General features: G+C 42.0%; 3 protein-coding genes across 6 annotated transcripts; 1 reads left to right on the top strand and 2 right to left on the bottom strand.

Annotated features, from left to right (window-relative positions):
* Positions 1–16,195: 16,195 nt before the first annotated feature.
* ATPSCKMT (ATP synthase c subunit lysine N-methyltransferase) lies at positions 16,196–28,784 on the bottom strand. 4 transcript variants are annotated; one of them, XM_065629296.1, is made up of 5 exons: positions 28,770–28,784; positions 27,766–28,049; positions 26,512–26,649; positions 25,407–25,457; positions 16,196–19,854 (listed from the first exon to the last, which is right to left on the bottom strand). In XM_065629296.1, the coding sequence occupies exons 2-5, from the start codon at positions 28,042–28,044 to the stop codon at positions 19,657–19,659; spliced, it is 666 nt and encodes a 221-aa protein (XP_065485368.1). In that variant the 5' UTR covers positions 28,045–28,049; positions 28,770–28,784; the 3' UTR covers positions 16,196–19,656. The 4 variants fall into 4 exon arrangements, with proteins under 4 accessions (XP_065485368.1, XP_065485370.1, XP_065485367.1 ...); XM_065629298.1 differs by lacking the exon at positions 28,770–28,784 and adding an exon at positions 28,541–28,673; XM_065629295.1 differs by lacking the exon at positions 28,770–28,784 and adding an exon at positions 28,200–28,500.
* Positions 28,785–28,867: 83 nt separating this feature from the next.
* Positions 28,868–36,989, top strand: CCT5 (chaperonin containing TCP1 subunit 5). The gene is made up of 11 exons (XM_065629292.1): positions 28,868–29,054; positions 29,902–29,962; positions 30,052–30,216; positions 30,729–30,927; positions 31,710–31,902; positions 32,861–33,010; positions 33,337–33,456; positions 33,855–34,040; positions 35,006–35,143; positions 35,519–35,699; positions 36,702–36,989. The coding sequence occupies exons 1-11, from the start codon at positions 28,950–28,952 to the stop codon at positions 36,827–36,829; spliced, it is 1,626 nt and encodes a 541-aa protein (XP_065485364.1). The 5' UTR covers positions 28,868–28,949; the 3' UTR covers positions 36,830–36,989.
* A 2,163-nt stretch (positions 36,990–39,152) lies between these two features.
* LOC135985726 (serine/threonine-protein kinase SBK2-like) lies at positions 39,153–62,885 on the bottom strand. The gene is given in 6 exon segments (XM_065629293.1): positions 39,153–53,166; positions 53,432–53,634; positions 54,403–54,592; positions 62,641–62,739; positions 62,741–62,854; positions 62,856–62,885. Coding segments are annotated over 6 exon segments (1,191 nt in total). The 3' UTR covers positions 39,153–52,611.
* Between the last annotated feature and the right edge of the window lie 8,845 nt (positions 62,886–71,730).

Genomic DNA, 71,730 nt, shown 5'->3' with positions numbered 1-71,730 from the left:
ATAAGAAAGGAAAGGCAGAAAAATTTGGTAGTTGAATTCCTGTTATCTGGAATTTAATAAAACATCAGCGAAATGGTGGTTAGAAATTCCATCTTAAAAAAATATTATATTATATTATATAAATGCATGAACTATTTAAAGATTTCTACCATCAGAGTTCACTGGTAGAAGATCAAAGTTTATCTTCTGTACATTTCATGGACTAATCTTAAACTGAATCAACAGGTTTTGCTTTCACAATTTTTTTTTTTTTTTTTTTCCAGACACCAATGTTTTTACTGAGCTTGAAGGCTTGCCTGGTTCAGCAGTTCTTCCCTCTTGACTACTCAAATTAACCCTGAACCTGGTTCCAATGGGAATTTAAAATCTATAAAATAGGTCCCTGCTGCTCCAGCAGGGGGATTGGACTAGATGATCTTTCGAGGTCCCTTCCAATCCCTAACATTCTGTGATTCTGTGATATTCCATCTCTTGGCAACACAACAGTATTAAAGAGTGGGTAGCAGAAACTTCTGTGCAGCTTTTAAAAAGACCAAAGAAAGAGGTTTCCACAGAGGAGGCTGACGGGACTTGTATCACAAGCACACTGCAAACTGACCACTGAAATACCCACTAATAAATGTAATTTGTGTTGGATATGCTATCCAGATTTTTTTACAGCAGTCAGAAGGAACTGTGAAGGGTTTACAGCTACTGTAAAATCTCCTTTGATGCTTACAACTACTGAAGAGGATGCTTGTCCTTTTATAACTCTTTGTGTTCTCCAGTTTTCTGCAAGTACCTCTAGAGTTCACAATGTCCAAAGAACTGTCAAGTATCCTGACAGAGGTCCAAGTAAAAAATTGTGAATAAGAAATATTAATACCTGGGATTTTTTTAGAACCATTTCTAACACAAATTTTGATTCTAAAAAATGATGCAAGTAGTTAAGTATTCACCCTTCTCATAGATGAAATTTCAGCCTTTAAGAAATAATCTATTTAAGGACTTCAGTATACTTTCATCCACACTCACATAATTAAATTCAAGATACTTGAACAGTAATTATATTTTTTTAAATTAATAACCCATTACTCTTCTCCCAGACTACAAATTGCTAGACATGGCACTATCTCAGTAATCACCTGAATACTTTTAATGGCTTTTTTGAAGTGTATTCACCTCCCTGAAGTAACATAATCTTTTATCTTCATCTGTTAAAATAAACTGAACACAAACTCAATATTCATGGACATTATTGGCAGATTACTGAGTTCAGGTAATGACCTCTATTTACTTTTCCAATAACCTCATGCAGTTCTCTTTATTTCCCTATATGCATTTTTCTGTTCAAAGATTAAACATGCTTAAAATTTTCTGATGATTGCATGAAAATATATAACATTAATGCAGACAGAACTCTCTTCTGACATCCAGCTTTCTGAAAACAGATGACATCTCTCACTGGCTAAGCTTAAGTCTCCAAACTACTACTAAAAAATTTAATTTCTTTTTATATCAAAGTTTATTTTCAAATGTATTAAGAAAAAAACAGCTTCTGTATAATTTGCATTATTTAGAAGATATTGTGATAACCTTCCATCACGTCAGGGAAAAAAACATTAAAGTTCTTAGTTTTCCCTTATAATAATGTCATCCCTATTTTGTACAATTTTGTCTGTTAGGGTTTTTTAGGACTGAACATACTTTCTGAAAAAGTACAAAATTTAACTTCACAAAAATTCAAAGGAATCTAATGTGGAAGCTGATATTTAAGCTTCATCTCTTTTTATGATGCATCTATTGATTTTTCTGCAGTAAGGAAATCAACAGCTCTGTTCCAATTGTTGTGCTTACATGACAACTTAACTCTAGCCAGCAAAATCACTTTGCTGAAATTGCTCTTCAATAATAAAAATCCTTTGTTTTCCTGTAGCAACATCAAAACAAAGACTTTTTGTTATGGAAGAGTTTTGAACACAATCGGTAAATGATGATTTTGTTCTATGTCAACATGGTTTCACTTTTTCATCACAAATCAACTTCTAAAATCATAGCTAAGCAGGCAAGTAGTTAGGGACTTTTTACAAGTATATGCATGCATGACCTGAAATCATTGTTAAGGCAAAGGTTTCCTAAACAGCTCATTTTTCAAAACAGCTATTTACCGTAAGACTAAGTCATGACGTGATATGCTGCATGAAAATTTCTGATTTTAAAAACACCTTCACATTTATGGATTTGCCATTTAAAGAAAAACTGCTTGAAAATCTTCCAACTACAGACTTTTATCAACAATTAAAGTAACATTATGACTCTGTAAACAAACCATCATTTCCTTTTTCATGATGTGCAAACACAATGAGAAAGTATTTGTTGGTATGAGCAAATGACAAAAAAATATAGGTATGCTACAAATGGATTTATATAGGAACCTTTCCTACCAAAAAGCAAGCACTATAGCACACATGAACTGAGCTGCTAGATTTACTTTCAAATTCTAACATTCTTGGTATTATTCCATTCTGTTTTCTTATAATTTAGCTTGATACGACGAGTAAATTTACTGCACTCTGAAATTCTGTTTGCTTTACAAAGTCACCTCATTCTTACAAGAATTGTAACTTGAAATCTAAACATACTTCCCATGGCTGCTTTTCTTTCCTTTTTTACCTCAAATTCTTCTCCTTAGCATCTGGCTTTATTAATTTCCAAATAACACCCATCTTCACAAAATATCATCATAGTTTTGAGTGTCATTCAATCACAGATTTTGAATTCCATTTGTGGAAAGGAATTGATGACTGACTGTTGAAAGTTTTCAAGTAAATGACATTAAATATGAAATACCTTATTCACATTCTTGCCATGAATGTAAGACGCAAACATGTTAAAATAACAAAACAGGCACCCTAGTTCCATCTACTGACCAAATATTCTCAAGTAAAAGATACCACTCTCTTCTCTTAAAAAGACTCGTTAGAAATTAGTTAATGTTTAAAATAATTTTGAAGACAAATAAACAAAATCTTTTTAATTAATTACCACAAATAGTAACATTTCCAGTTGCAACACTGTAGCAGCTAAAGCTTTGCCAGGTTTTTGGTTTGCCATCCCAAGGCACATTAAAAAACAAAGTATTTCAAAAGGGAAATAAAATTCCACATATGTAAAATATAATGGACTACAATAAATATATTAACCCAGTAGCGTACATGTTTTCAGTCTGTTACAACAGAATGTTTTACTGAATTATGCATCATAAAGGACTGCATATTAAGAAGCTGTTCATTATCCTCCACATTTAAGTTTTTGTATCATTTAGTTTATGCATAAGACAAGGAAATCAAGACAGCCTTTCCAGTTTACACATACCATGTAATTGGCAATCAGAGCTAAGGATTTAGGGCACAATCCAAAGTGACACTTTACTGGATAGCATCACAGGTATCTGCCTCTTGTTTGTCATTTAAGTCCAAAAAAAAAAAAGATTTACAATGAGAGAAAAGCAAGCTTTAGTGTTGCCTGAAATCTTTACAGACAGAAAATGAAGAGGTATGCCCTCATCAGCAATGGCATCATCAAAACCTGGGGGCTGGGTGAAGCAAGGAGAACTATGCTCAGTGCTGGCAATGACCTTTTCCTGCACCCCTCACTCTTCATTTGGTTGAAGGAAGAGACAAGAGTTCCTCAGCGGGGAAATGCTGGGGCAAAGCCTCCCTAGGACATGGAAGTTTCCATGTCACTTCCACAACATGATAATGCATGGACAATTCTGATTTGCTGAAAATATGGGGAACATAGGAAGTACAAGAGGTAAGAGTTTAAAAGGAGTTGCTACTTGCTCCTCTCCTCTGATGGCAGAGAAATTGCTTCGTCGTTGGTTCAGATCTTAATGCCAAGGCCATCCCCCGGTACTGGTCACTGAGATGTGGCACTCCCACCTCGCAGCCCCTGCAGCAGAGGCTGCTTAATTATTCATACAGAATGAAACAGTTGCGTGCCCCAGCACTAAGGGGCACAGACCTCAAATTCCCTCAGGCAGAGAAAGGATTAGAATGCAGGCAACTAGACTATTTTCCTCTGAAAAACATAAGACTTTTTTATATTTAATTTCAGCAAGGAAAGATAGTTCAGTTATATCCAACATAAATCCAAGTAGTGTTTAGGCCAAAAACTGGGAAAATTATGTAATGTAATAAAAAGATCTGACATTTACATAAATGAGACATGATTATTTCCGTTATATCAAATAGTACTCTCTCAAATAATACATTACCTGGATAAAAATAGCCACATAATATATGAGTTCTCCTTCTCAGCTTTTGTAAAAGTAGCAGCTACATCCACATATTTTAGAAATTAAAAGCACCCAGCCAGAGCAGAATTATCTATATGCAGCTTTGTATGGGATGTTGCAGAGAGACCTGTGCAGTATTTAATCAAAGCTCGTTTAATTACAGAAAAATACAATTCCAGGGTCAAAGCTGTTTGTGAGTTAGGTCACAATTCAGTGAATAGATTTAACCAAGAAAAAAAAAATACAGAAGTCAGAATGTTTTCTTTCAACATTTTCCTTCAAAAAGTTTAAATCCAAGAACATTTCTTGCAGGCAAGCTAAGTATTCTGTGCTATTCTCAGGACATCTACACTTTTTTCATTTTACTATATAAAACCATTTTGGGTCTGCTATTTTCATGGCCTTTATCATATTTGGTGATCAAAGACTTAGATCTCATTGTATCATTATATTTTCTTCCTACTGAATACCTTTAGCAAAAGGCAACATAAATACCTGTGCTCTAAATTAACCTTTTAAAAATGTCCTTCACAAATAAGAGTGATTTCAGACACATATTGTCTTAATGACAATGAGTGTCATTAAGGACATTTGCAGAAAGCAAAACACATTCCGTCGTCTTTTCTGGGTCAGGTCCCAGCAAATCCACGTTTGCCTCCATGCAGTGACTAGGAACAAAACCAGAATATATAGGAAGAGGCAAAAGTTAAACACTTAACATATATCATGAACAAATCTGCCTTTCGCAGACATGCTACCATTCTCATAATTAATGTAACAAATTAATTATTAAAAAAATAATCAGGAAAAATAGGTGAAATCCATGAAAGACAGGTACCAGCTCAAATATCAGATTTTCCAGGAGGAGCAAACACTGCAGAAGCAAAGACTGTGAGGATGCCAGGAAGTCAGTTGCTGTTTTTGTGGAGGAGCAGCCTTACAGTAAGCGTTCATATCTCCATTGCTTAATCTTCATTAAGGTGATGAAACAGCGACATGAAGCCTCTCACGTTACTGCACAGCAAATTCTGAGTATAGAAAGCAATGGCAGAAAACACCAAGTCCATGCACTAAAAAGGAAAAAGAGAAAGTAGTTTATTGCAAAGCAGAAAAAACACAGCATCTCATCTAAAATATAAAAGAAATAATAGTAGAAGAGTTTGTTGTGATCATTACATCTGGATAATGGCTTCAGAGTCAAAAGTATTATTATAATAGACAACTTTTATTTTGCAACATTAAACAGTCAAATTATGGTCAGGGTTTCAAGCAAAAAAGCCTCAATCTATATGGTTATCATGACAAAAAGAGTAGGAAATGTACCCAGAAGCATCAAAATATGGACAAACACAAAACACAAAGGAACAGCTAAACAAAATAGAGGTTTGCAATTTAAGTCTTTTGAAGAACATAGTTTAGATAAGAAAAACCTACTTTTCTTTTTTCCAGAGAGAATAGTAATACTATAAATGTCTCGAACTAATGAAAAGCTCAAAATCTCACTTGAAGCAAACACAGGGCTGTGCCTCATCATTAGCTCTTGTTACACCTGATAAACTGATGGCTCATGAGAACCACATTGAAACACCAAGTCTCAATAAACTTCCAAGTCCTTGTTAACCAACCAGTGCTGACAGAGGTCAGCCTGGGAAGCATCTCACAGGGCAGATGGAAGTCCAGGGCCAGGAGGGAAGCAGACAAGGCAGATGCAGGTTGATACCAAACAGGTCTCGGGACCGAGCACCATGAGACAACACCAGCAGCCAGGTCATGAAGAGCAGACAACCAGAATGTGGGAGCTCCAATGAATCACATCTACAGTCCAGTGCAGTGAGCATCAAGACGCAGCAACCTCTTACCTACAGAATGGATAAAATAAAACTACCCATCGGACCAACAGCCCCATTTCCAGACAGTCATGCTTGGGCCTTCGGATGCAGGTCAGGATGGAAAATCACTGATACTCCCATGACTGCTGAGTCCCTGCCCCTAACAGCACTAACTGGTTAATGAGCAATCTGAAGTTTCCTCAACCATTCAGGGACACAATTAGAAGTCTACTACATTATAAAAGATGACGCACATCCTAGCTGCCCAGGGAAGTTCACTGACCAAATCACGACTTTTCATCGAAAAGAGCCAAAGTGGATACTGAGGGCCTCTGTGCTTACTATACCTGGCAAACAGTTGTACCCAACTTAATTATGCCAACAAAGTGTCTTCACTTATGGGTAAAGATTAAAGAGTACAACAGGCTTCAGTCACAGTTCAGTCTTCCAATTGTTACTGAAATACAAGTTACACTGGATAAAATAATTTAAGTGTGGCCATTTATCTAGAGAATTCTGTGATAGAAGTGTTACATCTGCCACGCATGTAATTACTTCCAATATCTCAGTCCTCTATTTAAGGAGACAAATTGCATACTACAAGAAAATTATTATTTGGCTACCTCATCATTAATAATTTGCCTAGGAAGTGAGATTCAACTACATATAGAAAAGCTTAGAAGCAACAAACTGAACATGCTCTATAAGGATTATAGTGTAAAACATATGCTGCATTACAAATATTGTGACATGCAATACTGACCAGTAAAAGGCTAAGGACTGTTTTCCTGCAGTTTAATTGAGTATCAATAAAAAGACAGTCTTCTAGGTACAAGGTTTACTATTGATTTAAAAGTCTGCATCTCAATTATTGTTTCAATTTTCTTTCCAACAGGTTCAAATGTTACTGTTTTAAGTGACCTCCACTAAGATTCACATATGAAATGAGGGCTGCAACCCACTGAAAGAGGTTATTTATTTCCCGTATTTTTATGTTATCCATGCTGAATGAATACTAACAATGGAGAATGTGTAAGTAATATCAGGAACCAGATAAGCAGAATAACCAAAACGAGGCTTCTAAATGATATAAATGCATGTAAAAATCAGACAAAGAATACTGACCAGGGTAAAACTAATTCAGGTTTTGGTTTTGTTACAGTTTCATTAAATTCTGTCTGAGTAATTTGAGGAATTCAGAGTAGCTCAGTAGGACTCAGCCCAAATAGATCCTCACCTGCAGAAGTTGTCTGCAACCTTGGTGTTGAGATCAGCTTCATTCTTCATAGGCCAAAGGACAAGAAACTGTTCAATCAACTAAAAGCCAGCAAATATAAAAGTGTAGTAGGTCTGAACCAATTACACTTCAGAGGGATTTATCACTAGGAAAGGCTAATTAATATCTTTACTCCCTCCATCTAGATTTATTTTAGGAGACAGAAAGTTAACTCTACTTTCTAAGTCAGAAGACCACTACCAACTATTAGTGCCTTGCCAACAGCTAGAAAAAAGCTCTGAGCTTCTCGCTGTAATGTGCAATTGCTACCCACCTCATGCACTTCAGAGAAGGCTGCACCTTCTCTTCATGTCTCGTAGTATTTCAGTCCTTGCAACCAGGTCTCATGTTTGGCATTTGGCCTGCTGGCATACACTTACAACAGGCAACAGCAATTGAAAGAACCTGATCCTCCCAGAAGAGGCAGAAAACCATGTGAAAACTCCCCTGGATGAGCATCCAGGTTCTCCTCGCTTGTTGGACAAGTGCTGAACTGTGGCTTTGAGCTGCTCTAGCTGTGGCTCTGCCAACACACAGGTACAACTGGGACCTCTGAAAAAGGGACAAATGCTACCTCATCAGTCTGTTTCGCAGATGGTCTCTGATGCTCGTATTCAGAAGAGCAAGAGTGTTTAAGAAAGAACAGTATTAACATGAAGACCATTCACTAAAGCTTGTATATTCAACATTTCTTCTCTGCATATCTTTGATGGACATCTGGTCTAGCAATATTCAGGATAGTCATAATCTGATTTTTCAGTCTCTGCTTTTATGCCCACCTTCATCAGCAACTGCAGCCTGGAATATATTTTAAAGATTCATTTTGGTCAGGTATTAAGACAGTTCTTCATAAACTTTGCTCTCTAGAAAATACCATCTACTTTACTGCTTTTTCAGTTTGGCACCTTGAAAAATATTTGCCATAAGGGGCTTTTCTATGCAGGAGTAAGGCTGCTTTAAAATACACTTTAACCTACTTGGTGAAGGCACCGACTGAAATCCTCCTATTGGTATCTTCTAAACCAATAAATTGTATCTAATTTAGAAATAAAAACTGTGCCAATTCAGCTAGAACACAGCACTTAGGAAGGAAAAAGGGGGCGGGTGGGGAAGCAGCAAACTGCAAACAGGGCACTGCTGATACACAGGTCAAAGTCTGACCCCTCTCTGGAGACCAGCTGACAGATTCCAACCCAGAAGTTGGAAGGGAAGTGAAACCAGCAAGGACAATTTGAAATAGGCGTAAGAAGGATTACTGTCTTTGCAGGTCCTGCAAGTTACAGCTCCCCTATAATTATATCAATCAACTGTAGATAGATCATTCATGAAACATGCCAAGATTTTGCAACACTTAATTTTAAAATACGATGGTACTGAGTTATTCTTAAAAAACAGGTGTATTAATGCCATAGTTTCTGAAATCTTTGTGCCTTCAGTGTTATGAAGTACAAGAGCTGAAATCTGTATCCAATATGTACCAATAACATGCCTAGTCTAGCACATAGAAGAAAATAAATTTTTATTGAGACTGACTAGCATATGGTATAAATTCAAACTGCTCTGTGCAGTAAATGAATTTAGAAGTATTATATTTGAGCAGATTATCCATCTAAACATGTTGAAAATTGGTATTTGCAGTACAGATATTCGAATCTTGAAAATTAAAGTTCCATTGTGTAGTTGCTCAGGAAAAACAAACAAACAGTTTGCTTTATGGTGAAACTACACTACAGGTAGGCAGAGTTTTTACCAGTTTCCTACATTCTTTTCACCCTTAAATGAACAAGTCTCATTTTTCTTTTTAATACAAAGTGCAGGACAAATGTTTTCTTTCAGATAGTTTCTATCACCATCATGTTAATATTAGTCTATGGAACAGATACTTCCTAATGCATAAGGATATAACAGCCAGTGTAACAACTCTGTAATAAGGAAAACAATTTAAAATCTAAAGATACAGTTTTCCTCTCTATCATTTTTCAATAAACATTTTGAAACCAGGTAGCACAAAGGCTTCTTGCTCCTCAGAAGCAGATTTAATCTTTTTCAATTCACCTGGCCTTGCTGCATTGTTCATTCCCTTCTTGGCCCTAGCTGAAAAAGTGTATTGATTTTTACCTAATCTTATGGGTCTTGCTGTACCATCAATGTGGCATGACAGAAGTAGTGCAGGTTGAACATTCAAGTGTTATTATGGCTAGGTAACACTACCTAATTGGTATTAATTACTGTTCTCCCCAGCACCACTTCCTGTTTCATGTAATTCTAGCAGTACAAATGACAGGCATCAACATATTGAAGCAAAATTGTATTCATCATAAGGAAATGCAGAGGAAAGTCCTTCCGTCCCAGGGCTGGGGAAGTGCTGTCACTAATCTTTCAACTAGGGAAAAAAAAAAATCATGTTGCCATGTAGAAAACTGTCTCAAGCAGCCTCTTCTGTATATCCATTCTGAATTGATTTTCTATTTGACAAGACAAATCTGATTTTGTGATCACTTTTCATTATTCAGTGATAAAAGACAGAAAGGAGCAATGTTGTTTATTGCTTTGTTCCTGGACTAACAAACTTTGATTTGATGATTTGATTGCCATGGTGGAGAGGTGGTGTATTTGTTCATACATATTTAGAGATGACATCAAGTTGTTGCCTCTTTCTTTAAAAAAAAAATAGTGAAAGCAACTAATTTCAGCAGCTTGTTTTCCAAGCAGATAAACACAACATGCATCAGTTCTGGTTTTCAGCTGGTTAAGCTGATCACTGTCAATCAGCCTCTTAACCAGGAGATCAAGACAGTAACTGTACTTAAAACTGATGGTTGTGTCAGAGAAAAATGAACTTGGGCTTGTCAGGACAGAAAGTTAAAACAGCAAGAGCTGTTGACAACTCACAAAACCAGAAAACTTTTTCATTCAATTTTATATGCCATTTTGATACAGGTTAAGTTTTGAAGGCCTAAGGAAAATAGCTCTTCTCTCAGTTCATCTCATTTGTACCCATGAAGAATACAAACATAGAAATAAAAGTGAGAAATGAGAACATGTAGGCTTACTAACATAGGCCATGAAAGATCAATGTGATGACTCCATCAAGAGAAAAATCAAGTTTAATTTATGTTTAGTGAAATGTCCTCAGGGAATTAAGACATAGACCATGCACAAAAATTAAAACAAACAAACAAACAGTAAAACAATAAGATACAGAAGTCACAATACCTACCCTGGATTGCAGCCAATTTATATTTAATACTGCCATTTACAACATATTTAAGCTGTCCAAAGATTTGAATTTTTCTGCCATAAAAAATGGAAATCATCAAAACAGAGAAGAACCAGAGTGACTCTTGCACAAAAATAGACTAAGATGTAGTACATGATGCAAAGCTGTGTACTTCAATACAAATAATGTGTTTTACTCCCAAAGTAGCATCTATAAACAGTGACAGACATATCCAAATGCAGTCAAAAGCAGTAACCATTAGACATCAAATATAGTTAGTAATTAATAAAAAGGTAAGAGTGAAGAAAACAAAACCAAGATCATGAACCTGACAGACATAACCACTGCAGGTGATATATCTTACAGTCATAACTGCTAAAAAGGCATTAAATGGCATATGTGAGCATCTGGCCTTTATACCTCTGGCTCCACCAGTTGTGAAAGCGCACAGGCACTGCCATGCTCAGGAGCAGCCAGTTAAAAAAAAAAGTACATTCTTCCAGCTGTCAACATCAGTGTGCAGTTGCAGACTTAATCATTTTAATCAAAGCATCCCCACCAATTACGTCTGCGGTCTTGAACAAATTATCTCTTTGCTTCAGTTTTTGCAGTTGTAAAGCGTGAAGAACATACCAGCCAACCCTACAAAATGTTGCTAGATTTATCATTCAGTAGTAGTTTGAAAATGAATACTGGTGTATAAATACTACATTTTATTGCAGGGCAGAATGTACACTAATAACTAGCATTCCAGCTGCCATCTTCTACCTCTACTTTTTCGTTGTTGTTTAAACACACACAAATAAACTCCCTTAAAGTTAATAGGAACAACACATGCTTACTGAAGGCAGAACAGGCTTTTGTCTCTTTCTCCAACCTAGAAATCTCCATTCAGTAACATTCAGCTTAGTCTATCACCAGAGTATTACTATAAGAAGATTATTCTTATATTTTCATTATATCAATATGATATTTTTACTGGCACATAAAATAAATCATGCTACTGTAAAGAGCAAAACATCCCCCAAAAGGCAGGCAGAGTCCTGCTACTCCAAGCCTCTGTACCAGACCCAGTATCAACCCCCTTGAACTAACCTTAAGCCCTAAGTAATTATATCGAGTCTTGGTGGAAAACCAAGATGTTCCTAGGAGTGGTCCTAACAAATGGCATTTGTATCGGCAACAAGAATTTGAAAGAAAGCATTCCCATCTCTACTGGTACAGGATCTTCATGCTGCTGAGAGACAACCCAAAAGGGAAGCCTCTCAGTTAAAGAGCCTTGCTCTTAAGTTTGTGCTGCAGAGGGAGGACACTGGTGTTAGGTCTTTCCCTCCAGTGAAGGGAAGTTTATTATTAGGCTGTACCAGAAACAAACAGCAGTGTAAAACTAAAGAACAACATTCTACTATGATCAGGCAGAGAGAAAAATTGGAGTGAATTTATCCTCTGCTTTGCAGAGTTCTTTGACTAGGGGAGAGATCAAATTCAGCAGCACTAAAGCAGTATTTATAAAAGCCTGCCAAAAAATATGCTGTGTCCCATCATGCTAAGACAGCAAGCTTCAGAAGCCTTCAGCACCCAGAGCTCGCTTGTTTCAGTGCCTTCAGAGACTATGGGAATTTCTCAGGCAGACCCTTGAGTGAGAAAGCTGAAGCTAAAGCTGAGCCTGCTTAGACTGAAACAAAAGCTGAGAAGGCCTCACTAGGCCCATGGCCTAGACAAAGCTGGAAAGTAATGTGGTCATTTGCACCAGCAGCTGAAAACCAAAGAGCTCATTCTGATGGATGAGGTTTTGGGGGAGGCTGTTTATTGTGTGTGTGGGACAGTGATCAGGGAGGAGGAGGTTGCTAACAAGAATAACTGCAAAGTGCAGCTCAATATTTCTGATTGGGTTATCTGCTGTGGAGCTTGAGCTCCAGTATCCTCGGGTTTAGCGCTGCTTGGAGCACCCCAACACAAAAGCTGCATCATTCACAACCCTGGTACTGACAAGCTCAGATAGTGAATGACCTGCACATCCAAGACTGGGAGGGAACAAGAGTCTCACCATGGTGATAAAGGCACTTAATGCCCATAAGACATCCACTGCGCATTTTGCACAAAAATGGAGACTTGTATCACCAAGATAGATTCTTCAGGCATACAACAGAATAGAAAGATAAATGAATCATAAGCACTATCTAGTTTTGCACCTGTGGAAATGAAAATTTTACCACAGTCAGATTAAAAAAATAACATAAAAGAATCACTTTTGGTTAGTTACTCTGAAAGAGATTAAATGTATGCTTCAACCTCTAATTTGCCCTTTGTCTTTACACATGTACGTATCACCCAAGCAGAGGAAAGTCCCCACTCCAATCATTCTGATGTTCACAACCACCCAAAGTACAGATAAACATGAAGAAAACAGCTATAGGCAATGCCTCATGGAGGATCCAGTGTCCAGGTTTCCTTTTTCCTGAGAAGTGCTCAGACTACCTAATTTTCATGCAGCAGACAAATAATCCTGAGAAGAGTGCTGTTTGATCAGCATTGTTATTAGAATGAGCACAACAACCAAATTCAGATTGCATGTCCAGGAGGCTTACAAAAAGTGCTAACTTCTTCTAAGAAACTTAAATTATTCGTTAAGTCAGTCTTAATCTGACCTACATTACACTCAACGCACTCTGGTAAATACGACCCAGTTGCTGAAGCCAGCAACATTTTTTACGTTAGAAGCTGCTTCCTAATCCTTAATTACTAAGGGTGAATAAATACATTTTAAATCTGTATTGTTGTCACTCTGAAGGTATTTTGTTGGGAAAGAGGAACGGGTAAATAAAGAAATTATCTGAAAGTACTACAGAAAACATTTCACGATGTTCACTAGCTGTATTAGTTCAGACAGTCATGCTCTCCCATCAACATACTCCTTATCACAACAATGACAGCACTTCACAATTTAGAAGAAACCAGAAGGCAGCCTCTGATGATAGTATTAGAAAATAAATTTATTTAAAAATACCACACAATAGTGCTGCTTTGCTACTTGTCTTTCATTCCCTGGCTTTACTTGACACATCAGACTGACAACTGAAATTAGAAGCACCTGAGCAGCCAGAGACCTTACCATCCCTGTCACTAAGTAGCATTAGTATTTTCATGTCATGGCCTTTACTTGTTCTGTTCCTGCTCAACATCTTTTTGGAATTGCTCATGTGAGATCTGTGTTTGCAAATAATCTTAATTGGTACTGATTGCACCCAGGAAGTTTACTTAGGCATTAAGCATAAAGGTAGTCAGAGTGTAAATTTGGCTTCTACATGCACTGAAACAAAAAGGAAGAAGCCAGAAAGTATACATGAACACAGATTATAAGGGTCTCTGTAGACAGTTTAAAAAATGGTCCATATGGACATATAAATGATTTTGTGTGTACAATCTGAAAAGCTTGAAAAAAAATAGGAAAGACAGAAAAATAAGTATATTTTCAATAAGAGCTACATAATCTTAAGGATGTTCATTTTGTGTGCTCTCCTCACATTTCCATTTTTAGTCAAGAATCAAGAGAGCTTATGCCTTAAACTAGATCTATTAAAAGTAGAATTAGTAGAACGCAATGGGAATGTGCAAAACCGTGCAGCTGTTCTCACATAGTGAAATATGAAGTTCCATGCATGGAAGAGGCACAGAGAGAGCCTCATACATTTGTACACTTCAGAGGTCCAAGGCAAGCGACAAATGAAAGAAAAAGATTCCTCACTTTGATAAACTCATTTCCAGTTAGCTAATGTCTTACGTAAACACATATCTTTAGAGCAGGGATTCTCAAATGTTAATTTCAGACACAATGAAGTTTTCCAATGGAAGGACACAACCACAGGTAGCAAATCTGCTTTTTTAAATTACTTTTTGTGAATTCCTCAGAAGGTACCCACAAACCTCAGGTTGAAAGCCACTGATTTACTGCTTCTGACCTTACAAAGACCTCTGCTCACCTCAAATCTTTAGGCCACAAGCTTGCTTTATATGGGTCTTCAAAAACCTACTTTATTTTTAAAAACCACAACATATAGAGTAAGCTGAAAGATATCCCTGCACATTTACTGGTAAGCAGGTTTTACTTAATTTTGACCAACGCTAGCAGTTCGCTGGATTGTATTACAGTGATTTTTCAAGGACTACACAGCAATTTTCAGGAAAAACATCAGTCTGACATTTCAACCAAAGCCTCTAATAGAAACCCCAACATTATAGTTAGAAAAAGAAATCAGCAAAAGTCCCACCTGAACAAATAACCAAAATCCAAAGAACTACTGAACAGATAAAAGGCCTGTATTCATTTACTGAGTGATGAAATATAATAAAAATGTGAAACTAAGCACTTAAAACTAAATAGTCAGAATTGTTGTAGACCCAAGGCTATTTTCCAGCCTAAATACCATAGGGGTGGATGTGTTTTTCTTTCATTTACTGGAAACAAAAGTCATGCTATGTCAGCATACAGATGGTTACATAAATCAAGAGGGCTAGTAAAATACATGTTAAAATGTTAAAGAGAAAAAGGACATTCCTTAACATAGTCTTCCTGCAAAACTGATAAAAAAGGTAACTTCGTTTACAGGAAAAAAAAAAAAGGAAATGAGAATATCTGATGAATTTATGAAGTTGAATAGTCAAATTGTAAAAATACAATATAAAAAAAAGCAAACACTAAAATAAGAGGAAGAATTCAGGAAACAAAGAAGGAAAAATGGTAACTATCCACGTATAAGTCTCCCTCAGAATACAAGGTTGAATAGAAAGATTATCATACAAAGAAAAATACTGAAAATATTAATTCTGCAGCTATCTCACTCAAGGATTATTTTTAAGTTAAACACAGAGGCCATGATGTCTAATTAAGAAGTCTAGAAGTCTTCTAGAATAAATATGTTACTTCTGAAAAACAATGTAGGGCTACATCATAAAACTAGAGCACTGTAAACTTGGAAAATGTAAAATTATATAACTTGCTCAAAGCAGAATTTACTGGCATTAGATCTGATGTTAGGCTGCCCTCTTCAACCATGACTTTGAAGAATTCATGTCCTTTCTTGAATAAATGCTTCAGTATTTTTAAACCATCATGAAAAGTGAAACTACAGAAGTCTGAGGTGATCTATCAAGAATTAGTGTCCATTCAAGTCTAATTGTATAAGACATGAACCCATTTCTGAGTGAATGCTCATCATAGCCCACTCTTTGTATGGATGCTCCTATCCAATGAGAAATATGCACAGCTGATATGCAAGTCTGCCAAACTGCTTTGAAACAGTACAAACTGCCACACTTGAGCCATGAGTCCCTTCCTCCTTTCTCCCCATAGCTCAAAACATAAAAGATAAACAAAATGCTACCTCTGCCTATTTCTCCTTTAGATCTTCAAATGGTATTACAGTGGTAATAATTTTTAAAGAACACACATACAAGAAAAGGAAAGCTAAAGTCATTCTTTAAAAATGTATGCAGAATTCAGTTCTGTCACTTCCTGAGCTGTGTTCTTTAAAGGTGAAAGACTTTTCCCAAAGCCTGGGCTTTGGCAGTTTTTTCCACAAGACCATACTCATTCAACCAGGTTGTGAAACGCGGTGCTTTTATTTTAAACTTGATTCTGTACCTTCCTACCTGGCTACAACACATAAGTCAGAAATAAACAGCAGCTCAGAGACAGAGGGTTAATTTTCTTGGAGCAGTAATAGATTAAGTGACAACATATAATCAGACTCCAGAGGGAAAGTCAGGAACTTCAATACAGCCAGTAACACAGAAATGCCTAAAGCTCAAAAAATATGTGTACATTTCACAAACAAATCTGGACAAGCTCAGTTAACATTGCTGTGTAGCTGTAGTGACTGTGCAGCACACTGCATATCAAATGGCTGACTTGTAGCTGTACCCCTTGCTTCTCCCTAGAAAGCAAATGTATGCAAAATAGAACACTACAAAATTGGAATTGTAGCACTCAAACTGTGCATTAGCACAACTGTTTTTGCATCACAAAGCCTGCAAGGACATAATGTATCTCAAGGAAAAAAAAAAAAAAAGTCTGACTCCTATAGAACTCTGATCCTACCTATGCAGGGCAAGGAACAAATAAAACAAGTAATTCCCAAAAGGCACGTGATTCTACTAGAAAACATAAACAAAGATAAACTATAGGTTTTTCCTGTGTATCTGAATTACTTTGGTATTGAACAGCATGTGTAGCTTGAAGGTTTCCTTCTTTTGGCTTCAGAACTAGACTATAATTTTATTAAGCCAGTTCTCTAAGGCTTTCCTGGTTTTCAGAAGAAACGAATTTGTACTTTGAAGTAGTATATCAATGAAATCATAATACATGAGCCTAGCAGTTGGAAGCGTATCAATATAATAATCCATACAGTGATAACTGAAGCCACAGTTTAGTATTTAATCTTGTAAGCCATCAAATAAACACAGCAAGTAATGGAAAAATTGAGGACAACATGACAAGAAAATGCTTTCCCAGTCCCCCTGTGTAAATTAGAGCAATTTGCTTTCCATTTCACACTTCAGCCATGGAGACAGAAATATAGCACATTTCCTTATATAACAAGGAATACTGCACCTTCAGATCACTGTCTGTCTCAGTGTAGGCCCCCAAAGGTAAATGGCCAGAGCAAGAAACAGCCCTCTGCTTTACTTTAAAAGCATTTATAAATCTCTCCTTGCCTTGAGGACAGTGCTTACTGCTCAGGCCATCGTATCATTAATTCTAACTTGCTCTCCTTAACAAATATTTCTGGAGCAACAGATGGTAACTAAGAAGTACATTCCCCAAAGCCTTTACCACAGGCAAAATTGAGAAATTCAGTTTTACCTTTATAACAGGCAAATGATAATGCAATAGACATAGTCAGACACAGCAGAAAAAGTATATATCTGCTTCATCCCCTGCAAACCAACTTTAGTGAAAGCCGGCAGTAAAAACTCAGGTCAAAGCACTGCATTACAGAGGAGTCACTATTCAATCAATCAAAATCTTTTGCTTTCTCCTTTATAGTCATTCAGGGAAGGATTTGGCTTAATAAGCTAATTTCCCCATTGTATGGTCTTTTTCAATAGAAATAATTTCAGGTTTCTTTTGTCTAAGGTTCCAGTTTTATGGCCTTGGGATATTAAAGTAAATTCAGCCATTTTCAACAAGCCACTGTAGCCCTGTCCTGTCACTGTGCAATAATTATAACACTTAAGTCATAGTAAAAATAATTTACTGTAGTTTTACAAGATGTACTATGTTACACTGTAGTGAAAGGCTGTAAAAGACTGCTGACCAGAAATCAAGTATTCTTCAGTACATACAGTCTCCATGTTTACAGTTATGTACCTTGCCATGCAAGGCTGAAATCATCTCTCCTTCGCAGACTCCAGAGCAGATACATTTGCCCCTTTCTTCTGCTTTGTACACATTATCAGAACAAAACCATTCTACTGCTCCATTTCAATTCTTCAGCATAGATTGTATTTTAAATCCTCCTTTCTCCTCCCCTCCCACCAGAAAAAAAGCCTGGGTACAGGTGTAACTATGGACTATACATCCCAAGTAACACCTGACTTCTCTTCAAGTCAGATACTATAGCCCAGCAAACAGGTTTTCCCAATGCCTAATAAAATGTCACAGGCTTTGTATTTACCTGAAATAGCAGGGTCTCAGCACTTCTCTTGGCCTGAATTAATTTCAGTTGTGGTAACAATTGCTTAGAAGTCAGGTGACAATTGCCTACCCTGTTTTAGTTTTGTTCTGTGAATATCATAGATGCAAAAGGTCTGACAAATGTATGTAGTCACTGCTTAACAAATGGTCTATATGTTAACAGGGGCCAGGGGAGACTATGAACTTTGACTAGTTGTTAATGCATGACAACAGTCAAACTTTGGCTGGGAACTAAAACACTGACCAAGCAGACTGTTACAAAATAATAAAAGTGCTCAAACCATGTTAGAAAAGGAAAATGTCATGGCAGTGACAGTAACCCACAGCAAACCAGTATCAGCAAAAAGTCAGGGAGAACTTGCTTCACTTTCGAGAAAAAGCCATGCAGTGATGCCAGGAGTTTTTGAGATCTCATCAGACAGCAGAACTCAGAAAAGTACAGGGGAAAAAAGTCTGACTGAAAACCTCCCTTCTCATCTCACTACAAATTAAATGAAGTCGAACCGGATTTAACCAAGCTAGCTGGACCAACTAGCTCTAGAATCAGAAACAGTCTTCATTACACATTCAAGTAAGCAACTCTCACCCACACCTTGTCTAAGGTTTAAGCACACAGAAGTGGTGACACTTCACTGCCAAGTAGGTGACTCTTGAAATTCTTCCTAAATCAGAGAGGTCAGGAAAACTCATGGTCATTTGCAAAGGCTTATACCAGTAAGTATTCAGTAAGAGCTCATTTTTGCAGTTTTGTCTTCACATAAGTTAAATAAAAATACATTAATAAATAAAGGGCTGCACTTGTGTTAATGAATAAACAACTTGTTATATTTTCTTGTTGTGTCACATCCAACTTTTAAAAGTACACATTGAAGACTGAGGTGTAAAACATCGGCATCATCACCATATTCAGTCTGCATCAGTTCGATGTATGCAGAATTATGCCTACTTGGCATACACAACGAAGACATTCAGGAACCAGGGCTCATTTGAGAAGCTACTTGCACACCACTTCCAACACCAATAACAAACGGTACATAGGCTCAGAAAGAATGCACATATTAAGTTCACCAATTTGAGCATTTTAACTTATACATATGTTCCCGTCAACAGTAGTAAACCGTGTTTTATCTCATTTTTCATATTAAAGTTTTCTGCTTCTATAAAACTTTCTCATAATTTTTACTAACTACATTAAGCCATTTCACTACGCTTTTCACTAACCTTTGCATGCTTTCAGATAACCAGTGTACTTCAGTTATTGTAGAAAATATATCTCTCCATATCCTAGGGCTCTGTTCACATTAATCTTTAACAAGCAAAGACACAAAATTTCAGGACAAAAAATGAATTAGACGTTCATGACTCTGCCTCTGCTGTAATTTCCAAGGTTTTTGTTTCACATCCTCTAGAATGTTTCAAGTCATAGGCCCATACGGTGTCTATTCCCTCTCCAGTAGTATGATCCGGAACCCAGCAAGGGAAAGGAAAACGACAGGCAATGATTCTGGCATTACATTCAAGTTCTTCTTCTAGCTTCTTCTCCAACTGTGGCATCTGTTGAGCAACAACAAAAAAGCTTTCAGAAGCAGTAAAAAACAGAAACATTCTCTTTAAAATCTAATTCAAGTGTTCAAAAGAAGGACAAGGTTTGAGGAATTTTTGGAAAAAATAATAGGAAACTATTCACAATATATGTTTTGGCTTTGATTCACTGACAAAGAATAAAATGGTGAAATCAAGAAAATCATAACTCTAAATTCTACAAATCCAATCAAAAACCACAGACAATCCCTCGGATTGAAAAAAACAAAACAAAAATAGCACAAACAAATAAATAAACAAAAAAACACAACACAAAATAGGAGAAGACTTTCCATGTTCCAGTTCATGATGGTCTTCAGTGTGATTCTTCTCTCAAGGAGAGTTCAGCCTCCTCAATTTATACTATTTATGACACCTCAAGTTGCATGAACTGTTACGTGATACTCAAAGGCCAATGCCTCTCATAATTCCAGCCTAACCCAGGACAAATCCTAGGACACTCAAAACATCATATAGCCAATGACCCCAAGCAAATACTCTGCTGTCACTGTATGGTAAAGTACTGGTATGTTACATACTATTGAAATTGAGCTTTTTTGGCAAGAGCCTGTTAACATACGCATTTAACTCCCTGCATTTAGAATCATAGAACAGTTTGGGTCGGAAGGGACCTTCAAAGGTCATCTAGTCCAACCCCCCTGCAATAAGCAGGGACATCTTCAACTAGATCAGGTTGCTCAGACCCCCATCCAGCCTGGCCTTGAATGTCTCCAGGGATGGGGCATCTACCACCTCTCTGGGCAACCTGGGCCAGTGTTCTACCACTCCCTTTGTAAAAAACATATTCCTTTTATCTAGTCTCAATCTACTCTCTTTTAGTCTAAAACCATTACCCCTTCTCCTGTTGCTATGGGCCCTACTAAACACCCTGTCCCCATTTTTCTTACAGGCCCCTTTTAAGTACTGAAAAGCCGCAATAAGGTCTCCCCGGAGCCTTCTCCAGGCTGAACACCCCCAACCTCTCAGCCTGTCCTCACAGCACAGCTGTTCCATCCCTCTGATCATTTTCATGACCCTCCTCTGGCCCCTCTCCAACATGTCCATGTCTCTCCTGCACTTAGGGCTCCAGAGCTGGACACAGAACTCCAGGTGGGGTCTCACCAGAGCAGAGTAGAGGAGCAGAATCACCTCCCTTTACCTGCTAGCCACATTCGCTTTGATGCAGCCCAGGATACAATTGGCTTTCTGGGCTGTGAGTGCACATGGCCAGCTCATGTCCAACTTTTCATCCGCCAGTACCCCCAAGTCCTTTTCCCCAGGGCTGCTCTCAATCCCTTCAGCCCCCAGCCTGTATTGATACCAGGAGCTGCCCTGACCCATGTGCAGGACCTTGCACTTGGCCTTGCTGAAACTCATGAGGTTTGCATAGGCACATCTCTCCAGCCTGTCCAGGTCCCTCAGGATAGCATCCCATCTCTCCAGCACGTCAACCGCACCACACAGCTTGGTGTCATCTGCAAATTTGATATTAAACAGTACCGGTCCAAATATAGACCCCTGAAGGACACCACTCATGACTGATCTCCATCTGGACATTGAGCCACTGACTACTACTCTCTGGATGCAACCATCCAGTCAATTCCTTATCCACCAAATAGTCCATCCATCAAATTTGTACCTCTTCAATTTAGAGAGAAGGATGTTGTGGGGGGCCATGTCAAATACCACTATGCAATTCTCCTTGGTTGAAGACCTGCAGTCAGCTTTCCTCCATTCGCAAAAATTGAGTAGATATGAAAGCCAAGGGAAATACCACTACTCTCCCAGAAGCAAGCAACACCCTGCCCAGTCAGATACTCTGTCTCCAATAAGTATAATACTTAGAAAATTCTGCTATGGATTAAGTGAGAAATGAATTAAGACACCTAGACTTCAAAGAAATTTCTTTCTCATCCCAAATAGTGATTATGTCCTGAAAAAAAAAAAAAAGAAACTTTATAAGTTTAGCCATTTTTGTCCTTTGGAGAAGTCTGAGGTTATGCCTAAGTAGATCAGTGCACATCCATTTGGAATTCCTCTTATTCTTACATACGGTACCTATCTCAGGGAGTAATTATAACAGCAAGCACCACAGGTTACTTCTATTACATGTAAAAATCTATTTACTTTTATACCACGACATAACACTTAGATACTAAAAGGTTAAAAGGACAACAATTATTTACAAATACAGCTCAATTTAAGTCACGAAGGACACAAAACAAATTTAAAAAAAAAAAAAACCACACAAAAAAGAGCATTATTAGAAAACAGAACTGACTGAAGAAAATGTATTTCCAAAGGCTGCAGATAGCTTCCACTATCACACACATGCAGGGTGTACCTTTGATGTAACATCCTATTATAGCTACATTTAAGCTTAAAATGGAGTATTTTAGGAAAATTATAGTCATAGATCTAATATATCAAAGAGTTACCTCTGAATATTTTTAAGCATTCTATGCTCTGATTTTATCCATACAGCAAATGCTTCTTTTAAACATTTTTGCTACCGCACCTTAAATAAACTAGAAAAATAAGCCGACTTTGGTATCTCAAACTGAGCTGAGACACCAGAAAAGGAAGGAATAATTTTTTACAGAAATGACAAATATAGGCATAGCCTAATTTTTAAGAAGTAATTATGAAAATTAGTGACATCTCATGTCTACATTAGCTCAAATTAGAAAACTTCATTAATTGTCCAGTCAAAAAGAACTGTATCCTTGAACCACAGTCGAACTAGTTTTTAAGCTAAATCTCTTGGTAACAGGTGTTATAATCATACTGTACTTGTATATCAAGACAGGGTTGGGGTTTTTTTGCTATGTCTACATAGAGTTCAGTAAACCTTTTGTACAAAAGATAATCAGTTAAAATACACGGACGCTGTGAACATGAACACCTGGTAAAAATTCTGTCATCCCACCCTGAACAAGTGAAAGTCTCTCTGCAACGACTCATAGATAAACACACCTTACCCCAGACACTTGCAAGAACTGAGAGGTCTTAGTCTTCCCTGAAGATCAATAAATCCAAGTTCTGTAAGCTAATCTTGGATATGAAATAAAAGCTCTGTGTGACAGCATCAAATCAGACCAGTATTATTAAAAAAGCTAAAGAGGTCTATTGTCCTCAATAAAAAAAAAGAGAAAATGCATTTAAGCTTCTAGAAAAATCAATGTAGTCATCCAGGAGGCTAAGCATTCACAACTTCCAAAGTAAATTTAAAGTGGATCATTAGCCAACTAAGGCTCAGGAAACACAGTAGTTCATAATTTTGGATCTATAACATTTATGACAATGTCTTCATCGGGAGAAGTTAGGCGTGTATTTACTGAATTTACTGAAGTTATTCTGAGCCCTTGTGCTGGTTTGACTGAAAGTGAGTTCATTTTCTTCGTGCAATTAGAAACCTTTCTTTTTTTGTAGCTGGCACAGTCATTGTTTGAATTAGTTTGAGAACAAGAAGATAACACCCCAGGACAAAGTTAAAGTTTTTAACTGTTGTTGTCTGGGAGCCAAGGACACTCTGAGCTCTCTGCCCACAGGTGTGAGGCAGCTGAGAAGGGGGGCATGGATGGGGCAGAGCTTGACTGACATCCAGACTGATCAATAAGAGTACTCCATCCCATTAGCATCATGCTTCATATTTAAGGAGAGTCAGGATCTTCTGGCTAGGTCTGTCAGAACCAGCATGGAGACCTGGTTCAGGGAGTTCTGTTTGGGAGTTTCTTTAGTTTGGCCTTTTGCCAAACCTCCATTTTGCAGAGACCTCTGGGCCTTTCTGCCTTTTTCTCTCTTCTCTCTCCAGGATCAACCGTTTGGGACCAGGATCTGCTGCCTGGGACTGGTTGCTCAGTGTGGATGGAGTTCGTGAGGAATTGCATTGAGTATCTTTTATTTTACTTTCTACTCTCCATTTTATATACAGTAGTAGTACATCAGTAATATTTTGTTATTTTGTTAAACTGTGTTTATCTCAATCCACGAGTTTCTCCCTTCATTTTTGATTCTCTCCCATATTCGGGGCTGGGGGAGGGAGTGAGCAAGCGGCTATCATCGTTATATTGCTAGTTCAGGTTAAACCAGGACAGCCCTATAGCTACTCTTTCTATCACAGCTATTACTAATTTATCCCACTTTATACCATTACATTTAAAGTTAAGCCGGCATTCCTGCTAGGTTTACTCACATTTTCCCAGGGTATTTATTTATTTCTGTTTTACTGAAATATCTTTATTCACTTGCTCTTTTCCCCTCAGTGATATTGCAGAATTTCTGACTGAAAATTCAAATATTTATACTGCCCCCTCCTGGAACTCAAGCTAGAGAACACATAACATCCAAACCTGGCAACATCTGCAGCACAAGTATCATCATAGTTGATACTAATTTGCCATCCACAAAAGCAGGATGAAAAAGGCATTTTCACTTCAGTTTCTAACACCAGTTACAATTTGAATCTGAAGCAGGTATTTAATTCCAATGCTGTTAAAGAAAAAGCAGAGAATAGAGAAGCTTTATTATGCTTCTTGTTGCATCTTCTTGCTGCTACTATTATCAGTGTATGTTGTATGGTATAGCATCACATAAAACTTCACTCATTTCATCCCACATCTGCCTTAGCAGATTAAAAAGCAATACAGAGGCATTTATAGGATATTTCTGATTTGCTCCTCCATATGCATCCAACCTATATAGAAAATTCTAATAATAAACAAAAAAAAAAAACACACCACAAGATTATTTAAATATTTATGATTTTTTCTCTTTTCAAATAAAAAGAGAAAAAAAAACTAGATCAAGCTGAAAGCCAAAGTAAATGTAGTGTCTGACTTAATTCATCAAATATATGAGTAAAACGGTCATTCTGCAACTCAATTTCTACAGCAATTTTGAAAAACGCATTTCCCACAGGGACACAATGAACATAGGTTACAAAGCCTTCCTAAAAGCCAAAGAATTTGTGCACTTGTCCTCTAGCAATTATACTTGAAGTATTTGTCTCCCTTCCTAAACGCTCACAGTCTAACACAGGCAAGGGATTGTTTCAATATACCAGCTGCTGGCCTATTTGAGGTGATCCAGTTTTTGGAGAAGAACATAAGCAACATTCAGCACTCTCCTCTAACGAGCTTCCCAAAAATCAGCTGTAGCAAATTTCCGACTCCATCCTCTCCCTGCATACTGCTCATTTTTTTCAGTATGAAAACCTGACATTTTCAAGAACTAAGCTATCACCCTCCCCCCAAGCAACTTGAGCACAGCAGTTTTCATTTCGGGTCTGAACAAATGGACAGAAAATACTTCTGAAAAAAAAAATCTATATTTTTAGAGCTCCAGTCCACACACTGTCACAAGTTTTACCAGGTTTAATAATAAACATTAATAAGCAAAAATATCAAAATATTACTACTAACTACCTATGTCATTCTCTAGGTTGGTTCATTCTGCAGATGAATGCACTAACACTGTACACCTTGGTATTAAAATAATTAAACAATGCAGAATAGGAAACTTACCATTTGAGGTACCCCGAAAACAACAACATTTGTATAATGGGAAAAGGAAACCTAAAAGAAAATTTGAGAACAAGTCTTAATGAAAATGGCATTTATATTTGGAGAAGTTCTCACCATTGTTTTCCCCTAATCCTTCTAGCTGCACTCCTTTCAACAGGGATTTAGACCAAAAATAAGAAAAGAGATCGCACATTAACTTTGCATCACACAGATTTCCACATAAAGACAACTTTAGATTGTGGAGTGGCAAAAAACTTCTACTGCCTGGCAAAGACTATGACACTAATTCTAGTAGCACAGAGTATCAGTTTAGGAAATACCTTTATGATATTACTCATGGCTAAGTTTTTCCACAACTCCTACATATATTAAAATGAGGTATGTTTTAAGTGTGCCCCCACTTTTGTTAAATGTTAGCTAGCTATAAAAACTTCCCAGGCATTCCAATGCCTGGGTTCTTCAGTCAGTGCTCTGAAGATTTCCTATACTCCTTTCTAAATGAAGAAAAACAATACATTTGCACTTTTCCCAAAAATTCCTGGTATCCACTTATTACAAAATGCCATTCTTAAAAAAAAAACCAAAACAAAACAAAACAAAAAATAGCAGGAGATAGGCACACATAAATATGACCCAAAATAGCACACCTCAATAAAGAAGCAATTGTGACTCAGATGACTGAAAATTGTGAAAAAATTCTCAGTCACATGTATGGAAGTTACTTTAAAGCAACACTCAAAACCAGGTTAACACATCGCACGGCTAGAAAACAACATGCCTAATGAAATCGTTATCTCGCACATTAGGTGAAGAAGAGCCTTGTTATTGACTCCCCCAGAAATCAGCTCTCAGTGAAGCCCGACATTCATCAGGCACCAGAACGACATCACACAATCAAGGAGCCTGTACTGTAAAAAGACAGCCCTTCACTGAAGCACAAAACCAGGACAGTAGCGTATTGTGCCTATGGGCTCAAGTACTTTTCTCAAAGCCCAACACAGCACCTTGTGGCCAGTCAGCATGCAGGTTCTTTCAAGAAAGTATCTCCAAATTCCAGAAATCTCTCAAACATCCCAGATTCATTCTTACATACATCACCACCTACCTTCCACAAGTCTGAAATATAAAATCTGGTGTTCTGATGTACCCCATCTCTCCAGGCTCGGTATCTGGAGTACCAGACTAGCCAGGGATTTAATTCATAACCAACAGCTTTGAATCCCCTTTTTGCAGCTGCTATCACCTACAAGGAAGAAAATAAATCTCAACACAAGCTCAACTTTTTTCAGGACAGATACATTAGGCCAACACCAAGCATTCAGTTTTAGACATCTGGCTCTCCAAGAAGTCTTTAGTCTCCATTTAGACACCTATATATATATACACATACATACATAGTCGGAATTAAACACACAGTACCTAGTCAAATTAGGTGCCTCAAATGAGGGTCAACAGCCAGAATGCCGAGCAGAGAGAACATCAGAAACAGTTCAATCGCACCTACATGCTTTTGTCTGTTTCCTACTTGGGCACTCTTCCTAAGCCACCTTTACAGAGTTGGATTTCCAAATCAAAATTTTTAGTATGGAAAAATGGTTGACTCATTAACATGAAATATGGGCAAAGGTAGCATTCAAGAACTTACTTGTTCCACCTAGTGCACCATCCCATTGCTAAAACTGGCTTGAAGCAGATGTTCAGGAAATGGTACACAAAACACCACAACTACAAAAAAAAACCCCAGACCATTCTCCACTACATCCTCACCATCACACTTCACAAACAGGACTTCAGAAAATGTCCTGGAAGCACAGTATCACTTTGGCTTTGCTGATTCTCACCATATCTCTTGGTAATTATTCTAGTTTCACCACATTCATTTTGAAGCAGGACAGGCAACAGTGCACAAAGATGTGAAGATTACAGTTGTAATAATATCAGGATTTTTGTTTTTGTAATCCATCTCATCCTCCAAAAGCACAGTGCTATTTAATCTCACAGCCTCATATGTTGCAGGTATAAACCTATATGGAGTCACAGCTCTTTCACAATCACAACACAAATACTTTGATTACATATTTTCACAAGAATGCAGTGCAATTCCCTCCAGCCAACAGGATAAGGTTATAATTTTGTACCTTGTCAAGCTGCTGGTAACACTGCAACAAAATATTGATTAGTCGCCTACACTGAATGTAAACCTTTCTCAGCTTTGAGCCTTTTCATAGGGCTCAAACAAAACACTGGATGCCAAAGACAAGACGTTCATAAATATGAAGAAACAGCCAGCAGTCACGGTTACAGGATTTGGCACTTTTTTGAGAAGCGAAAGAAAAAGAATGCGATGCCCATAACTTACAATACGCCCATCCCCACTACCAATGTCAACTAGAGAGCCGCTTCTGTTTTCCAGCATTTTCAGCACGTTCTGGATCTGAGCAGAAGTCGCAGGAACGAAGGGCAGGCACACCTTCCTCAGAGCCGGGGTCACGAACGGGGTGGCCACAGCATAGAGTGCCACCAAGGTCCCGCCGACACCAGCGGTGACCAGCAGCCCCCAGCTCCTCGTCCTGGGGCCGCCCTCGCAATCCTCCGGTGCGCCCGCTGCCCGGCTCCCGCTCGCCAGCGCCTTGGCCATCACACCTACAAACAACCGCCAATCAGCGTTTTCTCTAACCGCTTTATTACGCGTTCACTTAAGACGCAGCAGTGCTTTGTATCAAAGCAACAGGAAACGAGGAAAAACAAACTTATATCCCTTCAGCTGATCCCTAGACCCGAGGGAAATGTTACCGCTACTGCTCGCGAGGAGCTGGAGCGCTGGGTTAGTACGTCAGTGTAGGAAAGCGGTTTCTGTTTAAGCCTGAAGCTCTTCCCGCCCGGCCGGGAAGCAGCGCGCCCCGGAGCGGCCCAAGGGCGGCGCGGGCAGAGACCGGCCCGCCCTCAGGGAGACCTCCCTGAGCGGTTAGTGCTCTTTCCTTCAGCAGGAACTTTTCTCCACAGCACAGCTCCCACAGCTGCAGAACCAGCCGCCAGCCGCCCGCCCGGCAGCACCGACACTCCCAGACCACCGCGCTCCCTCAGCACCGAGGCCGGCGCCCTCGGCCGGCTCTATTTATAGAGAAGGGCAATACCACTTCGCTTTGCGGGAGGGACCGAAATCTTTCTGAAGACGCTTCGGGGAGGAATGGCACGTTCCCTCCCGCCGTGTATGTGTCCCCGCTCCTTCGCGTTCACGTCACCCAGTGCAACCCGCTGCTGCTGCACTTGGCGCTCGTATTCTACCTACTAGTATCCGTTCCGCCCGCCCTCCCCCGCCACTCAAGCCCGGGAACGGGGCCGCAAGCGCCGCGCAACTCCCACCGTGCCGGATGCTTCCAGAAAGGTCCGCTGGAGGCGCCACATAGGTCCCGCCCGCCAAATGTGTCGCGGGCTGCCGGCTGCGCAGGCGCGGAGCCGTGCGCGGGCGAGCGTGCTGCGTCACGGCGCGGCGGCGTGCGGCTCGTGCTTGCCCGGTCGGTGGAAGCAGCAGCAGCCGCAGCCATGTCGGCCGTGGGGACTCTGGCGTTTGACGAGTATGGGCGCCCCTTCCTCATCCTCAAGGACCAGGAGCGCAAGACGCGCCTCATGGGGCTGGAGGCGCTTAAGGTGAGCGAGCGGCCGCCGGTCTGTCTGCAGGCCGCCGCCGGGCGGGCCGCGCCATGCTGCCGTTAGGGGCGGGGAGTGGGCACCGTTAGGCCTTGACAGGGAGGACGGGGCCCAGGTGGTTCCGCGCTTTGTCTTCTGCCCCGTGCCCGGCGCGGGTCGCCTGGAGTCTGGTCTAGGCCCGCGGGTGTGGGAGGGATGGAGGCAGAGACAAGGCGTCGCCCCCGGGGCTGGCAGTCCTCCCTTTTCTGTAGGTTCTGGGGCGTGTCCGTGCCCTGAGTCCGCTCCCGAGTCGCCTAGTTGCGGGGTCGTCTCCCTTGTAGGCGCGGCAGGGCCCTCCCGACGGCTCCTGGTCACCCCGGGCAGGGAGGATCCTCAGAGCCGCCCCCCCCGCCCCTTTTAGGTTCTCCGCCCCCTCCCGTTTGAAGCTCGGTCGTTGTTCCCAAGAAAGGCGCTGGCTGAGAGAGTAGGTAGCCTTGTGTGAATCCGTGTGATTTAAATACGGATGGAAGAGGGCAGCAAAACTATGCTGCCTTCTTCTTTTATCGTTGCTTGCTTCTGTTGCTTCCCTGGTTTAAGCTTCAGGGCCGTCATTTTATCTGCTCTGCTTTTGCATGGTTTAGCAGCATAAGTGAAAGCTGTGCAAGAAAAGGCACAGGAAATGTTTTTTGGGGTTTAAAAATACACATGTATTGATTTTCTGGGTTTTTTTTTTCCATTCATACTTGGTTGTTGCCAGTTAAATTACAGTATTTGCATTAGCTCTTTTTCCCCTGTATGTTTCTTAGCTTAATATAATGATTTTGGGATGCATGATAATAATTTCACTTATTTCTCCTTTGTTTTATAGTCTCACATAATGGCAGCAAAGGCTGTAGCAAGTACTCTGAGAACATCCCTTGGGCCTAATGGTAATAATGCAATAATGATTCTTTCACAGTAATTGGTTTTGGGGATTTTCTAGATTTTCCTTGATGCTTTGAATATATTTTTTTTTTAGGCTTGGATAAAATGATGGTGGACAAAGATGGTGAGGTGACTGTGACAAATGATGGTGCTACCATCCTGAATATGATGGATGTAGACCACCAGATAGCCAAACTTATGGTAGAGCTGGCCAAATCTCAAGATGATGAGATTGGTGATGGTACTACTGGAGTCGTTGGTAAGAAAATATTTTAAATTTAACTGAGATTTTCTCGTTCTAAAATCAAGCTTTTTCAGCTATTTTAAGAAATTGTGTGAAATAACAGTAGCCTTTCCCTAGCGCGTTTTTAGAGTACTTGCTGATTTGGTATTCTAGTTTGTTCTTATAATATAAGTCTTTTAATCAGAAGGATGCTTTTGTGTCTTTTCTGTGTATGGTTACATTTGAAGTCAGTGTTGAGACTCTTCTTTGTAAATTCAAAATTTTTCTGCATAATTTTCTTCCATAATCATCTGCCTGTCACATCTTGGTGCCCATGCTTCTTTTTGGTCTACCATCATGCAGTTTTCTTTCTGAGCATAGTAAGTAAGAAGTTGTTTAGGGTTATTTTGTCATTTAAAAAACCTTAAACTGTTAAAATATTACAGAAAAAAATCAGAAGTCATACTTTTTAATCTTTTGATAACATATTAAAAATGATATTTCAATCTATGGAAGAGTAACCATTATTTTAATATTTTGTTTTATAGTTCTGGCTGGAGCATTATTGGAACAGGCTGAGCAATTACTAGATCGTGGTATTCACCCAATCAGAATAGCAGATGGTTATGAGCAGGCAGCCCGCATTGCTATTGAGCATCTAGACAAAATCAGTGACAGCTTTCCAGTTGATCCCCAGAACATTGAACCTCTGATCCAAACAGCGAAGACAACGCTGGGCTCTAAAGTGTAAGTCACAAAAACTACAGAAGAATATTTACATTCCTCTTAAAAATGCTATTAATTGAAAGGAGAAGTCCTGGTGTTTGCTTGGTGTTTGGATGGATTATTAAATTGTTATTGTTATTGGAGTGGCTGCTGAAAGCTCTATTATTTTTTACTTTGGCTAATTTCTCAATGTACGCGTGTCTCAGAATAAGAAATTGTTAACTCTTTTTGTTGCAAGGGTCAATTCCTTGAGGTTAAACAGCTGCAAAATCAATTTCATTCTAATTTGTTCTGTTGGTTCCACATTTCTGTATCATGGCAAATTCCAGAAGTAATGGAAAACTTTTAAAAATAATTCTGTGTTATCTTTCAAAGGTTTGTTTTAGTGGGTTCTTTTTCCTAAAAAAAAAAAAAATATCGGTAGGATAGTTCCATAAGTGCATTTTTCATTATAGGTTCTATGCGTATTGTATAAATTCAGACAATGTAAGGGCTTCCTTTGCAGAGCTCTTTTAAAAGTGGTTTCTGTGACTTGAATGTTTCTTAGCAGTTAATTCTCCTTGCTTGTTTCAAATCTGTACCTTGAGACTATGTCCACAAAAGCTACTTGGACAAACCATATTGCATGATGTGCTTTCTCCCATATTTAGTGTCTTATTTCTGTGAACAAACAAGCAAGCCCCCCTCTTAATGCAGTGTACAAAAGTCATGTGCTGTAATTATCCTTTTCTGTTCAAGATTGATAGAATCACTTTTTTCTTCCAAACTATGAAAATACAATGCAACTTTTTTTTTTAATATAGAGTTAACCGTTGTCACAGACAAATGGCAGAAATTGCTGTAAATGCTGTACTGACAGTAGCAGATATGGAACGTAAAGATGTTGATTTTGAGCTAATCAAAGTACAAGGCAAAGTGGGAGGGAGACTGGAAGATACGCAGTTGGTTAAAGGAGTGATTGTGGATAAAGATTTCAGTCATCCACAGATGCCTAAAGTAAGTGATGTTCCTGTGTGCGTCTCTCATCTGTAATGGGTTTAATAAGATTGTTTAGCCCACTTCAATTGCCGTGCTAGCATTTCTTAAGTATTTCACCAGTGTTGTGGTTTGGCTTGGTTTTTCACCCATATATCAACAGAGAAAGTGGAGAGGAGCATTGAATTCTTCATCTTAAAAGACACCAAGTTAGAATTTACAACAATCTTGAGAAAGGGATGGAGGGGCATGCGGGAGGTACTTCAGAAATTGAGAAAGGCAAGGGCTATGATTACTGTACAACTACATGAGGGCAATTGCGGAGTTCTATGTTGTGGAAATAATCATCCAGAGTGTGTAATATGCTTAAGATGTTTAATGCAACTCAGTATCGAGATGCTTCTGCTGTTCTTAAGCTTTATGAGTTGTTGTGTTGCCCCGTTTGGAACAGTCCAGAAGCTATGCTTTTATTGTAGTTGGTGTATGTAAGGTCTCTAAGTCTTTGTGCTATGTAGTTCAAGCAAGATGGAGACAATTTAGAATTTCTGTTATTCTAAAATATTTTTTCTCATAGATGACACTTTCTCCTATAAGAAGGAAGAGTGGTGGAAAATACCAATCTTGTAATACATAAAAAATGTCTTTGAAGATGAGTATGTAGTATTCTTAATGGTCACAGTGTTTATCAGGGCAAATAATGGTTTTATTGACTTTGTTTACCCAAACTATAAAAAGACATCACTGTTAAAGATTGTAAAGCGCTTAAACAGTGTTTTGAAGCTGTGGAATTTCTTTTTTAAAGTGGGTTAGAGAGACTTGATGGAATTGTTTGAGTATAGTTAGTTTCACTTCAGAATCAATCAAGTGGTCTTCAAGTTTCTTTAAGAACATGGAGATAGAAGAATATGTTGTGCAAATGCGAGAAGGAGGTGTTACTGAGGTGAAAACTTAACTTGATTTTTTTTTTTTAATTGAACAGGTGCTTAAAGATGCGAAAATTGCAATTCTTACTTGTCCATTCGAACCACCTAAGCCTAAAACCAAGCACAAGCTTGATGTCACATCTGTGGAAGATTATAAGGCACTGCAGAAATATGAAAAGGAGAAGTTTGAAGAGATGGTGAAACAGGTAATCTTCAAGATTGTTTTTCTCTGGTTTCTGTGGTTTTTTGTAGCCTTCACACAAAACATTACAGTGTGTTGACTGATTTCTGGAAATAAACTAATGATCCTGCTGGGAGCAACATAAAAGCGGTTGTAAGGCTATGAATAAAAGTTAATTTTATGTAAGTAAGAGATACACTCTGGTTTGAAATTCACTTTCATCTCTGTTTATGGCAGGTGGTTCCTTTACAGACTTGTGTTTAGAGAAAATTAGGAGAATTAAAATCATGAGGAAATTGTTTTTCATTTCTGGGTTCTGAACGGAAGATTGATGCTGTGTGTTGCTTTCAGATAAAAGACACTGGTGCAAACCTTGCTATTTGCCAGTGGGGTTTTGATGATGAAGCAAATCACTTGCTGCTCCAGAATGAGCTGCCTGCTGTTCGTTGGGTTGGTGGACCTGAAATAGAAGTAAGTAAAATCTTAAAACTGGATTTTGTACCAGTTGTCAAACATTTGTTAAGTTATATGCTGTACCAATTGAAAGTTCATGCTTTCTGGGTAGAATTGCATAACTGTGTGTATGGGTAGGTATTGGAGAAAAATCATTTGGGGTCTGTGGAAAGAACCTACAATTAATGGGATTATGGTTTATAATTGGAGTGTATGCATATTACTTGTTACAAGCTTTATGTGGCTAGGAATGTTTCTGCTTTAATCCCACTGTTTGCAGAAACAAGGCATCATCTGAAATGATGGGAAGATAATGTTTTGGAGTAGACATTTGACATTCTCTTCCACTAGTTTTATGTTATGAAAAACAAAACAGAAAAGTCTTCTCAAAATAATTGATGGTTTTTTAACTTCAGCTAATTGCCATTGCAACTGGAGGACGCATCGTTCCACGCTTCTGTGAACTCACACCAGAGAAACTGGGGTTTGCGGGTATTGTCCGAGAGATCTCCTTTGGGACAACAAAAGACAGAATGCTTGTCATTGAACAGTGTCAGAATTCCAGAGCTGTGACCATTTTCATTAGAGGAGGAAATAAAATGGTGAGATGTTTTGTTTGCTACAAGTGTTTGATATCTAAGTTGCAGAATGTGTAGTTTCTTTCAAAAACATGGTAACTGAAATTATTTTTATCTAAATTTTCTTTGCAGTGTGGACAAAAAGGAAGATGGGAGACTTGTAGGCAGTTGTGACTGTGTTAGAAGTTACTTGTTAGATTAACGTCCTATGTTTCTGAATGAAAAATTTGTTTTCTTACTATTAGACCATATAGTTCATAAACATATAAATAATTTTACCTATGAATGCTCTCATTTGTTTTTTCTCATGGGAGGGTCGCTTTTATACATAAAGACATCAGCATTTTTGAAAGATTTGATTTTATTATGGACCTAGGTACATCACTCCTGATTTAGTCCAGTTAAAAAGTTAAAACCAGACTAACCCCACCCCCCCGCAAATGCTTATGTACTTAACCTGGTTCTTGGTTGCACTATTAGTGTTAGATTATATTTAGCATAGGTCAAGTCTTAGTTTGAGTGAAAAACCTTAGGAAGAAAAGAACATAACCCCTAGTCTGAAGAGTTTCTTAAAGAAAGCAAAAATACTGTTTTAAAGGTTAGCATAACTTGTTAAATCCTACATCTGTTGAAGTTGGGAGTTGACATGAACTGCAGTTCGAACATAATGTTGGCATTTAAATTTAAGTGTTTTGTATCTTGAAACATGCAAGATTGAAAACCTTATTATGTAAGTTTTTGTCATTTCAATTTATAGATTTAACAAGTAACATTGAAAAGATGTGTATGGTTGGTTTTATCCCTTCTCTGCCACTGGGTGTCTAATATTTTATGTTTTGAAGTACTCTAACATAGCAGCAGTAGAGCTGCATTAGAGCCATGAAAAGATCCTACAGTGCATTTATAGTTTCTATGTCTGTATTAGGAAGTATATCTTCATAGCCTTCAGTTGTGCATACTGTAAAATACATGCTATTTTGTAATTCCAGATTATTGAAGAAGCAAAGCGATCTCTTCATGATGCATTGTGTGTAATCCGGAATCTTGTTCGTGATAATCGTATTGTATATGGGGGTGGTGCCGCTGAAATTTCTTGTGCCTTGGCAGTCAGTGAAGCAGCAGATAAGGTAAGAAAGGAACAGTTACAACTTTCTTTAATTTATGAGTGGAAGATAAGGATTAAGTCTGTTTTAAGAGATTCCAAAAACCAGAAAGTGCATATTATGGAACTTCTGACATTTGCTGATAAACAATTTTAGAAGTTTTCCTTCCTCTCTCTGTAAAAAGTCATTACCGATACCTTTTTCCTTTTATGACAGGAGCAGTTTAAAATCGTTTTAATTTGCAAGTAGTTATCATCCAAAGATATTTGTTCAGTTATTGAGATGTATATTGCCAAGAAAATCTGCATATCATGTATATATTTTATAGCTAGTGTGAAAACCTGCTTTTGTTGACATTGGAGTTAATAGCTGTATGAATTTAAATTTCTTTTCCCCTAGTGCCCATCTTTAGAACAATACGCTATGAGAGCTTTTGCAGATGCCCTGGAGGTAATTCCCATGGCACTTTCAGAGAACAGTGGTATGAATCCAATACAGACCATGACCGAAGTGCGGGCTAGACAAGTGAAAGAAAATAATCCTGCCCTTGGCATTGATTGTTTGCAGAAAGGAACAAATGGTAAGAACTACAGTGTGGAGAGAGAGGAGCATAACAGGGTTTTCTTTCCAAGATGATCAAAACACTTAATATTTTGCCTGTCAGCCATTGGGGTTTTTTGGTTGTTTTTTATCGTTGTTCTTTTTTAATCTGTGCATCGCTTCAGTTAAGAACTCTTGCCCCTTGTCATAATAAGTGGAAATGCATGTGGAGAGATAACGTGTGTCTACCGGGTAGAAAATGTATAATTGCTTGAAAACCTTTATTTGGTGGAAAGATGAGTTGAAGATGTTGGCTGACCTTGTAGTATGGGAATCAAAGCTACTGTACTATGAGGCAAGAGCAGGCTGTATTTTAAATACCACAGTTTTAGTGATCCAGTTTACCTTGCAGCCCTACAAACAATTGTTTGGAGAAACAGCTTGTGAACAAGTAAACAAAAGGTTGGAAATGTCTTTAGGTAGTGTTGTTAACACCAGTACCTGTGCGTATATAGACCTGTAATGAGCATGTGAAGACTAGAAAACCAATGTCTGAAAACTTATTTTCATCTGGACATGAACTTCACACTCTTAATTCTGTTGCTTTTTTCAGAAAATAAGGTGGTAAATTTTGGAACACAATGTCAGACATTGTGTTTATGTGAATTCATAACCCTTCTTTGATTAGATGTTTCTGCTTTATGGCATATGAACTTTCACGTCTTCAGTGGTTGCTCAACCCTTAGGATCCTTCTAATGTTTGTGTATGGAAACTGTATTCTTTAAAAATAATGCAGAAAGGTGAAAAGCAACAATTGGAGGAGACTGAGTTGGGGAAAAGAGTTTGGATCTTAATGTTCTAAGATCTTTGGTAAGAACCCAGACTTAAAACTCTGGTTTGTACAAATTGTCTGTCAACTATGGTGGCCAAGAGAAATAATTTTAAAACGTTCTTTAGAATTACATGGGAATTACTAGCTCAGGTTAAATGTTAATATCTAGATTTGAGGAGGATATATAATTCTTCTGCTTCTTTTGGCAGATATGAAACAGCAGCATGTTATAGAAACCTTGATTGGCAAGAAACAGCAGATTTCTCTGGCGACTCAGGTTGTTAGAATGATCCTGAAGATTGATGATATCCGTAGGCCTGGAGAATCTGAAGAGTGAAGGCTGAAAAACAAGAAACATTAAGGGGGCCACAGCAGTAGCGAAGATGGTAGTATTCTGATGTTTCATCTTCAGCTATTTATTTTGGACACATGTTGTTTCAGATACTGTAATGGCTAATTGTTGGAAATAAAACATGATTTAGCACTGGCGGTTTCAAGACTTGTTTCAGAAGTATCTTTGCATCCTTTCTTAGGTGTGAATATGCATAGAAAACACTTCTCAAATGGACAGGGAAAAAAATCAGTAATGCAGTAATAAATTTCTATGGGTCCTTTTCCATTGCTCCTGCAACTATCTCCCTTAACTGCTTGTGAGCAAAGCCTACAGATTCTCAAGAGGTCTTTCACTCTTCAGTTGGAAAATTGTTGTAGCCAGTAATTCTCATATGTTAAATACATGGAGTATGAAGTTTCAGTCTGGAGATTTAAAGGACCTGTATTTCATGCTTCCATTTTTTTTCTTAAGGGACCCTTTAAGCATGTTCCTGATTTACGTGTAAGGAGTGTAACTTTTTTTTTTTCAGATTTCAGGAGATAGGGAAGTATTAAAAACATCACCATTATTTCCATTTCATATGCATAGTTATAAAGTTGCAGGTCGTAGTACAGAGGGAACTTTTCTACTGGCCGCTGTTAGCTAGCACTCCTTGTTCTAGTCATTTACACATCACTTGAGTCAAAATCCTTCAATGAGTCTGAGATGGTGGGGAAGTTCCAGGACTGGTTACAATAAAGTGTATTTCTAGGACTGTTTGGGGAAGAATCTTGCTTTATTTTCATTGTTAGAAAATGAGTACTAGGTGTTTCACTGTTATTCTTTGCCTTCATTTACATGCAGTTCAGTGGACAACAGTTAATATGTTTTACTTCTGCTGAAGTCTGGCATTCTGAATTGATTCATGCTTGTAACTGTGAATCTGAAATCCCATAAATACATTAGATCATGTAGAGTCATCTCTGTTCAGTAACACAAGGGGTGTAGCTATAAATTAAAAAGGAGTAATTTAATTGTTCTTATGTACCCCTTCCAACTCAGAGTGAAGGTGTACATGAGATAGAAAGAAAGTGAGAAAACATTTACTCAGGTTTTATTAGTTTTTCCCTTCAACACCTGTCGCCTGTTGTTGTAGTTTAACCCCAGTAGGCAGCTAAGCACCACATAACTGCTTGTTCACTCTCCCACAGTGGTTCAGGGAGAGAATCATAAGGGTAAATACATGAGAAAACTCATGGGTTGAGGTAAAGACAGTGATAGGTAAAGCAAAAGCTGCGCACACAAGCAAAACAAGGAATTCATTCACAGGCAGGTGTTTCAGCCGTCTCCAGGAAAGCCGGGCTCCATCACATGTAATGGTTACTTCGGGAGACAAACACCATCGCTCCGAACACTGTCCCCCATGCTTTATATACTGACCGTGATGTCATGTGGTGTGGAATATCCCTTTGGTCAGTTGGGGTCAGCTGTCTCAGCTGTGCCCCCTCCCAGCTTCTTGCACACCCCGAACGTGTTTCCTGGGAGGTGGGGACAGAGTGTGAGAAGCAGAGGTGGCCGTGGTGCCATGCAAGCACTGCTCAGCAACAGCTAAAGCATCTGTTTTCAGCATTGTTTCGGTCGCAAATCTCAAGCACAGCACTATACCAGCTACTGTAAAGAAAACTAATTGCATCCCAGCAAGAGTCGGTACACCTGTACTGTCTACATTGGTGAATCCCATTACCAAATCTTTTCAAAGCTTCACCTGTCAACTTCAGTTATGTTTTATTTTCGCATGGCTTAGAAATCTTGATTCCTTTAAAGTGCGAGATGCCAAGAAGAAACTGGCAGGACTGCATGTCAATTCTACTGCCCTGCTTTAGGTTGTTCTGACCAGGAGATGTGGAGGAAGTGAATGATGGACAGTTCTGTGCAGGTAACACTGCAACAGGAGGGAAGAAAAGCCCTGCAGGTGGTTTATGGGGTTGGTTCATAGCAACTTGGAGCTTACAGTCAGTAAGGGACAGATGTGCTGGTAGTTTCTAAGGATATGTGAGCTGAGATCTGGTCAGAATCAGGTGGTGGTGTGTTGGTTTGGGGTTTTTTTTCAGTTCCAAGGGCAGGTTTTGACTGTAAACTGCTGCCTAATTCAGAAGCCTCTAGGAACACAGGACGATTTATTTTAGGAGTTGTGAAATCATATGGTTTTGCTAATCTGGCTTATGGAAGTAAAGGTTTTGTGCTCTGTACGTAAATATTTTTTAATGTTCAACCAGATCTTAGTATGAAAAGTCTGAAACTTGGTGATGGAACCTTGATAAAATTGTAAGAAAAGGAAGTCTTTTTTTTTTCGGCACTTGTATTTCTGTTCTTCAGCATAACAAATGTGTAGCATTAGCATTGTCAATAATTGTGGCATAGAGGCAGTTGGAGGACAAACGACTTTCATCACAGCATGCAACACACAACTGAATGTATTCAACCAAATTAAATAAACCAGCGCAGCTCAAACTTTCACAGCAGGAGTAATTGAATTTGTGCTTTGACATAACAATGGGAATACCAATATTGTGATTTTGTGCTGTGGTCTGCCTCTGGTCAAATATGCCAGAGCAAATAGTTGAATTATTATAAGGTTGTAGGAGACAAACACTGATATTCAAATTAATCATGGTGTGTTTGTAACTATCAGGAAATAAAAGCCTTGCCTAGTCGTGTATTTGGGGCACGGTCCCTTCAAGTACTACTCCCTTACCCTGAAGAAAATACCAGGTTCACCACTGGAGGGCAACACAGGCGTACCTGCCGTAGCACACTGCATCCAGCCTTTTTAAAACCGAGCTGGAGCAGCCTGGCAAGTCTATCCCAGCATCACCGACATGGCACACGGATGTCAGCAGCAAGACCCGAATCTTTCCGAATTACCCTCAAGGGCTCCGTTACTTGAGCTAGTTTCATGACTGGCCCCATGTGCCCTCTTAAATCTGCATTTTCACATCTTCCTAGGGCCCTTAAGCTGACCCTGCCTCTTTGTCCCGCGAGTTCTGGTTTCTCTGTTGCCAGCCAGCTTTTTCCAGCCTCGTTTCTTAGTCTCTCTTGTTGCGTTCCTGGGCCTGGGCTTCTTTCCTTCTCTGATGTCTCCCATCTCCACACTGACACAAGCCTTGTCTTTGCAGGCGCAGGAGGTGAGGCTGCCAGCAGCACAGCACACAGGTTCCTCTCAGTCCCTCCCATCACACCTGGCCCACAGCAGCTGTGCAGGGTGCTGGGCACCAGGGCTGAGCTTCTGACTTTGGGTGAGCCACAGTTATTCACAGAAGTCAGGTCTGAGTGGATTTTTGTTAGGAATAGGGTTAAGCAGAGCTGTGAAACAACATTCTTGTTTCTCTACAAACTGATACTTTGTGATGCAAGCATATTTTTCCTTTGCTTAGGGAAAAACAAACAAACAAACAAATACCTGCTATTTGATCATTTCTGACTGTGTTCTGCATGGGGAAAGGTGCTTCATAATGTGACCAGTTCTTCTCCAAACGGTCCGTTCTGACAAGCTCACAGGCAACCATGGATAGGGTCTTAAGGGGAGCAAGTCAAGCGCTCTTGCTAACGTGCGGGTCTCCTAGTTCTCTCTATAATATCAAGACACCTGGATATTAGGATACCTAGACCCAGACCTATCTATGCCTACCTATGCTAAGCCGACTGACTCCAGAACCTGCCCAGGCTGTATGCCACTACACTAAGGCTATATAGAAAAGAAGACACCATGGGAACTGCTCTCCTCTGTGGCAGAATGGTGTGACCATCCCTTGTACTGTTAAAAATTGCTGCTATATTGGTCATGGGGATGGTTATTACACCCCCCGGACTCTTATCATCATCCGAGGAGGAGTGATTCAGTTGTGAGGATTGGGTCCTGAGAGACTAGCCTTGTTTGTCCTCCCCGCATAGAAGTACCTCTCCATTTCACATCTTGGAGGCTTTCCCAGGAACTCTCTGCCAGGGAACATTTCTCGCCATGTTAAAGAGCCAATTAAATGGACTGACAGTGTTTGCTTTGTAAACAACTCATCTCTCTGATACAAGAGACACAGTTTGCTAAACTCAGATGACTGGAGAGTAAAGCTTTAGTACTTTCTCTGTAAGATGTGGACCCTGCAATACCTTCCTGGGGTACATGCACTAGAGTCTGTATCCTCATGAGATTCCTCCCTGAGCTATTTGGGACCAGTAATTGTGCTATGGTGAGGCTCTTGCCCCAGAGTGTTGAAGAGCAGCAGAATAGGCACTGAAAGAAACACGTCTCTGCCAGTTCTCTGGTGCCCAGGCACTCACTGTACATGGAAACTGCTGTCAGGGCCCTGAGTGCACATCCCCTTGCTACTCCCCAGGAGTTTGGCTACACGGCTCTGACATGGCACAGCTGTGCCACCTTGTATCATAGTGCTGGGGAAAATGCTGGGGATGAGAAACAACTGGAAGAAGCCCTGGGAGAAGTCCCCCCACTTTCACTCAGGACATGCTTTTAAGCCCAGGCCCATGCCCTTGCTCCTTGCCTGACCTATGTTTCAGCTATGCCAGTGCCTTGCTGATGCTGATGCTGGTTTGACTCTGGTTTGACTTTAGCCTTGCCTTCTCAAGTTGGACTTGCCTGATGATCTTGACTCTTCACTGACCTGGTCACTGTGACCGGACCTGCTCTACTTTTCTTGCTTGGGTGTAGTGGTGTCAAGGAGTTCTGGCAGAGAACAGTGGCCAGAAGTTGTCTGGAAGGAGCACCTCAGAAAGCCATTGAAGGAGTCCTTACTCTTCAGGATGGGCAGTAGAAAGATAGTTCTCTTGAAATATATGAGCAAGAAGGGCTGTGCAAATGAAGGTGGAGGGAGCAAAGGAAAACTGCAGAACCTCAAGGACATCAGCAAAATCTGATCACTTGCTTACAGTGAATGGTGGGCACTTGGGACTTCAGTCAGGGAAAGAAGAACGAAATATTAGAATTAGCAAAACATGTCAGTGTGAGTGATGCTATCAAGGATTGCTTAAGACATCAGCTCTGTGGGATAAGGCATTACCATAAGCCCTCTCTCTCTCAGAAAAGTTGAGCAGCTGAGTAACATAGGATTATGAATGCTTTGTGTGGATTCTAACACTTTTTCTGTTTACAGTAGAGCCCATAATGGGATACACTGTGTTCTGCCAATAGGAAAAGAACATAACTGCATCAGCTTCATCTTCAAAGTATCCCAATGCAGTGGCGAAAGAGAGACCAGCAACGAGGAACTTCAAAATGCTAAGAGTGAACTAAGATGCTGGACTTGGGTATTCATCTGTACTGTGGTCGTATCTCAGAGATTTCCATTCTACTTGGCTGGAGCTTCACTTCTTCTCTGCTTCTGCCAAAATCAAAGGAGATTTCTTTCTTCCTTCTCTGCATCAACTGGCTGTGCTGCCAAGGACTACATGTTCCCTTCTCTGAACTCCAATGTGTAGTAAGGACCACTAAATTCAAAGGTTTCACCTCTCTGCAGGCTCCTCCTTAAGTCAAAATTTGCTGAAAGCTGAAAAATGTCTTTGAGGAATTAGCACCATATACTTGCCTTGTTCTTTATTTTTTTAAGAGACAGGATACTGGATTATATTAGACCGTTAGTCTGATGTGGTACAGGCGTTCTTATTTTCTAAGTAAAATGATGTTGAGGCAAGCTTTAAAAAATTTGTGTTATAGCTAAAACTAGCTGATTTAAAGAACAAGGAATAACTGGCTAGCACTGGTGAGCTGGCAGATTGTTTCTGATTCTCATAAGGCAGATTGCCAAAAATATGTAGCTGCCTAAGGGTTTTAATGATCATTTATATATATATCTTTTCCTGGAACATAGTTCAAAGTTATATGAAGAGCACATTCTTTCCACATCCTAACTTCTGGCAGAAACCAAAGAAAATTGTTTTATATTTTGGTGAATATTGTACCACTTCAGTGAAGGAAAAAAAAAAAAGCTTTAACTCATTAAAATTTACAGAGATGTCACTGAAGCAGCATTGCTTTTTGCTCTTTAAATATTTTTATTTGTTAAATACTAAATTAACAGGTTTGAAAACATTTTCCTGAATTCACATTTAATTTTAAATAGGTTTGGTTTTAAACAAAAAATAAATATAACCCAAATATTTAAACGTTTGGCTTGAATTTAAAGTTTTAGTGACTTCTAATACAATACAGTGACCTTTTACACTATGCAAAGAAAACTATCTATTTCTGTAAAACTCTAAAGTAACCAAGTTGATTCCTCCGAACTAACATTTATTTTTTTGCCCCAGATCAGGAGGGAGCGGTTTCTCTGCTGGCACAAACAGAGCCCATGTACACAGGGGAATATCTGGTGTCACCTCAGCTGCTCTGATATCAGCGCATCAGAGCCCCAGACTGTCTCAGTTTCAAGGAGCTGCTTTGATTTATGTGCCTTATGACACCTAGCTCTCAGAGTATCGTAAAAAAACCGTCCAACATTAAAATTGCTGAGTTCCCACTCTCTAACTGGACTGTCTCGTGGTGAATTTCTCTGCCAGCTGCTCATATTCATCACTCACTGACCGTTCCCATCACCCAGCTCGCAAGTGCAAAGCCCTCTGCAATCTCCTGACCTTTCTCCCACGCGTACACCACCAACGCCTCTGCTGCCTGCTGCCAGGTATGTGTCCCCATAACCCACTGGCAGGGGCTGATGGTCCTCACACTCAGCTGGGTTTTCCAATGAACATAACACTTCTCCAAGGACCCTTGAACCAGCACAACACTGAGTCCATCAGGGGCTCTTGATGTGCTTGCTGCAGGCGGTCATCAATTCTCCCTGCTCTCCGCTGCTGTTTGGATTTGAGTCTTGGTCGGAGCTGACGTTAGCTGGTTTCCCATTTTTCACATCCAGCTACTGTGCTGGCTGGTATTTTGCAAGTGCCTTGACTAGACAGTTAGATATGAGGTCTTCTCATTAACACGTCTCTTGTAATCGGAAGAAGGCCAAAGACCTGCAAAGTCAAGTTTCTAGCACTGCCTTTGATTTAAGGGCAGTACTAACAGTTAAGGTTAAGTGAGTGCAAGTGCTAGTGGCTGGGAAGGAACTCAGAGGGACAGAAGGTGATGCATGGAGAGCACTGAGGAAGCGAGAGTGACCCAAATGACTGAAAACTCATTTAGGAAAGATCCTTTGCTGAGTAACTTTAGCACAAGGTTGCAATGGCACATCCTCTTAATACTTGTCGCATTGCCTTGCTTTTCAGCTATGTTGACTCACTCTCTAAGAAAAGCTACTGCTACAAATCCCATGGGAGCTCCATTTCTGACTCCTCAGGATCTGGATCAGGTTCTCTCTCTAGCTTTTTCATGCTGGGACCATGTGAATGCCCAGGAGATGGAGAGATCAGCACAGCCTTGTCTTCTCTTCCTTGACAAAGAAAGTCTGCAGCAATTTTTTCTCTTTTGCTAATATAAAAAGTATGTGCCCTTCAGCTCCTGCTTGTTTAGGAAGAGCAGAGAACCTAAGCAGAGATGTGCCTTTTTTCAAAACTGAGCACTGTGTATTATTGCTTTTGAGTAGAAGTGCAGAAGCTAATAGGGCCAACAAAGTTCAGTGGATGTTTAGCAGTGATTTCATTTCTTGGCTGAAACTAAGCATGGGAGCAGTTTAGAGCTGGTGGAAAACAGGTCATGTTACTAAGTCCCAGGCAAATCTGGATTCCTGAGGCAGGGGTTAGTGGGTACGGGTGTTTGAATCCTTGGCGCACTCCCAGCACTGGGAGCTTCAGCTACCGCAACACAGCAGTGCGAGCATCCGAGGGACTGAGATCTGGTAATGAGAATCCCTGTAGTGAAACAGTCCCTTTCAGGTATTGCAAAAACCAGATCCCACTTTCCTTCAAGAAATTGCGCTGTGGATGAAACAGAATGGGAACAGGAGCTCTGCACATCAGTAGTAGTGCAGTGTGGGATTATAATCCTCATCTCCAAGCCTGAGCTGTAGGCTTTGCTCCAGGACATTAAAGGAAGACAGGCTAGCTCCTATGAGGGTTTAGGTAGTGCCACAGATGAGATAACAGAGGTCTTGTTGAGCACACAGAGAAGGTAATTCAGAGGCTCTAGTGTCCTGATTGTCCAAATCAGAGACCTGGTCCTGTTGGCTTCTAGTCTATGTGCCAGGGTTTCTGTGGAAGATGGGACCTGAATGACCAATAGCAGCGCATGCTCAGGCTGTGCTCCATTGTGGAGCAGGGATACAGAAAGAGTGTCAAGGAAATTATTTATGTGTATCCCAATTTACATACTGCCAAATTTTACCAGCCCCTAATCCAGGCATGTTGAATTTATTTTGTGTACAGTTTACTCACTGACAGAAAATACATAAATTTATCCTCTCTATGTACTAACATGACTGAATCTCTTGGCGAAGCTGCAGGCCTGAAAAAAAGTGGGTTTGAGAAGGCTATAAAGCCCTTTCTCAGTAACTATTCACAACTATTCGCCAATCATTAGCCTACTCAATATAAGCAATATAAGGAAAGAAAATGTGGGAATGTGAAGACAACCCAATGGATTCCTCAGCTTTGAGGCTGAGAAATCTGTCTCAAGATGTGCACTGGCTGATTTTCTGCTTTTAAATGCTTCTTTTCAGCCCCAGGACATAGGTGAGGAATTATGTTCTTTAGTGTCTACCCAGATATGACTGGTGTCTTAGTGCTTGCCTGACAAGCTATACCAAAGGGTCTTTTAATCTAAGCGATGTGTCTGTGTAAGCTCTTCCCTTGTCTCCAGGCTGACAGGTAGTAGCCCTTGGTTCCTAATTGCAACAAAATGATCTGGCAATGAAATGGCAAGCAGATTTATCACTGAAATAAATACATGTTCACAAGAGAATGAAAGACAATGAAGCTGAGGCTAATGAAGGAGATATGCAAAGCAACAGCTTTGTGAATAAGCGTGGAAATTTCTGCCAGCATCCTGTGAAACCATGGAATAAATGTAGGAGTCAGAAAAGGGAGCTGTACACTATCCATTCTAAAGTGATCCTGCCTTGCAAATGGTCTGGTTTTGTTCTTGGTAGGGAAAGGTTCCTCACCTCTAGCAAAGAGTTTCCCATTTCTCTTTCTTTACCATCATCTTCTTAGGATCACCTATGGAAAAGTAACCATTTCCCTGTGCCATTGTCCTCAGACCTTAAGAACAAGTTGAAATTTTAGAAGCAGAGATGTGAAATCCAACCTGCTCCAACCTGAACATTGGTCCTGACCTGCTACTCTCCCCTGCATAATTCTAACATGTGGATGCTACCCAGCCATCTTCTGCTAGCAAGCTGAAAACTGTCCCAAGAGCCACTGAAGAACAACAAAATCTGTACCAGAGCTTGGCAAAATGAGTAGCCCTGCCAAAACCCAGGAACATAGGAACCAGGACCTGGGTCCATACAGGCATTGTTGCCTCTGCTTTCCCAAGCATTAGTAATTTAGAAAAGGAACTACCGTAGCTGCTTGGAGGAAATTGTTTTGACTGAACAAAGAAGTACTGGTTTTGGTGCCTTTCTTCCATTGGGAATGCAACTCCAGCAACAGAAATGCCTCAAATATTTTTCTTTAGTGGAAATACTGTGTGGAGTTGTGCAGATCGATATCTTTGTGAGACTTCATGAATTGTCAGCCAACCAGCCCAGAAAAAATGTCTGCAGCTATAGCAATATGCTAATGTCTTAAACTTTTATGTCATTCTTTCTATAGTGATTTGGTCTGTGGCAAGAGATATGGAATTTAAGTTGCTAGTAAGAAACTCAGGTTTGTCCTAGAGTTATAAGTGTTGTGTAGCTGAGCGGCAAGGCTCTGTCTGCATCCACACCTCACATACTTAAACCATTAATTTCCCTGGTGGTCCAGGAACTCTCTGGGTATTCAGCTACATGGATGAGGCAATGGACTGATGTGAGACAGTGGACTGACTTGAGACCAAGCAATCAGCTGAACTCCTAGCCACCTTCACAATTAAATGTTTGACTATAGGAGTCTCCAGGTGGGAATTTTGTACTGCCCTGGAGATCCTGCCAGGCAGCCCCTGCTGTGCCCCAACCGATAACATTTTGGTGTCTAGATTAACATCCTGAGTGGATAATTTGGCCTTCCCAGAGACTTCCAAGGAGGTTCGGATATAGCACTGATCAAACGGTATGTAAATCCTACTTAGGGACTAAAGTAGTTGTCTTCCAGAGCTGTGAGACTCATTACAGCACTCTGTGGGAAGAGACCAAAGGCAGTTCTCTTATGGATGAGCTCTGAGGAGGGCTACAGTCTGCTGCTGGACTGAGGTGGTGAAACACAGAAAGCCCTATTGAAATTCTTCATATGTTGCTGAAATCATGGAGCAGTGGGAATAAACAAGAAATATTGTTTCTGACTTCTGGAGGCAGTGGGGTGTTGGCACACCCAACGGCAAAGTGATGGCAACTGCAATGCAGACAGAGCAATGAGTCCAGTGAATTGTAAACTGAAAACAAGGTGTAAGGAAGTCAAGGCTTTTGTTTCAAAGAATACAGTCCCAAACTGAAGTCCAAGGGGTGAGAGCTAATGGTAAGAAGGGAAGGGGTGGAAAGGAAAATGAGAACTCTGTGTCAGGGCTTTCTGATTCCTTGCCTAATTCTGGGAGAGCCATGATATGTCTGCTGGTTAAGGAGACCTGAAGTCAGCTCCTGCCTGCTGGGTCACCTGTGTTGCCACTCAGGACTTTGCTTTCTGTCCAAATTTCTCATCTGTTGAGCCAAACTGATTCTTGGTGGTGGGTGGCTGGTTACCTTCCCCTCTTAAGGTCTCATCATTCCTATGGCCACTGACACCTGGTAGCCCCCACATACCACGTGCCATAAACTCATCTCTCTCGCACAGTGACAGAAGGAAAGGGGCCTATTAGAAAGATGGGGACAGACTTTTTAGCAGGGCCTGTTATGACAGCCAAGGGGTAATGGTTTTAAACTAAAAAAGGGGAGATTCAGGCTAGACATGAGGAAGAAATTTTTTACAATGAGAGTGGTAAAACACTGTCCCAGGTTGCCCAGAAAGGCGGTAGATGCCCCATCCCTGGAGACATTCAAGGCCAGGCTGGATGGGAGTCTGAGCAACCTGATCTGGTTGAAGATGCCCCTGCTCATTGGAGAGGGGTTGGACTAGATGACCTTTGAAGGTTCCTTCCAACCCAAACTATTCTATGATTCTATGACTCCATATTGTAAAGGTACAAACAAGTGTTTTGGTTCCTACCATGAGGACCGAGCCACCAGAAGTTATCCAGTAGCTTCACAGAGCGGTTCAAGGTAAAGCGGAGAGAAGCCCTGCAGAAGGAAGTGTCAGGAGTTAAACCTGCCCAGGATAACCCTGGGGAAGACGATTGTGAGTTAGCTCTGTTTTTGTCAATCTCTGCAAGATTTACTATCCTGAGAAGGAAGATGTAAAAATTTCTCGAGGCAGAGTGTCAGCTGCAACAACTGTTAATGACAGAACAAGGGGATGTCACTTTTTCCATCTCTGGCTTTGGAGAGACCAAATTCAGCAGATGTCAGCCAATGCCTGCACATTGCTGTCCTTGCTCTGCTTCCACCTCCCACTCTGCCAGTGAGGCAGGCACGGAGCAGCGTTGGGGACAAGGACCGGGGACTTGGAGCTGCCTGCTCAAGCAGCTGTTTGCAGACTTCTCAGCAACCTCTAGCCATTGTAACAGGACCGCTTTTCCTGAAGCCAGCTCTGTATAGTTACAGGCCAGATACACAAAATAAAAACCAGACTGTTTTATCACTTAAGATAAATTTTATCGTAGGCAAATAGATAAATGGTTGGTCAGAGATCGCCTTTCTCACTATCCCCTAAGAAATCTGTCAGCAAAGCTCAGGGGGAAGCTGCACTCAGTCAGAGTTAGCACACAGAAGGTGACTAGCAGGGCCCAGCACGAGAGCAGGAGCCTTGTGTGATTCCACCCTGAGACACAGGAGCCAGCCAGAGACACGAGTCCTTGGTGGGGGGCAGCTTGTGAACAGCAAAGAAGGGTCAGAAGTGCAATTAGTGCGTGTGACAACTGTGACCACCTTCTGTCACCACCCTCAGCCAGGCCAAATCCTCCTTCCTCCCTCTCTTGCACAAAGCTGGGACAAGGCACAGGCCTTATAAACATGCCCAGCTGCTTGTCAGCCCAGGAGAAAAAACAACAAACACAGCCACAGCAACAGGCAGGCCTGTATATGGGCAAGCACAGACTACTGGCAGGCATGGCTGGCTGTCAGACCTTGCATGGGCCCTAAGTAGGGAACTCGAGGATACTGGAGAACCCTTATGGGATTTAGTAGCGGTCAGTCTTCTTCTTGTGGTTAATACTGACACAGGTAGCCCAACACAGCACAAAGGAGACTTAAAATTATAGCATGGGTACCAAGGTACTGTGCAATCCAAGCTACAGGATGTGGAAAACACTGAGGCAGTTCCTTTGATCTTTCTATGCAAGGCATTTTCCTCTGGTTCACACATCCCCATTCAGGGATGCAGGATATGGGGGGAAAAAAAAAAAAGGCTGATGGCTGAAATTCCATGAGATGTTGAATGTTTCTCAGTGAGGGACCAAGTATCTTCAGATCCAGCCAGCTTCAATCCTGCATATCTTGGTCCCTTAGCATGGCAATGGGGCTTTATGACTTCTTATGGCTTCTCAGATACAGGCAGCTCTAGAAGACATCAACTGGGTTGCAGTTATTGCTGACCTGCCCCTACATAAGTAAGAATGAAAGGTGACAAATTCCCATCATCTGTATCCCTCAGCTATTGTCTTTCCACCCCCGTGCTCAGAAGGACACTTGTTCAGAACAGGGTCATATTTTGTGGTTTTTATCAAAGCTTTGGTGTGCTATGTCTTTGAAGTGAAAGTCAAAACTCCAGAACAAGCAGTGTGGGAGGAGGCAGGCACTGACACTATGCAATCTTGCATCTGCCCTACCATATTCCCTGGCCTGAAATTATTTACCCCACTCATTTTTGGGATCTGGTGCTCAGTCGCTCTGCAGTCTCAAGACCTGACATCTCTGTGCAGAATGGGAAGGGTAACACAGGAGACTCAACATGCACTCTTGCTCAGGAGACAAGGCTACCAGAGAACTCTGGGGAATATGCAGGATTAGTCCTATACCACTCTTCCTAAGAAATTTTAGTCATTATCTTAGCAATGATACTTAGCAGGGTTTAAGTGGGTAACATAGTGTCAGAGTCAACAAGGCAGAAGGAATACTATATGTTGCAAGCTTCTAGAAACCACACCAGAAGCCTAACCGGAGAGGTCATGAAGGCTGGACCTCTGCCCTGCCTTAGGTCACTGGGTCAGCTAGTCTAACAGAGTGACTTTCCTTAGTCTTCCTGTAGAAGGAGATGGCACTAACCCCACTGTCCAACCTGGTCCTACCCTCCCTTTTGTGTCCTGAGTCCAGCCAGGATCACAACATGTTCTATATGTTGGAGGTATTGCTGACCTGTGGTTAACCCAAATAGTTTGCTTAAGTGCTCTCTTCAATAATCAACATTTTAATTCTGAGATGACTCATCTGTGACATTGTTGGACCATTATCCCAACCTAAGGCAATGCATATCTGCCTGCACTTTCCCATCTCTGCTCTGTTCTAGTAAACAACTTCCACTTCTTCCTGACAACACTTCCTAGCTGGAAGGATTGTCATGACCAAGGGCTTTGTTCAGCTAATGGATCCAGGCTCAACCCATCTCCCTGCCCCTCCAACACCGAAGTGCTGGCCCATGCCTTCCCCACACCCTGCAGCCTCTGGTCTGCATCGCAGTTCCCAGGCTGCTGCTGAGTATGACTATTCAGGAGCCATGAGGAGTGTGCAGTGCAGGAGAAGAAGGCGCAGAGTCCATAGTGAGCTGCGCAAGAGGAACCAGGAACACAGACCACATGTCCTACCACAAGCCATGCAGCATGCTGCAGGCACCAGGGCACTAGGGCCTGGATTAACACTTGGACCACAGTCGCCGCAGTCAGATCTCACATAATGCAATGAGCTCTGTAATTACTCAATTTATCTCTTCATTCCACCCCAGAGAGGAGTGAAGTACTGTGTCTTTCTCTTCCATTTGGGGCCATCTGATGTCCCTTTGGGGATGACACCAGATCCACCCCATGCCTCATGCCTACATGAGCTGAAATGTTGCCCTTTAGGGTGTCAGGCACATGGCCAGCCCCACTGCAGCCCGTGCAAAGTGACAGCATTTCTGCACGCAGCTCCGTTCCATTCAGCCTCTCCCAGCAGCTGCTGTGGGGGTGATGGGGACAAGCAGATCTTTTTTCAGACCCCCTGGGGACAGGCTTCAACAGGTCTGTTTATTCATTGATTTAAGAAATCCAGCTGGAATTATGATTAAGCCACTGAGAAAAGGAGCCCAGGCTGTGCACTCAGCTCAGGGCAGAGCTTTTGCCACTCTGCTCACTGCTGTGCTTGCTTCATTGAAACCCTGTCTGCACCACCATCAAGGACACAGTGAAATCACAGTGCTGATTTTATCACTTAGCTGCATATCACACAACTTTCTGGCAGCAGACACTCCCTCTGCCAAAGTCTCAAGGCTCTGTGATGAAGGAGATAGAGAAACAACCCTGGCCATTGCCACTGCTCAGTGACAATAGCCCCTGTCACATTGTGTTTGTCATGCAGCACTGATCCTCATCAGCATGATTGGCTCCTGCAAAAGACAGCCTTGGCCCTGATGGAATTCGATAGTTTGATCTGTTTTCCCAAAAAATGTAGTGTTCCACCACTTCAAGTCTGCCTTAGTTTGGAAATAAACCCTAAAATCTTGCTAATCCTTTCTCGTCAAGCCAGTTTTGCATCTTGTGCCCAGCTCTGCTGAGACCACTTCCTGCCATGCTGAGCAGTTGCAAACCGGAGAAGCTGGGAGCCCCATACATCTCCAGTTGCAACACAGTGTGTCCTCAAAATGAAAAATGCCGCAGAATCACAGTATGGTTGATGCTGGACAGGACCTCTGACGATTGCCTAGTCCAACCTCCTGCTTAAAACAGACACAGCTAGAGCAGGTTGACCAGGGTCTTGTCCAGTCAGCTTCTGAATATCTCCAAAGGCAGAAACATGACAACCAATCTTCCCACGTATGTTTGGCCACCATCATTCTAAAGCCATTTTTCTTATGTTTGAATGGAATTCCCTGTCTTACAATTTGTGTGCGTTGCCTCTTATCCTGTCACCCAGTACCACTACGAAGACTCTGACTGTGTCTTTTTTTTGTACCCACTCGTTGGTTATTTATACAGATTGATAAGAATAGGATAGGATAGGATAGGATAGGATAGCATAGAATAGAATAGAATAGAATAGAATAGAATAGAATAGAATAGAATAGAATAGAATAGAATAGAATAGAATAGAATAGAAATAGAATAGGATAGGATAGGATAGGATAGGATAGGATAGGATAGGATAGGATAGGATAGAATAGAATAGAATAAATAGAATACAACAGAACAGACCAGAACAGAATATATTTCAGTTGGAAGGGACATTCATTGATCATCTAGTCCAACTACCTGACCAATTCAGGGCTGACCAAGTTAAAGCGTGTTATTAAGGACATTGTCCAAATGCCTCTTAAACACTGACAGGTTTGGGGCATTGACCACCTCTCTAGGAAGCCTGTTTCAGTTTGTGACCACCCTCTTGGTAAAGAAATGCTTTCTGATGTCCAGTGAGACCCACCTTCCCTACTCCCATAGGGAGTGGGGTCTAGGGCTTCACCACAGCCTCTTCATTGCGCCAAGGGGAATTGACATAGTGCAGCACCCCACTGACAGGGCCGCGCTTGGTAGGGTCTATGGCCAGCAGGCTCCGCAGCATCAGGGCAGCCTCAGCCGTCAGGCGTTTCCAGTGGCGGGGCAGGTCCTCCTCCAGGCCCGTCTCCTGCCACAGCATGAAGTCCTCAAAGAAAGGGTCATCTGGCAGGCTTTGCTCCCAGGGGAAGTAGCCAGTCAGCAGGCAGAAAAGCAGCACGCCGAAGGCCCAGGCATCCAAGCTGGTGTCAATAGGCACCCCCTGGGCATCAGCAGTGTTGCTCAGCTCGGGGGCAGTGTAAGGGATTACCCCAGCCACCAGTTTGAGCTTGGTACCCTTGGGCCGTGTAAGCCCGAAGTCAGTCAGCTTAATGCGCCGGCACTCAGGATCGAAAAGCAGCACGTTCTCAGGCTTGACATCGCGGTACACAAGCCCCCGGCTGTGGATGAACTCCAGCGCACTCACGAGCTGCTTGGCACACTCCTTAGCAGCTGGCTCAGGGATCCCATCCTGCACAGGGAGAGAGACAGGCAATACAGAGCATGCAGGGCATCTTGGCAGCCCTGCCAGCTGGGGTCTCACCTGCGTGCTCTGCACTGGGGAAGACCTCTGCATTACTGGTCTTGCAAGCCTGAAGCTGCTTCAATGTTGTAGACCCCAGAGATGAGAGACCCACACAGCCCATTGCCTTTATCTCCTTCTCTCCAAACCAGCCAGCCTACACAGGGGCCAAATGCTACAGTCCAAGTCCCCACAGCCTTGTAGCAGCACATACCCGGGGTTTGATGATAGAGATGAGGTCTTTGTGCAGTGCTGGTTCATAGAGGAAGCCATAGTACTGGCTGGACTCGATGGCAATTCCAAACATGCTAATGATGGCGGGGTGGGTGGCGAGGGAGAGCGCCACACAATATTCATACAGGAAGGTGTGCAGCTTGGTACTGGCTTTGGGTAGCAGCTTGAGAGCCATAGGAGTCCCTGCAGGTGGGGAGAAGTGGGTTAGACTCCTCTGAAAGTCACTCACATCAAGGCCAGACAGAGAGGGCACTGAGCAGCTGTGGGTCCAGACACTCACAGCCACAGGAAGGTCTCTGGCCCAACGCTTTGTGTGGATATGTCCAATGGACACCTGATCTGGGAACAGGCACTGCCACTGGTGTGAGTTTTGAGCCAGTCAGTGCACACACAGGAGCACTGGGTAGAGGAATGGAAATTCAGCCTACGTGGGCTCATCAGTCTGAGCTGAGACTAGTGGGAAAGAGTAGTGCCAGGGCCCTTTGGGCACTCATAGACCTGAATGGCTTTGGCCAACCCCACCTAGAACCTCCACTCACACCCTCTGTCCACAGGCCTGAGGGCACCATTTAAGCTCAGGCTTGGGGCTCCACTCCTTTCCTGAGCTGCATGGTGGGAGTGCTGGTTTCCAGCTGTATCACATCCATGTCAGTGCCTAGCCATGAGCTCTATTGATTCTGACTTGTGGATTTACTTCCTGGCTTGACCTTGGACCAGCATCACCACCATAATCTTGCCTGATGGTCAGAGCTGCCCCCTGGCATCACCTGTGCCCTGGCTGGGTGCAGTGGGATGGTCCCTGGATGAGGAGGTCCCTATCCTGCCAGTCTCCCTGCGGACCTCCCACCATGCCTGGTGCAAAGCCCCAAGGAGTCACAAGCCCACCCAGCGCCCTGGTGAGTGGAGAGGAGGCAAGACACAGTAGTTCGTAGGAAGCAGTTGGTTCCTTACCTCTTTGCCTGTGGGTCACTAGCATCACGTGGCCATACTTGCCCCTGCCCAACTCCCGAATAACCTCATAGTGCTCGGCCACCTCGGTGCGCACCAGGCTCTGAGCTGTGATCTCCAGGAGCTCCTCTGACACCGTTGGTGCCACTGTCCCTGTCGCTGTCGCAGCTGAGCTCTCGGCCATTGCTGAGCGCTGCAGAAACACCACAGCCCAAGTCAGGAAAATCACAACATGCACAGAGAAAAGCAGATCAGGCATGCCATGCAAACTGTGCTAGGCAGGGTGTGCTTCTGCCACTTGGCGCCTGAGCGCTTTCACAGCTGCGCTAGAGTTGAACTTGTGCTTTTGTACAGTATACCTCCAGGCAAAGCCCTTCATCTTATGAAAGGTCCCTATACAGAAAAGAACCTCTCTCAGCCCTCTGATCCCTTCTGGTCTCCAGACAGATGCTTGTCTTTCTCTAATTGTAGTCCCTGGAACCTCTAATTTCAAAGATCTGGAACACCTTTCTGTGTCTGTACTAAAGCTTGGCCTTCCAGATCCCTTCTTAGTCTACTCTCCAAGGTGTTAGGCAACAAGCAAAATGTTAACAGAGCCCCAGATTATCAAGCATGACCCAGTCCTCTTGCTCTCCCTAGACTATTGCAGAAAGACCATGTCTCTCTACACAGAAACCCACCCCTACTGCTTATTGAAGAAAGCCCTTGAGGTAGCAGCAGCAATAGACTTGCTCCTTAGGCAGAGGCACAGCTAGCCCATGACAAAAAAGGGATTACTAGTCAGAGTCAGTGTGCTCCGAGCAAGCCAAAGGGAGCTCAGTACCTCACACGCCTGCTGACATTTCTGACCCAAAGTCACTCCTCTGTGCATGCGAGAAACTTAGACAGGAAGGAAGCTTGGACACCAATGGCATTTTGAGATACAGCCAGCTGCTTCAGACCCATTTCAGAGAAATGCTTTTTTCAGCCCACCCATCCAGCTACAAGTTAGCATTTTAAGGCATCTGTGGCAGCACTCCCTGACTACCTTCCCCTGCTCTGAACACAGGCACCTCGGACCTGGGAGTGACCTCTGCCTTCAGAGCAAGGTTGTACAACCACAGGATGATCAAGATCAGAAGACCACCAAGTGCAACCTCCTGGTCAGAGCAAGGTTAACTAAAACAGGTTGCTCAAAACTGTGTCCAGTCCAATTTTCAGTATCTCCAAGGATGGAGACTCTACAACTGCTCTGGACAACTTGTTCCACTGCTAGATCACCTTTGCAGTAAAAAAGTTTTTTCTTATGCTTAAGTAGAAATTTCATGTTTCAATCCATGCCCATTGCCTCTTGTGTTGTCACTCAATATCACAGAGAAGACTCTGGCTGTGTCTTTTTTACACTTTCCCATAAGGTATTTATACACATCGATAAGATGATTGCCTCGAGCCTTGTCCTCTTGAGGCTAAACAAGTCCCAGCTCTCTGAGCCTCTCCTCATATGAGAGATGCTCCTGTATCTTAATCATCTTCATGGACTTTTCCAGATTAGTTCCAGTATGTCCACATCTCTCTTCTCCTGGGGAGCCCAGAACTGGACCTGCTACTCCAGATGTGGCCTCACCACTGCTGAGTAGAGGGGAAGGTCACCTCTCTTGACCTGCTGGTAATGCTTTTCCTAATACAGTTCAGGATGCAACCCAAGAGCCTGAGGGTTGCAGCATCCTTGGATATGTCTTAAACAGTGTGCAGTAAGACAGAGCTGTGGTGTAAAACAAGTGGCTCACCTCTGCATATACAAAGTCTGGATCTCTTCCCATGAAATATTCTGACTCACATGACACCTTTTGGGGGAGTAAAGTGATTTGCCCTACATTTCTGCAAAGGCTTTGGCTTGGTGTGAGAGCCAACAGCAGCCAAAGTTAGTATAGTCCGCAGGGAGTTCAACACTGAACAAGTGCGTGCATGGGAGGAGATGAATGGGAGGCTGGGGAGAAACTCACAGGGAAAGTATTTTAGAGATTTTACAGATTACTGCCCGGCTGGCACAGCTTGAAAAATTGCAATCAGCGAGGGCATTGCAGAATCCACAAACAGAACCACTCTGCCACTGACATTTCCAAACTGCTGTTGACACTTTTAGGTGTCAAAAAGAATAGCTGCAAAAGCATTTTAAAGAGTCCTAGCTAGGAATAAATTTAAAATGTAACAGACCTTTGAAAGACATAGACATCCCCTTGATATTAGATAGGTTAAACCCACACTAAATAGAGAGTGGAACAACAGGAAAGAGATCTGCTTGTCTTGTGCGGAACACATTAGATTTATATTTGTGAAAAAAATATGAAAAGATCTCTTTTGTAAGACAATGTTTCTCCTATATCAAATTCATGGTCACATACAAGTTCTTGTCAGCAAATGGTTCACGATCTTCTCAGGTAACTTAATTTCTCAAACTTGAGTTAGATAAAATTTATTCCCTTGTAGGCCGACCACCTGTTAGTGCTATCTAATCCAAAGGTTAGAATCTTCTCGCTGTATCCACTTAACGTATTGTTCAATAATGATATAATTTTCAAATACCTATTAATTAATCTGGTTTTGTTTATATTGAATTATTTATCATACGGTTTATCTATTTTTTATATGATTCATTAATTATCTCCTATTTACTGTCTGAAAACTTGATTTGTGAATGGGATGGTATGCTTCTCTGTATATTCTTCGTTCTCACTCCAGCTTTGGGAGTCAAAACACTTCAGTCCATAAGCTTTTTCAATTGAAAAAAAATAAATCCAAAAAACCTCTTGTGTCCTTCCACTCCACATTTCAAGCAAACTGCAATACAAATGGCAAGGATCTTTACTTCCACATATAACCCCACCGTTATGGGAGGGCAGATTGTCTGGGTACATCAAAGTGAAATAGCCAGCTTGGAAAAACAGACAGCCAGAGAATATGGGTAGGATGTCTTGAGGAACACTGACAACCCTGTGGATCTGATCAGGGCTCCATATGATGGAAGCCCCAACTGCAGTCACTCTAGAAAAGTTTGCAGGCTTTGGCCCTTGCTGCCCTGGAGGAAACTGATTACAAGACACAGTTCATGCTTCAGGAAATAGCCAAAGTTGTCAGGTCTTTCTCTGAGATGCCACCACCATTAACTAGGAAGCTAGTAAAGTGTGCCTGGGTGCTCTGCACCTACCTCAGTTACCTTCCAGAGTGTCATTTGTCCTTTGCAGAGTGACAAGCACTGGGGAGGAGGCCACCAGGGCCCTGGCCAGGGTGGACTCATCATTTAGCTGTGCTGTATTGAAGGCAGCAGGCAGGGTCATTTTCAAAACTGTTCTTTCCTCCACTATCCTTCCTGTGCTTCATCCCTACTAGAGGTCCTGGCTCCAGGCTGTCGACACGTGAGAAACTCTGATTCCCTAGAAGAGTCTCTAATTATAGCAACAAGAAATTCACATCCTTTCCACCATCAGGAGATGCTTCCGAGCTTCCTGAGGAGTTGAGGAGCAGCTAGCTTATGGAGATACAGTGTCTTAGTTTAGGTAATGTTATTATGGTTCTTCAACCAAAATGATTAGTATATTTGGTCCAGAAAAGCACTTCATACATGTCAAGAGCCAAAGACAGTGCAATCTCTGTATAACAGAGATGGTGCTATGATGACAATCACAGAGGTGTTTAGGCTGGAAAGGACCTCTTGAGATCATCTAATCCAATTTCCCTGCTCAAGCAGGGACAGCTAAAGCAAATTATCTGAGAAGGTGTCCAGTAAGTTTTTTAATACATCCACAGATGGAGCCTCCATAACCTCTCTGGGCAACCTATCACACTGTTTAGCCGTCACCATGATAAATAAATAAAATTAAAAATAAAATAAAATAAAATAAAATAAAATAAAATAAATAAAACAAAAAAGGTGTTTTCTTGTGTTTAGATGGGATTTCTTATGTTTCAATTTGTGCACAGTGTCTCTTGTCCTGTCAATGACCACTACTAAGAAGTCTGTCTCCCTTTCCTTCATTCCCTCTCATCACGTTTTTATATATATAATGATAAGATCCCCTCTGAGCCTTCTCTTTTCCAAGCTGAAGAGTTTCAGCTGTCTCAGCCTCTCCTCATATCAAAGATGCTACACTAAAAATTGCTTTGAGCATATGGCATGTAAAGTCCATTTTCTCATCTGAGCTTCTACAGAGCTTTAACCCAAACCAAATAACCAACAACATTAGGGGCATCTCTCACAAAAAGTCATGCGGACTTGATCCAAAGACAAAATTTGGTCAACTATAAAAGCCGGTGTTAACATTCTTGCTGCTACATATTTATAAGATATCCTGATCTGAATTTACTTAACCTGCTGCTGAAGTTTCTCAACCAGAGAAAAGAGTTTTTTAGTACCTATTGTATTTCAACTGACTGTTGCAGGGTTTACATGTACTATGGTCAAAGGCACGACCACAGCCTATGAGAATATATTTTGAACTACTTAGATTGAATAAAACTAGCAGGGTACAGTCTAAAACTCAGGCTATGTATCCAACCAACACTTTACTTAGGCTTCACAAACCATCTGGTACACTGCTTCTGCAGCGCCCACATCAGTTAGTTTAAAAACAGATAGGATGCTTTCAGAAATTGTAGTCATATTTTGAATAAACATCTCTATGCTCTATGATCAAGACACCTCTCAGTCTTCTTATTGATTAAATGCCTTCATCAACTTCTGTCCAATTCTCAAACCAAGGTCTTTTGTCCAACTCTCAGATCTGTTTTATGGCTCTTTTCTAAAGCCTCAACACTTTTTTCAGTCCCCCACGTTAAAACACCGACTGCTCCTGAGGGAATGCCTCCTGTGAGGCATTGAGCCAGAATTGTCTTCTGCCTCAGGCTGTGGTCCCAAGATCTCTTTCTGCAGGAATGCCACACTGAGAACCAGCACTACCTTATATACCCATTATGACTCCAGAGCTTTCCTGAAAAACTGTTTTTCTAGGGGAAAACTCCACTTCTCCACAGGTCTCCCTGGGTGCCTTGTTTCTACCTCAATACTTTTCCATTGCCTTTAGTAAAGCTCATTTTGCTCAAATGGACTTGGTTTATCAAGTAATTCAGACCACTTAGTGTCTCTGTTGTTACCAAATCATCAGGTTTGTGTCTGTCTAGGGTCTGTGTAAGGACCCTATCTGCAGGGGTTTCCCATCAACCTCTAAATTGTTGACAGGAGTTCGGAGCAATTCTCAGACCAGTATTGGTTTGTAGAGCACCTTCCAGAAACATCCCATGCACTGATCATTCCCTGAAAGCTATCTGTAGAAATTCATCCTGACTTTGGTCAAAATCAATAAGGCACACATTTATAATGGATTGAAAAATAAGTCCACTATTGTGGAAATCATCATATTTTAGTGGCGTCCTCACCCTACACAATTAATTTTGTTAAATCCTGACTCTGTTAGAATACTTTTACCTTTGTCAATGATCTAGGAGACAGCACTGAAATCAACCAGAAAATGTTTGTAAGTGATACAAAATGGGTTTGGGTAGTGTTATGGTTTAAGCTGAGCTAGGAATTCAAAACCATGATAGCCACTTGCTCACTCGCCTCCACCCTCAAATAGGGCAGAGAATCAAAAAGGAATGGAGAAACTCACGGATTGAGATAAACACAGTTTAATAAAATAAGAAAATAATACTAATGTACTATTAATAATACTAATACATATATAAAATGGAGAATAAAAAATAAATTAAAATATATTCAATGCAAATCTTCACGAACTCCGTTCACACCGAGCAGCCAGTCCCAGGCAGCAGCACCTGGTCCCAACAGCCGATCCCAGAGAGAAGAGAGAAAAAGGCAGAAAGGCCCAGAGGCCTCTGCAAAATGGCAGGATGGCAACAGGCCGAACTAAAGAAACTCCTGAACAGAACTCTATCAAAACAGAGCAGAAATCAAAATGAGTCTCTGTCTCTGTCTTCCTCCTCCCCACTAGCCGGAAAATCCTGACTCTCCTTAAATATGAAGCGTGACACTAATGGGATGGAATATTTTTATTGATCAGTCTGGATGTCAGTCAGAGACTGCCCCATCTATGCCCCTCTTCCCAGCTCCCTCACACCTGTGGGCTGAATGCTCAGAGACCTTGGCTCCCAGATAACAACTTAAAAACATTAACTCTGTCCCAGAGTGTTATCTTCTTGTTCTTAAACTAAATCCAGACAATTACCGTGCTAGCTGTGAAAAAGAAAGTTTTCTAGCTGCATGAAGAAAATTAACTCATTTTCAGTCAAACCAGCACAGGTAGATAACACATTGCTTGATGAAAGTAGTGCATGCACATACGCACATACAAAAGTGTTTCAAATGACCAAAGAAGTCAGGAGTTTAGCCTAGCATGGAGTAACAGTAAAAAAAAAAAAAAAAAAAAAAAATTTAATCAGAAGAATCTAAGTTCTTCATGCTGCTTTGTACATAAAAGGTGCACTGTGTGAACCCAAAAATGTAGGTCTGGTATAGTCTCAATTCCTTTGCAGACCTTAATATATAGGACGGTACAGAATTGCACTACAAATAATCTACAGTGATGTAGACACACATCTTAATGATACAGATTGAAGCCCAGGAGAATAACTGTACAAGGGTTACTGATCTTGCAGGTTGCACTCTTGCATTCATTCTGCCCAAAAAGCATCAGATGCAGAAAACGTCAGCAGTGAGATGCATACTAGCATTTTCCAGATGCTAAATTAGGAAAATAAAGTTCACTTAAAAAAATAAATAGAAAAAAAAAGCCATTCTGCTTTACATAAAGTAATCTAGATTATAATAAAGGAGAGATTTGTTCTGAGACAATGTGCCTCTCACAGTTCACTGTAGTTTCTGCCGAGGTTCTTACAAACAGATGCCCTGAGACAGTCTGAAATTTAATCTCTGAAAATCAGCTGAGTTAGGAAAGCTGTATTTCTAAGAGCTGGCCACCTGCTAATGACTTCTGCATGAGAACTGAGAATATCGTGCATCAGTGGAATTTGTATTCTTATTAGAAATGCATTCCTTCCATTTGCTCTGTTTTGCACTCTTATCTATCTATTTTTTATTATGGTTTTTAGAATGTTAAGAACCTATCGATGTGAAAGCTTTGTTTCTCTAGGGTAAACTTCCTGAACTCTTTTGGTGGCCAGTTGATGGGTCACCACAAGTAGCTATTGGATGTTTTCTATCTTTTTAATGGTATCAGTGAGACCACAGTTCAACATGTTAGTGCTGGTTTCCACAGTCTGACAGAAACAGGCACAGAGAAGAACTATGGGAATGACAACACGGCTGAAAGTTACAGGGAAAACTTAGAGGGGAGCAGTCTTTTTAGCTCATCAAACAGACAGCGAAGAAGTGACTCTGTCATCTGTATGCATGTTTGTGGGTACTAGAAGTTCACTAAGGAGGGCATTATATAAAGCATTATAATAAAACCAATAGCTGAAGCTGAAATGAGGCAATTTCAGAACTCAGTTGTTGTGCAGCTTTTGTGAAGAAGGATATTTGCCCCTAAAATCTCATCAAACAGTATGGAAAAATACACTTCCACCTCTGGAACTTTTAGCTCAAGAATGGCACCTTCTCTTTTTCCCCAAAAGGTACACTTTAGTGCAAACCACTTTTAATACAGGCAAGAGATCAGAACGGATTATCGCAGTGGTTGTTTCTGGCCTTATTGCTGATAGATTTATGAGCTTCTTTCTAAAACTGGTCAGCAGGCTAGTACTTAATCTCGCTGCAGAGAACCGCATGACTGTCCCCTTAGCAGAACTATGTATTGCTCTTCTGAGGCAGAAACACTTCGCAACCTCCCCAGAAAGACCCCCGCCAGCCTCTCCCCAGCAAGCAGGACACCACTATCTCCATGCAGCAGCCTCCTCAGACAGAAATCCGCAGCAATCTTGCTGGGGCCAAGCCACATCACACCCTCCTCTCAACCAACCAGCCAGTACCACGGCACCATCCCACTGGACATAACCGGACACACGGCAACCTTTTGGGGCAGAGCCACCTAACAAGCTCACCATCAACCAGATGTGGGAAATGGGTGCACTCCACGTTGTGCCGGCACACTATGACGGAGTCTCCAAAACCAGTTTGCGAGGGGTGGGCTCCCAGTCATGCCTTTTTACGTGCCTGTCCGCTCTCCTTCATCCTGCCATGCTGTGTCCTTTCATCCCACACTCCCTCCCCGTCTGTACCAAGCCTCTCACCTTCTCCAGCAGCACAGCACTGCTGGCTGGCCGTGGACTGCCTGGCTTCCCCGCAGCAGCCTCTGGGCTGGGTTCAGCCTGTGCCGAGCAGCCGGAGGGGGCTGCCAGGCATTACGGGGCCAAGCGTGACGCTCCGCCCCTTCCCCATGTCTCTGGTCCTGGGGGCAGACTGCCTCCCTGCTGAAGGTCACCTCTGGGGGGAGGAAGAAGAGAGGGGGAACGGGAGGAGGTAGAGGGCTATCCATCTGCCCTGTTTGTGGAGGGAGAGGTGTTGCAGGGATCAGGGTGGGGTTGTTGTTTCTACTCTAGCCATATCATCACATGCCCCAGGGACCTTCAGCAGACCCACCCTGTTCAGCCCTTCCCTCCAGCTTGGGCTGTCCTTACAGCTGAGGGAGCAAAGCAGCTCCCCAGGCTGGGGCATGGTCCTTGTGCTGGGGCTGTGACAAGTAAGAGCACATCCCTGACGGTAGAGCTCAGAACAACCGTGGGCTGCCAGCACTTGCTCTTGGCCACCAAAGGGGCTGAAGACATGTCAGTCACAATTGCCTGTGTCAGTGGACACCAGAGACCAAGCACAAGCCATAGGTGGTTCAAAGCCCCTTCACAGGGCCAGGCTGCTCACACAAACCAGTACTACAGTGCATTACGGTAACTACAATGACTTGCAGGCATTTCACCTATTTTCAGTACCTCCACCAAGACTTTATTCCTGTGCCAAAGTCCTCTTTCTTCCACCCAAGTGTGGAGAAGAAAGCAACTTCTGGGGACATGGATGCCATGCAGGGCTTAGGTCTTGGCTCTGAGGCACCGTATTTTTCTCTCACAGAGATGGATCAACTTGCGTATCTGAAGGAGTGATGCGTGCAGCTGTGACATAGGAGTGTCACAGCATGGGTCTGTTCCCTAGAACTGGGGCCATGCAGGGGACCTGTAAGGCTTCACCTGACCTGATGAGCCTCTGTGCTCCCTCTGGGGGCACAATATGGTGAGGAAGGCTGAGAGGAGACAGAGGTGAAAACCAGTCTAACAGGAGAGAGCAGAGCAGCCCCCATAACCATAAGTACTCTGGGTCTCTAGCACAGGGCTGAACCTTCTTGGTTGCTCTCTGAAGGGAGGGTAATTACACCAAAGGCTTGTCACTCAGTGCTCTGCCATCCATAGGGGCAGTAAGGTGAGACGCACTGTCCCACCATCACAGACCTCTGAAGAGCTGGTCTGCTGCCTCTCAGAGATGGTGCAAATCAGAGGGCAAGAGGAGTAGCACAGTCAGGATCCCAGCTGTCCCTGTGCTTCTGGAGAAGAGGTGGGGAGTGAGGTTGTCGTGTTGATGACCTAAATGTCTTGTGCCATTCAGGCTGCCCCAGCACACTCATTCTTGAAGGATGCTCCAGTGACTGGGAAAGGCCTTCAATGTGCAAATTCTCTACAGGCAGGAACATTACAGCTGAGGGTAGCACAAGTTTATAGGAGGAACCTATCCAACATCCAAGAATTCAGCACTAGGATAAATGGTGTAGTCTAAACACTAGTCTCCAGGCACATGGCCCCTGTATTACCTAGTCTTCTTGGGGACAAGAATGAGTGAGACTGTTGCCTCTACTTGAGACACAAGTCAGAAGTTGAACTAAAAAGTGTCCCTGAAGACTTGTTTGAAGTCACAGTTACAAGTCAACACTGGGAAAGGAGCCCAGATTCCCTGACTCCCCGGTCCTTCTCCACTCCACTGCCATCAGTAGCTCAAACCTAGATCCAGATCTAGGAACAAAATACAGTAGTCTTCATGATTTTTCAGATAATTTTTTAAGAGACAGATTCCCAATATTTTCCATTCCTGCTGAACATGGGACCTGCTGAGTGGTTTGGCTTAAAGAAGAGACCTGTTTCACAGACTTACCTGCAGTCCACCAGCAAGCAGCAATTTATCTGAGGGCTGGTCCCCTTCCTGGAGTTCATCTGCCACGACATCTGCAGGGCTTGTCATGCATCCCCATGACACAGAGAAAATGTCACATACTGTTTATCACACATGCGTGTGAGACTCCGTGCTCTCTGTTCCCTGAGGATTTGGCACAGACCAGCGGTTGGACATCCTAGGGCCTGCTGTCCTACTAATTAAATCAGCATTTGTGCATTTCGGGACTTCTTTAATTTAACACCTACAACTATCTCACCCTTGCTGCGCACATTTTGTCCTGCTGGCAACCAAGATATTGGTCAAAGTCAACACTGGCAGAGCTGGAAATATTATGTAGCCTTTGTCTTTTGGAAAGTTGGTCCCAGGCTGTGGTCTTGAGGATACACTGTCTCCAGTCACGCAGAACCATTTGTCTTCAGCACTATAGGCAGACCCACAAAGAATCTTGAAATAAGGCAAAGTCATTTGTGGATCTCTACACATCCTTCACGAAAACTCTGTAGGCAACCATTGGAGGTGGAGAGGAAAAGTGGGAGAAATAAGGAATTACAAGTATGTATTATTGTCCACTGCTAAGATTCCTTTTAGATGAATGTTTACATTTTGTGACACACAAGCATTGGAGATGGCCTATGATATCTAGCAAACAATTAAGAAAATGCATCCTTTTCCTCCTCTGAATTATTGTTGGGTTTAGCATGATAAATATCCTGTCCCTTGCATGCTTGGCTCAGAAAAGGCAACACAAATTAAAATAATGCAACATGAACATTCCCTAGGGCCAGACGTGGCAGCCTGTGTCACAAAGTCATCACAGTGACAACCACATGAGGAACAGATGGAACTAAAGCAACTGCAGTGAAGGGATGCAGTCAAGGAAGGACTCTCCCACACCTCTTTAGTCCTTGCTTTACTTCCCTTATCCCTCTTCCTCATTAAACACACAACAGTCCATTTCACTCTCATCAGAACATCAGCAGTTCTTCAAGCACACACCATACATAACTCTAAAGTATCGGGGTTGAATTCCTGTTAGTGAGCGCTGTCAGGTAATGCCAGAGGTATGGTTGCAGCTGGAACACCAAGAGGATTGGCTGTTCCAACACACGGTTAGCAGGACACTCAGTTTCTCAAGTGTTGGCCTTAGTGTTAACTCTTTTTCACAATATCCCTGGCTAATGACTGGTGATTTCCACAGGAGGTAAGTTGTGTGAGTAGGTCTGTACTCCTGTTTCAGGGTTGCCCAACCCTACATGGCTCTTTAGTTTCTATTCTGTACTTTGAGAGGCACCAGCAGTGTCTAAGGTGATGGAAGATTTGATGCCATTTGAATCCAAGAGAGCACTCTTTAGTGGTATGGAGGCTTATCAGCAGGGTTATGTGTGAGAGAAAGATGCTGAAATATGAACATCAGGCTCCTTTACTTGGACTTAAGATGGCACTGCTCTTTTAATATTGTAGTCTATGGCAATACTCAAGTTGCCCATATATATTCAAACTGACTATAAGCATTTACCCAGAACACCACTGAAGACAGCTTGTCAGAGCAGTCATGATTCTCTCATTTCCAGTACCCAGTTTTGCTCAGCCCTTTTCAGAACCAGTTTTGTGTCTGATGCCAGGTTGGGAACAAGTCTTTGACTTTCCCCGTTGCCTTCGTACTTCTTCTATTAATAATTCTGTGAGCTGCCAACATTTTCCTCCCCTCCAGTCTCAGCAGGCAAGCAAGCAAGTCAATCTGCAGGGTGCTACAGGGTGGGGGCTGCCTCCTGGCCAGAGAGCTGGGGCCCTGAGCTCTGCACAGGCAGGGTACTCAGAGGAGTCCACCAGCTGCACAGACCATTTGTGCTCTGAGGTCATTCAGAGCTACCCCATCGTTGAGGAATCCGCTGGCTGCTTTCCTGACAGCGCCGTACAATGTCCCACCTCGCCTGCCAGCTAACACAACATGCTCATGCTGAGCCCAGGACCTGCTCCCCAGGGGTGCTTCCCAATCATGTTCCCCAGCTTCAACAGAGCCCCTCACACCCAAAACCTCCTGTTATCCGCTGACCACCGTATCTGCTTCAAAACGCCATGCCCAGTCCCGTTTCAGTCTCCTCCCTTCATGTCGCTGTTGGGTGCGTGGGTGCAGAGCAGTTGCAAGAGGCAGTACTAAGCCACTGGGATCCATAAGCACTGATCCCTGTGCCTTGGACCAATGCTAGGATTGTGTTGTTCCACCCCAGCACAGGGACAGGGACTCACAATAGTTCTGTGATTAACCTTTTCCATTGTGATCTCTCTCAGCCTCTCCTCCAGGACTTAAAACGATATACAATATCCAGGATACACGTCAGCCTTCTCGCTGAAGCTCAATGACTTGTTTATCACCACTGGTGCAGCTAGGGACTGTCCAGGTGGCAGCTTACCTTGGAGTACACACCCTAGCCTGGTGAGGTGGTCACTGGGGCTCTGGATGGCTTATAATCAGATCCTGGGGAAGGGAGGGTTGCGGTGGGGCTTTGCAGGAGAAAAGGCTGGACTTGCGGAGGAAGAGTGGGACCTGGTTGGTGGGGCAGGGACAGCATGTTTTGCTGGGAAAGCTTTTTTATGTCAGGGCACAGGGAGGGTCTGGATGCTCCTAACTAACAGGGAGCTGGGAGACAAGGGAGATAACAAGGCCGGCAGGTCAAGGGCTTGCCAGCCAGGGCTTGTCCCACAGTGTCCCACAACATGGGAGCACAACGTAGGAGGAGGACAGTCCCAGGGATGGGAATTGGGTTCAGCTGAGAGTCCAAATCATCAGGCAAGTTTGTGGTGACAATGCAGGTCCAAGGTTCACTTGAGAAGTTGATCTGTAGGTCAGGGTCATTCTCAGTGGTGGTAGCCAGTGCTAGACACAGGCCAGTGATTGCCAGGCAGGTCTGAGGACAAGCCAGGAAATCAGTCCACATGTCAAAGTCCAGACAAACAGCCTCTGTGGCCAGAAAGAGCCACAAAAGAGTGGAGACAGACCACAACACAGCTCAGGCAGGGACTAAAAGCCCAGGGTTAAGCTGAAATGGGGTTCCTGGTCCATGGGCAAAGGTTGCAGATGGAGGCCCAGGTGAGGCTGGTGGGGGCCATCCAGTGCCCTTGGGGAAAGGCAAAACAATGGCTCCTGCCTACCTCTCAATTTTTCAGCAGCTTCACGTCAGCCTGTTGCAATGGGCTGGAAGGCGAAGGATGCTCCCACTCTCTGAGGAAAGCTGATCCCTCCTGTGCTACCTCACCTCATTTCTACAGCTTCATCTGCATGGGGTAGGAGGACAGCACCCTGCAAATCATCTTCCACCAGCCAGCCCTCAGACACCTCTGATGCCCCCAGTGATGGTGTCTCTCTGCACATGGGTTTCTCCTGGGGCCATACACAAAAATGGGAGGGAGATGTCCCCCATAGGGCATCATCAGTGAGTGCCTGCTTTCTGACAGGTCTGGGTGGCACCGGTGTGCATGTTTGGGGCACATAAGTCACCTGGGCTCTGGTGCTGGCCGGGGACATTGCACCGTCACAGTGCCAGAAGGCCTCTTTCAAGGCCACTTTGTGCTTCCTGGTGCCCACCCTGGGGCTGCTTCAGCCAAGGTGATTCCTGGAAAGAAGTTGTGTCAAATTTTCTCTGAAACATTCCCACTGACGTGGGGTCCCAACTGCCTGCGACACTGTCTTCTTCTCTAAAGAAAACAGATGAGGGAAGCTGTAATAGCTATAATAAATAGATATAATAAAACCTTGAAGGGAATAAATAAGATAAAAATAAATTACTGCTCACTGTCTCTTCAAAAGACAAGACACAAGAACTAGAGGCAGGTCCAAAATAAACAAAAGGCTTCCTCATACAGCATGCCTTCAGCCATTGACATCTTGCCTCAGGAGACTGTGGGTAATAAATGTTTATGTGTTTTCATAAAATAACTGGATGGAGACACTGCAGAGGAAAAGCACAATTAAACACAAAGATTCAACATCTGTCTCAGACTGCTGTAGGCTAGGGGAGTATTAGGGGGATTTACTACATACTTCCTTGCTCTTATATCTTCCACAAGGAAATTGCCTCTGGACAGTCTCACAGCCAGGATATAGCATTAAATGGTCTTTTATTCTGATTTGTTTCAGCTGTTCTCATTCATTCCACTAATGAAATGTTGTGGTGGCACGAGTATGCTGCAGCACTCCCTGGGCAAAGCTAGCAAGGCAATAAGCTTCATGGCCCTGCTCTGCAACCACTTCTCCCAAACGGCTCCATACCTGCTATTTAAATAGTTGGCAAGTGATTGTGTTTCCTGGGCTAGCTTGCCACCTTTGCAGTCTGTCCCTGCCAGGGTGACGAATTTCAGATGGGTCAAGGAGGTAAGATGAGAGGGAGTTTGCTTTGTGCATGTAATAGAGACCTCAGGACTGAGGGTTTCCAGAGAAGGAGTGGATGCCAGCCCTAAGCAGTAGCATCCTGGATTATTTGTCTTTCTCTTAAAGGGCCACTTGCGAGACCTCTGTGGGACAGTGTCGGAGGAATGGGCAGCGAGCCAGCCTTTTAGAAAATAACTCTTTGGTAACTGAGGTAACCTCTCAGCTTCATGTTGTAGAATTTGGTGAAAGATAGATCTGAATTCACCTTATCTAACCACCTTCAAGATTTTTTAAACCTTGCTCATACGCTTTGCCTCTTGTCCTTTACTCAGCATTCATTCCATAACGGGACCTTTCCTCCAAGCCTATAGCAACTTAATTCCTTTAATAACTTCTGGTGAGGAACCTGCCTGTCAATGGCTTTTTGGAAGTCCAAATTTAATATATCCTGGATCCCCTCCCCTGTGCTTATTGAGACCCTTACAAAACCCAGCATGGCAACGACACAGGCTTTCCCTTTATAGAAGCCTCACCGACTCTTTCTTAACAGACTGCTATTCACATACTCATCAGTCTTACTCTATATTATAGACACCACTCTTTTACCACAGATGGAAGTCAGACACACCAGTCACTTTTTATAGTGAGGGTGTTACACTGACAATCCACCAGTTCTCAGGCACAGAGACATTAATGACAGGTCATACAGCCTGGCCAGCAATTCGCAGTGCCACATTTGAATTCCTTCAGGACTTTCAGGCAAATGGCATGCAGTCCTAATGATTTATTAACATTCAGAGTATCTGTCTAGTCTTACTTCAAACTAAGCTGTCTCCTCTGACCAATCTACTGCAAATATGGCATTAGGAGTGGAAATCTCCCCAACAAACAAGGCACTTCTCTGCTGGAAGGTGGAAGAAGCAGCTGGATCCCAAGGCTTCTCTCCCAGACAGACATGAAAGAAAGGAGCTCTGAAGCTTCTTCACCTCCCTGGGAGAAACATTTGCAGCTCTCAAAAGCTGAATTCTCTTGTTTCTTTCCCAGAAGCATGACTACCGGTGTGGGTGTTGCTGCATCTGCAAGGTGATTCTATTGAAGGGCAGAGGCAATAAATCAAGACTGGTCTAGGAAAATACACCTGGGAACTGGACCCAAGTGATGCTAGGAGGTGATATTAAACTAAGGAAAAGTGCATTAATTGTATAGATTCATTCAGCTACTTTGAAATTCAGTTCTACAGAAGCAATCTGTTACATCTAAGCCCTTCATTCCTTCATTTTTCTGAACTGGGGACCTTCCAGACTCTGAGCTTCAGCTTTCCTTGTCACTGGTGTCCAAGAATCCATCTCTGGTATGAGGTGACACTACGTAAGTACCTGGATGGCTGAGGACCTGGGACAGAAATGAATAGGGAAGAGACACGCAAATATGCAGGTAGAATAAAAAAAAGGCAGAAAAACCTCCTTAATCTGATGAGACGTTATTGGATGAACGTGCATGGGGGTTTCAACTTCAACGTCCCTGATACCATGATTCTTCTGTCTCCACAGAAAAAGGAGGCAGGAAAATTTTGGCTGTCTTCAGGCAGCCCTTGTTCCCTGCTGGCTTGGGTTTACCTTCATGCTATCCTGCCATGTAGGAGCTGTAGGACCTGTCTACTGCTGTGGTCCCTGGAGATTATTTGGTTTGCACAGCCCACTCAGTGAACTTCCCTCTGAGGAATGATCTGAAGGCATGACAGAAGGATGCCCAGCTATGCTCCATTCCTAGGGGAGCTCAGATGCAGCTTGAGTCTTCCAGAGAGGAGATTTCAACAGCCTCTGTAATCACATGAAAATAGGCTTCACTCATGGGAGACTCAGAGTCCTTCCTCATCAGAGAGTCAGAGAGAGCTGCTGATGCAAAGATGTTAGCAGGGATTGTTCCAGAGATGAAAGGAAATGATCCTCCAGATGAACCCTGATCTACCTCCCCTTTATTGCCTCACACACTTTGTGGAAAGGCTTTCCTCTTCTAATCCTCAGTTCCGAAACAAAGAACCAGGCAGAAAGCATACATTCAAGATAAACACGTCCATCCTATTGTGTCCCGAAACATTCAGATTGTCATCTTGTTTGTGTTACCATGTGATGGAAAGTTCTTCTGATATGATTTTTTCTTACCAGGAAGCTCAGATATTACAAATATTTTTTTTCAAAGTCTGTGATTTTGGCTTCTTGAGTTGGACAACCCAAGCCTAAGCATCAAAGCTGCCAGCAAGTCATGGTGCACACTAGAGGTGAAAAGAGCAAAGAGTGCTCAGCACTCCTCAAATTCAAGCTCTGGTTGTTCACAGCTGGACTCCAAAACTGTGCTCATATTTAGAGATCTGAACATCAGAGATGTCATGTGAAGCAGTAACATGTTACTATTTCTGCTATGTGGCAGTGCAAACAGAAAGCTGTGAAAGGATGTACTGAACAGGTTTGGAAAACTCTTGGACTTGTGAAAAGCATTTGGCACTGTCCCACATGATATCCAGAACATGGATTTGATGGATATACCACTGGGTGGATAGGGAATTGACCGGATGGTCACACTGAAAGAATTGTGGTCAATAGCTCAATGTCCAAGAGGAGACCAGCGATGAGTGGCGTTCCTCAGGGGTCAGTATTGGGACTGGTGTTGTTTAACATCTTCGTCGACAACAAGGACAGCAGGAATGAGTGCACCCTCAGCAAGTTGATTGACAACAGCAAGCTTTGTGGTGCAGTCAACACACTGCAGGGAAGGGATGCCATCCAGAGGGACCTTGACAGGCTTGATA

Source organism: Caloenas nicobarica, chromosome 2 (genome assembly GCF_036013445.1).
Source record: "Caloenas nicobarica isolate bCalNic1 chromosome 2, bCalNic1.hap1, whole genome shotgun sequence".
Classification (NCBI taxonomy): domain Eukaryota; kingdom Metazoa; phylum Chordata; class Aves; order Columbiformes; family Columbidae; genus Caloenas; species Caloenas nicobarica.
The sequence above is the reverse complement of the archived record's forward strand: the minus strand, read 5'-3'. Positions and strand labels throughout refer to the sequence as shown.

Coding starts and splice junctions, on each gene's coding strand:
- ATPSCKMT (XM_065629296.1), bottom strand. CDS start 28,044: ATGGCCAAGGCGCTGGCGAGCGGGAGCCGGGCAGCGGGCGCACCGGAG. Junction 26,650..27,765: donor GTAGTGGGGATGGGCGTATT/GTAAGTTATGGG, acceptor TCTTCCTTGTAG/GTGATAGCAGCTGCAAAAAG. Junction 25,458..26,511: donor ATATTTCAGACTTGTGGAAG/GTAGGTGGTGAT, acceptor ATTTTCTTTTAG/GTTTCCTTTTCCCATTATAC.
- CCT5 (XM_065629292.1), top strand. CDS start 28,950: ATGTCGGCCGTGGGGACTCTGGCGTTTGACGAGTATGGGCGCCCCTTC. Junction 30,217..30,728: donor TGGTACTACTGGAGTCGTTG/GTAAGAAAATAT, acceptor TTTGTTTTATAG/TTCTGGCTGGAGCATTATTG. Junction 35,700..36,701: donor TTTGCAGAAAGGAACAAATG/GTAAGAACTACA, acceptor TTCTTTTGGCAG/ATATGAAACAGCAGCATGTT.